The 72,089-nt window shown below is 31.3% G+C and overlaps 3 protein-coding genes across 3 annotated transcripts; all 3 read right to left on the reverse strand.

Annotated features, from left to right (window-relative positions):
* Window positions 1-25,371: 25,371 nt before the first annotated feature.
* LOC100255881 (probable BOI-related E3 ubiquitin-protein ligase 3) lies at window positions 25,372-26,754 on the reverse strand. Its single transcript, XM_010646684.3, has 3 exons — window positions 26,493-26,754; window positions 26,104-26,395; window positions 25,372-26,015 (listed from the first exon to the last, which is right to left on the reverse strand). The coding sequence occupies exons 1-3, from the start codon at window positions 26,549-26,551 to the stop codon at window positions 25,437-25,439; spliced, it is 930 nt and encodes a 309-aa protein (XP_010644986.1). The 5' UTR covers window positions 26,552-26,754; the 3' UTR covers window positions 25,372-25,436.
* An 11,672-nt stretch (window positions 26,755-38,426) lies between these two features.
* LOC100244099 (DNA polymerase zeta processivity subunit) lies at window positions 38,427-44,939 on the reverse strand. Its single transcript, XM_002266162.4, has 4 exons — window positions 44,743-44,939; window positions 44,097-44,209; window positions 39,253-39,442; window positions 38,427-38,718 (listed from the first exon to the last, which is right to left on the reverse strand). The coding sequence occupies exons 1-4, from the start codon at window positions 44,858-44,860 to the stop codon at window positions 38,519-38,521; spliced, it is 621 nt and encodes a 206-aa protein (XP_002266198.2). The 5' UTR covers window positions 44,861-44,939; the 3' UTR covers window positions 38,427-38,518.
* Window positions 44,940-46,780: 1,841 nt separating this feature from the next.
* LOC100261253 (elongation factor 2) lies at window positions 46,781-51,851 on the reverse strand. The gene is made up of 4 exons (XM_002266744.5): window positions 51,714-51,851; window positions 50,222-50,282; window positions 50,035-50,122; window positions 46,781-49,543 (listed from the first exon to the last, which is right to left on the reverse strand). The coding sequence occupies exons 2-4, from the start codon at window positions 50,222-50,224 to the stop codon at window positions 47,103-47,105; spliced, it is 2,532 nt and encodes an 843-aa protein (XP_002266780.1). The 5' UTR covers window positions 50,225-50,282; window positions 51,714-51,851; the 3' UTR covers window positions 46,781-47,102.
* Window positions 51,852-72,089: the final 20,238 nt, after the last annotated feature.

Here is a 72,089-nt window from a genome sequence, read left to right on the forward strand (position 1 = left end):
ATAAGAAAAGTAAAGAGATAGAGTTTAGAGAATTCAAACTCGGGTTTATAGTGGTTTAGCACTTCCTTGCCTACGTCCACTCTCCTCAACCTCTTAACCAAGTGAGGGTTCCACTAACTTGAAGTTTCAACCAAGCTTTCAATCTTCTTACACTTGGATTCCAGCTCCAATGGGCTCTTACACAACCTCTTCAAGATTCAACCCTCTTGAAGGCTTTAACACTCAGATTTTTGCAAGATATAATCCCTCAACCTAGCTTAAGGATGACTTAAATACAAGACAAAGCTAGGATGACACACAAGAGTGCACTAAAGGATATGTAAGTGATGATTTAATGCACTATGAAAGAAATGAGAGCTTTTTGATCAAGAACAGGTAGGTAGGCTATTGAATGCAAGTGTTCTCTTGTCAATAAATGAAGTAGAGTTCTCAATTTATAGGTTTCTAAGCTCAGGAGTCAAAAACAGCAAAAGGTAACCTCATCCGGTAGAGCTAGGGGTCGACCGGTTTACTAGCCGTTAGAGCATTTAATGCATGATAGGTTACCGTTGCCTCAATTGGACCTCAACCGTTAAGAGAAACACCTCAACCGAGAAGAGAAGGCTACTGGGAGAGAGAGAGAAGGTTTTTGACCTCTCTCGACCGGATGACCACAACCGGTCGATCGGTTCCTCAACCGGTTGAGCCGGTTGGCCATAACCTCGACCGGTTGAGCCTTTTTTACCCCAAAAACCTATTTGTTTAATTTCTTTCTTTTCTAACATTTAGGCAAGGTCTTTAGGTAAATTATTAAGCCAATTTTGAAACATTTGGCCTAAGGTACATTAGTTAAAAACTCGGGTTTTAATGAAATCGACGTTTTAAAGAATAAACCGAGTTTTCAAAGATGCATGAAACATGTGAAAATCCTAAGTGCACTCATGCATTCATCTTACATTAGTTTCCTATGATCACAAGTCTTCCAAGCATCTCGATCTTGTATCCATTTGGTTCTTTGATGAATTTTTGAGTTTATACCTGAGATTCTTAAACATTAAACCAATTAGTCACTTAACCATGATTTGTTATCATCAAAACCCGATTAGGAGAACCTTTGGGCTAACAATTTTCATAAATTTAAAAATTCGGGTATTTTGTGAAGATTTCATAAATTTGGTATTTTTGTGAAAAAATTTCATATTTTTTATGTTTTATGAAAAATTTATAAATTTGGCATTTTATGAATACCCTTTTTTGAAATTGAGGTTTGGATATTTATGTGCTTAAAACTCTGTCATTTTTGTATGTATAATTTATTGTTTTCATTATACATGGAATTTGAATTTTTAAAAGATAAATTTAAACAATGTTCATATATATATATATATATATATATATATATATATATATATATATATATATATATATTGCTTATGATTGCATGCAATTTATATGAACAATTTTGTGAATAAAATTAAATGTCGAGTAATCCATATAATTTTAATTAATTAGGGATTAACCGCAACATCTTTAATTATGCAAAATTATATATTAAGTGTTTTAGGATCACATATGGAAAAATGACATTGATTGTAATTAATTACATTTAAATATAATAAACTTTATCCTACATGAATTTTTATTATATTTGTATGATTAATTAGGATAGAATATTAAATTATATTCTTAATTTATCCACAAGAATTAGGAAAATAATATAATTTGACAGTTTTATCATAAAGTTAAATGGATCTAATTTGATTTAAATTCTTCTATTTGTATTAAAAATTAAGTAGGAAATAACATAATATAATTGAAGATAATAATAAAAAAATTAAATTTATCTGTATTTCTAGAAAATAAAATAGTATATAATATAATTAATTACAATTTTACACTTTTTAAAAAAAATTATTTTTAAAACAAATAAAAATAATATTATTGTACATGATAACATAAAATATAAGTAGTGTAAAAATCTTAAATCAAATTTGAGTTAGTATCATAAATAAGTTTGGATAAAAATAATAATAAAGCCCAAATTAAACAAAGATTAAAAATGATTTTCTTAACCCGTTCAAAAAATTAAATTAGTTGGGTGGGTCCAACTCCCTTTAATAGAAGGGTACAAAGTTTTGAAACCATTCATTTAGTAGTGCAACAACCTTGGCCCATATATTTTTTTTTTTCCATATTTTAAAGTCAATAATTTGTTTTTTAAAGGGAAAAAGACTTATATTGGCATCCCTATAATTACCTATCTTCAAATTTTTAACCATTTGATATCTATAAATAAGTTGAATCATAATAATAGCTAAAATAGATTTTCAAGCATATCATACTTCAAAAATAAAAAATAAAAAACTGAAGTTTGATGACTATAGTGAATGTTAAAAAAAATTTCCCCCATTATTTCATACCATAAAAAATTATAAAAATAAAATGAAACATTGTTTAATTTTATTTTATTTTTTCTAATTATAAGAGTTTCATACTTAACCAATTAGGGCAATTCTCATACATAAGTTCTAACTTCTTCCATTATTATTTTGTTTTCATCTAAAAAATAGAATTTTGTCTTTGATCTATTCCATTGAAGCCACTCAATTGTATTTGAGAAATCACCATCCACTTTGACATGACCACCACAACATAATCTACGAGAAAAGGGTATGTCTTGCAACAAGTTAAAAGAATATAGTATTCAACAACCAAAGCAATGTTCACCAGGTTTTCAACCTTTGACACTCATTTCAAAGAAATGCAATTAAAAGAGCATTTTGTGTTTTGAATAAAAGGTTTTCAAGAATAGTTAGTGAAACAAAGCCACACCACCCCGTCACCATACAAGCTAATATCATTTTAGCATATCATATCTTATATAATCATCTTATGAGTATTGATCTAATTGAAAGACGTATAATAGAGGTTGAGAGAGAGCTTTGCAGTGAAGAAGTGGAGTTGGATTCGATGATCTCGAGTTTAAATGAAAAATATAAGAAAGAAAAAAAAATCTTAAAGTAGAAAATAGTCATGAATACGACTACATTAGTTGGATTCAATTAGAGGAATTAATGTATCCCATATAAAAGCGCCTCAAGTTCTTATAGGTGATCTTCAGCTTTCCTTACTTAACCAATTGATCAACACAAGATTTAATTGTCAGTGAAATTTGGACTTACATTTTTTAATGTATAGCTTATGATGGAGATTTATTTTTATTTTTAGTTTTATTTTGGTGGTTATATTCAAAATTTTAGCATAATGTTCAAATTTTATTTGATTTATATATACTAATATTTTCTTTTCAATGGACAACCAAATAAAAAAAAATGCATTTTTGTTGTTGTCTTTTTCTTTCCTTTCACTTTTCTTTTTGTATCTCTTTTCTGTTGGGATGTTCAGTTAAAGTAGTCAAAGTTGTTAGAATTTCATTCTGTTAATAGTTCCTATTTTTTGGGACATGTTGGTAGGATTTGACTATTTCCTTAGCCATTTACCACGTTCTTACGTGGGCTGTTTGTTTCCTTTTTAATCTCTTTTGTAAGGCTTATATAAGCCCATAGCTTGTTTTGAATTGAATAAGACTCATTCTCATATTGTGAGTGAATTGCATTATGTCTACAGTTTACAACAATCTGGTATCAGAGCCCCATCACGGGGCCTGATTGTGAGAGAAAAGAAACCGCGGTTTCTTGTAGAGAGAAAGAGTGAAAAGAGAGTAAGATAAGAGAAAGAGTGATCAAAGTATGGCAGCTGAAAGTAGTAACTTTGTTCAACCTGCAATTCCTAAGTTCGATGGCCATTATGATCATTGGTCTATGCTTATGGAAAATTTTCTTCGTTCAAAGGAGTATTAGAGCTTGGTGGAGAATGGAATCCCTGCCACAGCAAAAGGAATAGAGCCTACTGAAGCTCAACAGAAGGCAATTGCAGATCACAAGCTGAAAGACTTGAAGGTCAAGAATTATCTGTTCCAAGCCATAGATCGAAACATTATGGAGACCATCCTCAATAAAGAGACTGGTAAGCATATCTGGGACTCTATGAAGCAGAAGTACCAAGGTTCCACAAGAGTCAAAAGGGCACAACTTCAAGCACTTCGAAGAGAAATCGAGGTTCTGCAGATGAAAGAGGGTGAAAGTGTTGATGAGTATTTTGCTCAAACACTCACCATAGCAAACAAGATGAAGATTCATGGTGAAAGCATGAAGCAAGTGGTGATCATTGAAAAGATCCTGAGATCAATGACTTCAAGGTTTGACTATGTTGTGTGTTCAGTTGAAGAGTCTAATGATTTAGACACTTTAACCATTGATGAGTTGCAAAGTAGCTTGTTGGTTCATGAGCAGAGGATGAATGGGCATGGAAGAGATGAGCAGGCATTGAAGGTGACCTATAATGATAAATTTGCTGGAAGAGGAGGTCGTGGTCGTGGAGCTTTTCGAGGAAGAGGCAGAGGAAGGGGCAGGCAAGCATTCAACAAAGCTATAGTTGAGTGCTACAAGTGTCATCAATTAGGGCACTTTCAATATGAGTGTCCTAAATGGGATAAGGGAGCACATTATGCAGAACTTGATGAGAAAGAGGAGATGCTATTGATTTCGTATGTGGAGCTTAACCAATCAAGGAAAGAAGATGTTTGGTTTCTTGACTCGGGGTGCAGCAATCATATGTGTGGAAATAAGCTGTGGTTCTCGGATCTTGATGAGGAATTCCGGCAATTTGTAAAGCTCGGGAACAATTCCAAGATGACTGTATTGGGAAAGGGAAACATTAGAATGCAAGTTGCTGGAGTTACTCAGGTAATTACAGATGTTTTCTATATTCCTGAGTTGAGAAACAATTTGCTAAGTGTTGGACAATTGCAAGAGAAAGGAGTGGCTATTCTGATCCAACATGGAGAATGCAGAGTCTATCATCCTGAGAAAGGGCTCATTATGCAAACATCAATGTCTGCAAATAGGATTTTCATACTGCCCGCAAGAGTTATGACAAAAGCTCCCATTTGTTTTCAAATAACTCTTGAAGACAATACACACCTCTGGCATTGTAGATATAGGCACCTAAGCTTTAAGGGTCTCAGAACATTGTAGTATAAGGAGATGGTGAGAGGGCTACCACAGCTGAAAGCATCATCCAAAGTATGCACTGATTGCATGATGGGAAAGCAACACAGGAACGCAATTCCAAAGAGGAGCTTGTGGAGAGCATCACAGAGGCTACAGTTGGTACATGCTGACATTTGTGGACCCATCAAACCTGTCTCCAACAGTAAAAAGAGGTACCTTATTAGCTTTATTGATGATTATAGCCGTAAGGTATGGATATATTTTCTTACGGAGAAGTCTGAAGCTTTTACTACCTTCAAGAATTACAAAAATCTTGTTGAGAAAGAGACAGGAGCTTTTATTTGTTGTTTGCGCACAGATAGGGGTGGAGAGTTCACATCTCTCGAATTCAATGCCTTTTGCAAAACTAATGGTATTAGTAGGCAACTCACTGCAGCCTATACTCCTCAACAAAACGGAGTAGCTGAGCGCAAGAACAGGACAATCATGAACATGGTTAGAAGCATGTTATCGGAGAAGCAAGTCCCAAAGAATTTCTGGCCAGAAGCAGTGAACTGGACAGTTCATGTGCTCAATAGAAGTCCTACATTGGCAGTAAAAGGCGTGACCCTTGAAGAGGCTTGGAGTGGTGTTAAACCCAATGTTGATTATTTTCGAGTTTTTGGATGCATTGGCCATGTTCATGTGCCAGATAACAAGAGAAAGAAGCTAGATGATAAGAGCTTTCAATGTGTGTTGCTAGGGGTGAGTGAAGAGTCTAAAGCATATAGACTTTATGATCCAGTGTCCAAGAAGATAGTTGTAAGCAGAGATGTTGTTTTCGAAGAAGATAAGTGCTGGAATTGGGGGAGGAGTAATGAAGAAGTAAGACTTGATGTGCTTGAATGGGGAGATAGCAATGAAGAAGGGAGTGAAGATGAACAAGGTGAAGATGACGCTGAAGAGGGGGTGGCAGTAGAGGGAAGAGAAAGAGAGGATAGTTTGTCTTCGAGTGAGTCACTTGGTTCTTTGAGTGAGTCACTTGGTGAAAATTCAGGAGTATCTGGAGAAAGCTCACCAAGCTCACAACAAGGGAGAAACAGAAGAGTACCATTCTGGATGGAAGATTATGTGAGTGGGGGAGAATTTTCAGAAGGCGATGTTGAGCCCAACTTGGTCCTATTTACCTCAACTGCAGATCCAACTACTTTTGAAGAAGTTGTTCAAAGTTCCAAGTGGAGAGCTACAATGGACTTGGAAATAGAAGCAATAGAAAAGAATGGGACTTGGGAGCTGACGGACTTGCCTGAAGGAGTGAAGAAGATTGGAGTAAAGTGGGTTTTCAAAACCAAACTCAATGAAAATGGCAAGGTTGACAAGTGTAAAGCTCGGCTGGTGGCAAAAGGGTATGCACAACAACATGGCATAGACTATACTGAGGTGTTTGCTCCTGTGGCCAGGTGGGATACAATTAGAATGGTGATTGCTTTAACAGCTCGAAATGGTTGGAGTGTGTACCAGCTTGATGTCAAAAGTGCTTTCTTACATGGTGAGCTAAATGAAGCAGTGTTTATTGAGCAACCACAGGGCTATGAGAAGAAAGGTGAAGAGCATAAGGTGTACAAACTAAAGAAGGCATTGTATGGGCTTAAACAAGCTCCTCGTGCATGGTATAGTCGAATTGAAGCATACTTTATCAAGGAAGGGTTTGAGAGATGCAGTTGTGATTGCACATTGTTCATCAAAACAAGAGATGGAGGTAAAATTTTGATTGTTAGCTTATATGTTGATGATCTAATTTTTACTGGTAATGATGAGAGTATGTTTGTTAAATTCCAGAATTCTATGAAACTTGAATTTGATATGACTGATTTGGGAAAGATGAAGTATTTTCTGGGTGTGGAGGTTTTACAAAATTCTGAGGGTATTTATATTAGTCAGAGGAAGTATGCAAAAGAAGTGTTGGAGAGGTTTGGGATGGAGAAAAGTAATAGTGTGAAGAATCCCATTGTTCCTGGAGATAGATTAACGAAGAATGAAGGCGGAGTTAAGGTGGATGCTACTAAGTACAAACAATTAGTTGGAAGTCTTATGTATCTGACTGCTACAAGACTAGATTTGATGTATGTGGTGTGTCTTATTAGCAGGTTCATGGCAAGTCCAACTGAGATGCATCTGCAAACTGCGAAAAAGGTGTTAAGGTACTTGAAAGGTACTGTAGATTTGGGAGTTTTTTATCAGAAGGAGGGTAATGGTGAACTAATGGCATATACAGACAGTGACTATGCAGGGGATGTGGATGATAGGAAAAGTACTTCTGGCTATGTGTTTTTGCTCAGTGAAGGAGTTGTGGCATGGTCTTCTAAAAAGCAGCCTATGGTTACTTTGTCTACTACTGAAGCAGAGTTTGTGGCAACTGCTTCTTATGCTTGTCAAGGAGTATGGATGAGGAGAGTATTGGAGAAGCTTGGTCATTCTCAAGGAAAGGGCACTACCGTGTTATGTGACAATAGTTCTACTATAAAGCTGTCCAAAAATCCAGTAATGCATGGACGCAACAAGCACATTGATGTAAGGTTTCATTTCTTGCGTGATTTGACTAGAGAGAGAGTTGTTGAGTTAAAGCACTGTGGCACACAAGAACAAGTTGCAAACATTATGACAAAACCACTCAAGTTGGATGTGTTTTTAAAGTTGTGTGAGTTACTGGGTGTGAGTGTGGTACCAAGAGTCAACTGAATGCATTATTGCAATCAGTTTAGGGGAGGAATTGTTGGGATGTTCAGTTAAAGTAGTCAAAGTTGTTAGAATTTCATTCTGTTAATAGTTCCTATTTTTTGGGACATGTTGGTAGGATTTGACTATTTCCTTAGCCATTTACCACGTTCTTACGTGGGCTGTTTGTTTCCTTTTTAATCTCTTTTGTAAGGCTTATATAAGCCCATAGCTTGTTTTGAATTGAATAAGACTCATTCTCATATTGTGAGTGAATTGCATTATGTCTACAGTTTACAACATTTTCTTGGTATTTTCCAAAAACCAAGTAAAAACTTAGGCTATGTTTGTTTCTTGAAAAGTATTAAGGAATGAAAACAAATATAAGGAAAATAATTTTCTTATATTTGGTTTCAACATGTAAAATACGAAAAAAAAAAAATATAATTAAAATTAATTAAAATTTTGTATATTTTTAAATTATTTAATTTTTATAATAAAGAGAAAAAAATAAGTAAAGTGAGTTTGAAATAATACATAAAATAATTTATTGATTTTAAATTTATTTTTTATTTTTATTCTCTTTTTCTTTCCTTCTACTTTTCTTCTCTACTTTCTTTTTCTCACATTTTTTGAGAACCCAACATAGCCTTAATAAAAGAAAATTCATCCAAATATTACATCTTCACCACTAATGATCTTTTACCATGGTACAAGTATAGTTTAAAAAAAAAAATTATTCAACAAAAGATTATAAATGTAATTTTAAGTGATTAGTTTTCTTATATGAAATAAAATGTGTTTTAATCTTTTTGGGTTGAAATATTTAAAGATGATATATTTAAATATAAGATATTCTCCAAAATAATACACTAAAATTAAATTGGAGAGAAGAAATTGAAGGAAGCTTTTTTTTTTCCCCCCTCTAAAGGAGATCTTATAAGTTACACAATATTTTAAAAAATGGACTCAAATAACAAAATTCTTGATTTTTTTATGATTCACTCATTAACCATGACTTAATAATAAATAAATAAATTTCTCAAAATATCCCTAAATTTAAAAGATAATTCCAAAATTAAACCAATCTCACTACTAATTAATTTATAAATTGCCTTCAAAATTTCCAAAATTCATGTGGTATATTTTATTGATTACTCCTGTCATTAGATATTTACCTTACTATTTTCTATCTTTGAAAATCCCAACTATGTTCATTCAGGCCTTCTAATGATACCCATTATCAATATCATTGTTGGGTGTGGAATTCGAACCACTTAGCAACTCCATCAAGCAAAGTGCTAATGTGCTTGAAGAGACGATCCTCCTACAACAAAGAAGGGTAAGGTGGTAGACTCAGTCTCCCCCTTTGAAGGTCAAGTTGGTTCTAAGAGAAGGATAAAATGTTAGGAGGCATCAAGTGAATAGGATTAGGATGAATGTCAAGAATGGTGATGGCTCCGGAGGATTAATAATTTGGAGTGGTGTACTTAGTCTGGGAATGAAACAATGTATCTTGCAGGCTCCCATGCCACTCCTTTTAAAAGACATTTCTCCTACCAAGGTTACCATTACCATGATTTGGATAGGTGCCAACCATGGTTAAAGGATCAGTCAGGTCATATTATGCCCATGCTACTTGTCTAGTCTTGTACAGCGCAATAGGCAGCAGATGATTAAGGAATGCTGGGAGGGCGATAATGTTGGATGAGCTGTGGTAGGCACCTACAATACTTTCTTGTCATGATATGGGACCTGCTTTGTTAGAGCTCAAATATTTGCTCAGAAGGTACTTAAACAATATGATTTATGTAATACAAAAGGCTCAAATCACCCAACTTAACTGAAATGGTGATAGCAGCTCAACTATAGACCAAACATCTATTTTGAACTTGATTTTAAACAAAAATATGAAAGTATGCGAAGTAAAAAAGAAGTCACTTCAACTAAGATAGAGAAAGAGGATTAATCATTCAAAGAAGGAGATTTAAGACTTGTAAAGATGATGAGAGTCTTAAGTAAGGGTAGAAAGAGAATGGCATGAACATGAGAGATGAGTGATGAAGTTTATGAAAAAAGTTAGAGAGCAAACAATCATGGGGGAGAAGGTTTGAAGTCTCATTTTAAAGTTCACGTGGAAATTGAAACTCAACCAATTTGAAGAAATCAGCCTTGACTTTGAACTAAATGTTAAGCCATTTTCCGTGGCTTTTTAGTTATTATTGATTATGTTTCAAAGCTTGAGAAGTTAGGAATCTAAAGCTTCAAATGAAGTTCAAATGAAAGAGTTATGGCTATTTGAAGAGGAGTTGTGCAGGATGCACTATTCTAATATGAGAATTTTGATCCATTCTAATTTTGAATTGAAGAGGAACTAGAGGAGCAAAATACACCAAATTGAAGAAGTGGAGTTCAAAATCACCTTAGATTTTGAACTCAATTTGAACTAAGCATGATGAAACCAAAGATTCATAAAAGCTAAGCTTGAAATCCATATAAATTTTGAACTAGAATATGGATTTGGAACTACTATAACACTAGCATTATTCTAGTTAGAAAATCTCGAACTTGAGAATTTGGATGAACTCAGTTTTCCAACTTTGAACATGCACTTCTAAGCTTCTAAACTTCAATGTTTGGGCTTTCCAAGCACCAATGAAGGCCGCAAAGAGTCTAAATAGTTCAAGAGTTGAAGATCATTTTAAACTAGATTTTGAACCACTATAGTGTCAACACTATTTCAGTTCAAAATTTTCGATTTTTCGAATTTGAAACTAAACTCAGCTTCCCAACTCTGAACCATGCATTTCTACGTTCCTAAACTTTGATTTTTGGGCTTCCCAACCACCAACCAGGCCCTAGAATAGCCCAAATGATTCAAGATTTAAAGATATGGTGTTCTTTATGAGAATTCCATGTAATTTTTGGATGATTTGACCAATATGGCTATGCCATGTGACTAATTTTAGTTTCAAAAATTAAAACTCAATTGTTTTTAGGTTTAAAGAGTGAGAGATTTCATTTTTGAGAATAGAGAGACTATGCAGGAGATTACTTTGAAATTTTTATGTTTGTTTTTCTTTATGCATTTAACTTTATCATTGTTTCTAGTTACTTTTGATTATTATATTAATGTCTTTCTATTCTTCTATGGATTATGTGAGTGAAAAGACCTCCATGAGAAGCTAAAAGCTATATTAGGGTGTAAAACATGAAGACTTAGGGTAAAATTAAACTTACAAGGAACAATGGATAAATGGATAAATAATGGATTTGACAATTGTTTAAGGCATAAATTATAAGATAAAATTTCTCCCTAATGTTGGTTTGAATGAGGAGATATTACAATAGTCTACTATCAAATCCTAGAGATTCTTGGTAACCCTTAATCCCTAGTAATCATGGTTATCTCTCTCAATACCTACCCTAAGACAAATCTATAAGAGTAGCGTGGACTAAAAAGTCAAGACTTGAACTTGAATTATTTTTCATTCATCATATGGTAATTAGGAATTTGGATTAAAAAGGAATAACTAGGATTTGGATACAACTCTCAATTATAGAACTTAAGTTAATCTCGATTGACTAAAGATCTTAAGATCACACATGAACTAAAAAGCCTTTGTTTGCTTTGATTTCTATTCTCAAAGTTGGATTATGTATCCCTATATTGAATTAATTGAAGTAGAATTTTGTAGTCATTTTGTTAGTCAATTAGATTTGTTGTCATTATTCTTAAGTCACTAAAATCAATCCACTTGATATTTTCACTTTAGATTTAGGTCAAAGTAATAATTTAACCTTGTATTAACAACTTTCATAGGCTAATCCCTAAGGATGATACTAAGTACAACAAAAGTTGTAATAACCTTTTTATGGTTTTCCTTTGTCAAAGTTGCTACATATAAAAAGGTCTAATATTTTGGGTGTAATAGAGAAACATGCATTGGAATATTTTGGATAAATTTAGTCTAAGTCTTGAGGGTGTATGCATCTAATCTTCTTAAGGATCTAGATCTAAGCATAATGGAAGTATTTATAATCAAAATTTTAGAACTAAGGGTTTAAAAACAGTATCTTTGATTGAAAGTCAAACATCCTCCACCTAATGGCTTTCTCTTGAAAGTTGGTACTAGAGAAGGGTAGACTTTTTTCTCTTAAAGAATGGCGGCTAGGTTCTTTCTATCTTTTTCTTTGAAAAATAATAACGAACTAAAACATCTAACCCTAAACCTTTAAAAGATTTATATAGACTTCCTTGTTAGCTTAAATAACTTGAACTCAAGTTTGTGACCTACTAACCATTGCATGAAGGTTCCCCATGAACTTGTAAATGTAATCTAATAAGGTAGAAACTATCAACCTCTCAAGATTACTTGTAAATCCTTGAGCCTCAAATTCTTTTATTACGTAATCAACTTACATATTCTAACTTTTAAGGAGCATATATCAAATTTTATTAAAGGAATCCTTGTAACTATAGATTTCATGATCATAAGTCCTTAAGGATTACCTAAGAAGACACATTGTCTAATACCCATGAGGTACCATGGTATCTATCTTTAAAATACTTCTTGTCATCTACCTTAAGGTCTTAATCCATAAAGACTATATAACAATTTAAGGGTCACTAAAGATCTCAACATTAGCTCAATATTCTTTCAAAGTTGAGAGTTCATGCAACAAGTAATTTGGTAAAATCATGACTATCCAAAAATAATATTATAATTTACCATAAATCCTACCCAATGTGTAACCACACATACTAATATATTCATCATGAGAAACTTATTTTAATGATCATGACAAGTCATTCTTTTAATTAGAAGGTAATACACTATAGTCTTAAACGGATTGTCTAAGTTCATGAACTAGTTGTGAACTAATAAAATTACAAGGAACTCATGCTTTGGATCTTCAATACAACTTCTAATGGATTTAAGTTATATATAATGTAAAAGATGCAGACCTAAATGCTTAAATAAACAATAATCCATAAATAGGATGGTAAAATGAATTTGAAATCATAATATTAATGAAATTATATCTTATTATATCATGTCATGCTTTTAAAGATTTTGTCTTAACAATACAATCACTATTCAGCCAATAATTAAGGCTAATCTAGGGGAAGATTGGCCCTCCCAGAAGGAATTAAATGCTTACTAGTGCTTGGTCTTCACTATACCTCTCGATTAGGTTTTGTAACTAAGAAAGTCGCCTAATAAGTGTTGCTAGCTAGTTTGTTAGCCATGATTATGTTAGGCCAATGCTAGCCAAGTCATCTAGGTTAGGAGGCCCTAAGATCTAGCTATTTTGGTAAGGTGCCTCCAATTAGGTTGCAACTCTTGACAAGTTGGTGGTTTAGAGCAACCAAAGTACAACGTGAATTAAGACATAGGGGTGAAATTGGGGCAATTTGGTCATCAACCACATACTTGCAAGCTTAGAGATTACTTTATTACTCAAATTAGGTTTGAGTTGCATTTTTTCAACTTAAACTCAATTTGAGTTGGGCTCAGGGTTATGTAATCTGAGTCTAACTCAAATCAGATTTAAAATCTTTATAATATTTAAAATATATATTATTTGTAAAATTAAAAAAAATCAATTTTTTATTTTTATATGGAAATGTTTTATCATTTATTATTTAATTTTAATTTTAAAAGGAAGAAGTGTCAAATTATTATATTATTTACCATTTATTTTTCTAAAAATAAATATGGATTTCTTTTTCCATTTTATTTTTATCTGGAAATGTGTTATGATTTATTACTTAATTTTTCGTAAAATTTTATAAAAATACAGTTTGAAAAGGATAGTATTTGTGAGTTCAACCGACTCAATCTTATCTAAATTTAACCATAAACCCAAGCTTAATTTGAGCTTGGAAAAATAGGTTGGATTAGGTTTGGGCTCGCACCTTAGGTTTGTGGTAGGCTTGGATTTGACTTAGGCTTAAGTTGAGGGTTTTTCAATTCAAGCTGGACTTTAGTTAATTGAAAGCTTCACCCATCCTATTATAAAACCCAACCCTACTATCTCTAACCAAGTACTAATCTATTTTCATTTAAGGTACTTCGATTGGTTGAGTTGATTAGATTGCATGGAACAAACTTGGTTAAGATAACATTAGTTTAAAATTTTAAATCCTTCTATTTGTATTAAAATTTAACTAGCAAGGAACATAATATTTAATAGTAATAATAATAAATTTATCTATCTTTCTAAAAATAAAATAATACATAATATAATTATAATTTTTCGTTTTTCTTTTAAATTATTTTAAAAACGAATATTATTATACACAATAATATAAATTATAAATATTCTAAAAAATTTAAATCAAACCCTTAGGGTCAAAGCCCAACTCAAACTAAGTTTGGGTTAAGAAAACTAAATCCAAGCCCAAAACAAATATAAAAAAATAGAAATTAAATCATATTGATTTCAAGTTGGGTCTATCCATTCAAATTACATCCTTTTCAACTTTCGTTGATAGCATCTTGTCACAAGAGGCACATTTACCACATATAAATACATAACGTACCCAAAGAATAATTATGTTAGAGCAGTATATGAGTACTATTTTCGGTGACTTCCTGGCAAGTCCTTTTGATCTTTACTCCACTTTATGTCAATTGGGTGTCTACGGATTCACCCACCACCTCCATTTTAAAAAGGGTAGAAAGTTTTGAAACCATTCATTTAGAGGTGAAAGAACCATGGCCCATGAAACATGCTATTGATGAATTTTTTATTAAAAATTCAATATTATTGTTTTAAAAGTGTATCCCAATAACTATCTATCTTCAAAATAAAATTTAGGGAAAAATATATTTCCATAAACTCATATAAAAATAAATCATAAAATAGGAACTAAATTTTACTTTTGACCATTCAGATACTACCTTTTAATGATACGAGTATTGTCTTTGACCATCTTACATATTATAACATCTTTGATAATTCAGGTATTACCTTTTAATGATGTGGATATTGTCTTTGACCATCTTATATAAATCTTTAATTAGTGAGTATATAAAATAAGACTTAAATTATTTCTAAATAATTCTTATTTATAATAATTTTTTTTTTATGTAAGTGCATATAAACATACTTTTCCCTAAAATTTGGGTTATAAAATGAAACATTACTTAGAATTGTATTTTTTATAATTATAAGAGGTTGATGTATACTTGATTAATTAGGGCCATTCCCATTCCAATTTTTACTTTGGTTTCATCTAATGAATGGGATTTTGTCTTTGAATGATTCCATTGAAGCTTCATTGAAGCCACTCAATTGTATAGGAGAAACCACCGTCCACTTTGAGAGGACCACCCACAACATATTCCACAAGAAAAGGGTGTGTCCCTTCAACAAGGTAATCAGACCTTTTCTTTTGGGGTCTTCACCTCTTTTCTCTCCGATGGGACCAGAGTGAAACTTGACTTTTTCTCAGCATCATCCAAAAATTAATGCCTTTTTTCCCCTTTTTCAAAAGTGGGTTTTTTTCTTTTTTATCTGAATTTATAAAAATAAATAAATAAAATAAAATAAAGGGGAGTGGGGGAAGGGGGGGATCATGGGTATGTTAGTCAACTCAGATTGCAAGTGAAAGGGATTGGGTGGCCATGTTGTTGGGATCAACAAAAGCCTCCAAACTCCAATGTGGACCCTCTTTTTCTTTCTTTTCTTTTATTTATTTATTTATTTAATTTATATTTTGGTACTGTCCTCTATGTATGTGTGATCCTTTTCCGTGAAGATTGGACAGATACCTAGAATAGCATGCTTTGAAGATAATAATGAAGGCATATAACCACCTGTCACCAACTAGCATTTATATGATAGAGGCAAGTGGGTACTTTGTGGTTTGCTTTTATGATTTCATTTCAACTGCCCCCTAATCTAAACAACCTCAACAGTCAACATTACCTTTATTTGATCCAATAAATCTTATTATTTTCTTGACATATATATAGAGGTGATTCATCATTCTTGATTTATACATTGATTGGATTATGAAATGAAAGCATTAGAGACAACTTGGACAACACGTCACATTGTGATAGGTAACCACCAAGTATATAATTGAAAATTTGGCCAATGGTAACCATGGTCATAAATTTTTTTATTTTCTAAACCTTTTTCCAAAAACCACAAAAGTGACAAAAAAAAAAAATATATGTAATATTATTGGCAAGACATTTCAGTATTTTCGATATAATTTTTTGTATAGATATATATTAAGGTAAACGAACAATAAGATCGAATCTGATAATATATCTAATATACGTGTTATAACTACATAACTATAGTAAGATGAGCGATTATTCCTCCAAAATGAAATGATTAAAATATTTTCATTTGTACTTTTCCAATTAGTTCATAATGGTCGGACCGGATTCCAAGGCCATAAAACTTGTTACATGACAAAAAACGTTAAAATTCAAAGGAAATCCATCATAATAGAAATAAAAGAATTTAATAGGTTTTAGACAAATTCGAAGAAAGGTGATTATAAAATCTACCTCACCATAAAGTTAAATCTTATTCCAATGGGTTGGCATAAAAAATTATAGGGCATGTGACAAGGGGGCATGGGCATAAATATAAAAATAATATATAGTATTAAGTATTATTGGGCACATTGTCTCACTCATCATAAGTTTGTTAAAAGTAGCATGGTGACATTGTCCAACACCGACACAAACAAAGGCCAAATGTATATAGACAACATTGTCCCATCTCATTCAACTTGTCTCCTACGTTACCAGCTGTATGGAATTGAAATCATTTATTGTACCCATTTTTCTCTTTTAACTCGTGATTCTTCTTTACAATATTTATAAAAATTTTACAAGATTGATGAATTTTATCTCATTTACTTTGGCTTCATTTGGTTACACTTTAAAATTATTTTTAATTTTTATTTATAAAATTAATTTAAAAAAATCGTATAAATTATTCCTTATCTTTCATATACTACCTTCAAACTTACGACATATTGAAGAATATCTTTTCCAACAAGAAGCCAACAACTTCACAATCTTTTATTAAAGGAGAGTTTGATACATTTTTAGTCAACCAATTTTTCTAAATTTTAAATTATTAAATTTTTTTTTATATAAATATACATAAAAATGGAATGATTCATCAATCTCTAATCTTCGACCATCCTCAACCCCCTAAATTGGGAAACGGGTATTTTACAAATAAAGATAATTACTTCGCACCTAACTATCTTTTGGAATAAAAAATGGTTTGTTTTCTTATTATGCCTTTTAAAAGAAGATAGAATATAAATATTTTCATATTTAATAATAAAAATATTAGTGTATAAAAATTGCATGTTAATTATAAGAAAATTTCTACTCTTTATGGCAAAAAAATTAATTATGTATTCAAAATAGAATTTTATAATTGGAAGAAGAAAATTGATTTATAAAATAACTTTTTATGATAAATTACATGGGAATCTTATTTAAAAATGTTTTTTATTTTCCATATAAAACAAAAAAAAAGATATATATATATATATATATATTCATTCAACAATTTGGTGGTTGATGACTAGGGGAAGAACACATTCATGGGCCCGGCCCACTTTTGGTCCAATTTAATTAACTTCTCTATCATCCTTTCTCAATGGCATCTTGAGTTTGATGTCACATGGAAATCTTTCAAAATTCAAGTGTTGTGGCCCCTGTTTGGATGTAAGGAAAAATAAAAGAGAAAATAGAAGAAAATATCAAATTTTCTTCAAATTATCCCTTTTTTTAACTTAATTTCAATATTTTATTTTCCTTTTTCTTGTTCTTCCCAAAATTCAAATAACTTTAAGATGATGATGATCCATGATAAACGATCTTATTAAATCTTTGTGAGTATTTTACATAACAGTGCTTTATTTTTCTTAACACCATACAATTCCATAACTCAAAAAGAATTTTTTTTAAAATTGAAACGTTTCTTAAGTTTGTTTTGTTAATAAATGTAATGACAAAGCAAGATCAAAACAAATATTTTGAAACTGCAAATACTTTGAAATAAGAACTAACAAATATATCAACTCTAGTTTTTTCTTTAAGCTATGATTAGAGTATCTTGTAATGATTTGAGTATGTTGTAATGATTTGATATGGAAAAAGAAATTGAATTTTAAAAATCATAAAGATCGGGAAAAGAAAATAAGCATTTAGATGATAGATGCAAACAAATGGGCCTATTAATAGGTGAGGCGTCATCATCGCAAATCAATTAAATCAATTTTCAAAATATGAAATAGGCCAAGGAGCATACACAATTCCCAATTAATATGAGCCATCCATTGATCAACTATTTGATCAAGAGATTGCAATTGATGTGATTCATCAATTAGCGTCAATCCTTCCTCGACTATTATGAGGTCCAATTGATTTGACGTAGAATCACATGCTAACAAGATTGATCAATATTATCATGTCAAGTTTATCGACATATTTAAAGAAGCAATGAACGTGGAACGAAAAAGTATGTTCAACACCGACCAAACAATACTTGGTTTAATAAACTTGAGAAACATGTGTAAGACTACATCACAAATTGGTCGACAAAGACTAATGCAATTAAAGGCCATTTCATTTGCATAATTATCGAGCTAGGGTTTGATTTTCAACCACAAAAATACACTGGGTCCCATTAGTGGTGACCTAATATCGGTACATTTGTACAAAGAGTTGTCACTTTCTCCTTGTTGATTATGGCAAATATTTCCTCCATGGATCGTGACCTTCAAGCCTATTTTTCACTGCTAAGGGGGGAGTGCAAAACTTACAAAAAGTGAAAGAAGGTTAGAAACATAGTACATGGTCCACGGCTCTTGGTGTTTATAGGAATTATTGGAATGGAATCACTTTTGGTATTGAATATTTTAACCAATGCTCTCTTTCCAACCCAATCCATGGCCATGAGAATCCACAAAGAAAATCTTTCGCCACTGCATATATATGAGTGGGAATTTTAAGGAGTATCGAAGTGTTGGAATAGTTTATTGATGTCAAACACTAAGCCACCACTCAAAAAAGCTAAACCACTAAAATTGTTGATGTTTGTTTGGTTAAGTGGGGCTACATGGATTAATTTCAAATCCATCTCTGGAGAAGATGGGGGGATTTGGGTTTGCAATCACGATCTTCAAGACCCCATTAATGGAATGAGTTGAAGTCTTGAGCACATGGGTTTTGAGCTAGTGGGAGAGGCTGATGTTTACACTTCAAGGCCAATCTGTCGAAAAACCCTTGAAAAGAATGGTTGGAATAGCTCCTTTCTTTTCTTTTCTTCTCTTGTTTTCTTTTGGTTTCTTTTTCCAATGCCACATCTATCTCTAGGGTAGTGGGGGGGGGGGGGGGGGGGGGGTTATTTTTAAAGATTCAAAAATGCAATAAATATGTCTTCTATCTTTAGCTTCACTACTCATCACACCAAATCCATCCATGTAAAGTAGAGTCATGGCAGAGTCATTGAAATTCCCACAAAAAGGAAATTGATGTCTAGGAGATATGATTTCTAGGTGAATGGTCTATGCTCTCTTTCTCTCTCTTTCTTTTGGGGGTTGTGGATTCTTATCTTGACCCACCACGCTTCTCCTTTCTAAAAGACAATCCAATTACCCTTTCATATAAGAGAGAGCATATACCATTAGTTCTTCCTCAACTTCAATCAATTAGATCTTCATATGTATTATAATTCATCACACCTAACAATATTTGATTATTCTCCTTTACATATATATTTTTGTTGATTCGTCTTAGTATTAATACAACCCTAAGTTATCACGTCAATTCTTGTTGGTCACTTGTGACATGAAAGGAGGTGGGGTCATCTTGCGATGGGGAATGTGTAAGGAGAGAACAAAGGAAGAAACCAAATCAATTCTAACACGATGGAGTAGTACATGGGTGCCCCTTTTCACAAGGGAGAAGAAAGTTAGGGTTCCCATCAAGGCCCCATGCCTATTGATTAATTGGATCCATATTCTATGCTTTGTAGTTTGTACTGTCCATTCCTCTACCCCACATCAACTGCAAAATGGAATATGGATTATATCACCAAAGTGGACAACTTATGTGACACATTTTTATCTACATATGCTAGACCTCTCTTAAGATAAATAAAATAAAAGCACGAGGATAGGCCTAAATAATTGAAGGTTTTCTTTTACTTTTGGTTCACGAGAAAATGCCATTGGGTCTAGTGTCATTGTCCTCATCGTCAGCATTTCCTTGGTCTAGTGCAGGACGATGAGTTCAAGCATGTCTTCCTTTATTAATTTGTCTATCCATATGCACCCGAGGAGAAGAAAAAAAAAATATAAAGGAAGAAGACAAAGAAGATGGAAAAAAGAGGAGGGCCCATATGAAATGGATCTATGATTTTATGGGAAGGAGACCAAAGCAAAGGAGATAGATTTTATTTATTCACACATCTCTTTCTTGTATTCAATCAAGGGAGGGAGACATGGAGAGGTTGGTTACATATCTTTTTTGCTTTAATAAATGTTAGTTTTGGTGGTGATATGGGGAAAGGGTTGGGACTCCAATGTGCAATGCACCATCCAACTAAAACATCCTCATTTCCACAAATTACTACTTAATTGATTCTCTCCTTGGACAATCCCAATTATCTCCATTGATACCATTTCTTAAACTTTATCATTAGAATAAAAAAAAAATAACATCATGTGTTGTAAGGTCACAATCGAATCAATCGATATGGGACCCACAACATAAGTATACTAATTGACCAGTCGATGATGCTCCATCGGTGTAATCCACCATTAACCAATTATTTTGGAAGGTAATCAAATCACGATTTCTAATTTTTTATAATAATATAACAAGATAGAATCCTTCAATGAGATCATGTTAGGTTTTGCTTTGGCTAGAAAACATTTCCCTTTCTTAATCAAATTCAAAGAAAATAATGTATCCTATATGTCCTTAGTTCAAATCCTATAACAGCAATAATACACCTAAAATTACCCATTACCAATATTTTGATTGGTTAACTTTCTTATGCTTAAAGACCAAAATAAATTATGGGTCCAACAACTAACTTGGTGATCAAGGATTTTCAAAAATAGTTTTCAAACCTCTGTGCAACACAAATTAGAGAAGGTCTTAGAAGGCATTGAGAGTTTTTACTTGTCAAGGCAATAAAATTATATTATTGCACAAACATTCACACAATACCAAAAAAATATAAATATATTCATATATTCATATATTTTTAATATAATTTTTAGCATTCATATATTTTTGTAAAAACTCACACCCAAGTGCGTAAATATTGTCTGTTTTAAGCTCAAATGAGTTTTCATAACTTTAAAACGCATCTATATAATTAAGAAAAACTTATACTTATATAGTATCAGAAACTTTGTTTTATATCCGATGTGAGATACCATACCTACAATATATATAATTATATAAGTGATATGAGTTTTTTTTTTCATCTATTAAAAAAAACATTTAATTGATAATGAAAATACATTATTACTATTATAATTTACCCTCAAATAATTATAAATGATATGGTCTTTGAATTTTACTGAAAAACTTAGAAATATAAATCAAAGATGGACATGGAACATTGCATATTGATTTGAATGAAAAATTGAAATTTATTGATCAAATTAATATAATGTCAAATCCAAGGAAGGTCAACTTATAGGGTAGGGATATGAGATGACTTGAGTGAATGCATTATTGTGTATGTGTGATTTGGATGATACTTACCAAAAAGACCATAATTATGAAGCATATTAAGTTGGAAAATGAAATAAACCTAACAACACATAGAAAAGTGGAAAAATAAAGGAAATTATGACAAGTCAAAGTAGAGAAATAAAGGAAATTATGACAGCCAAATAGGAGTTTTGGAGTGGAATCCTTCAAATTTCAAGCTTGGAGTTGGAACAAAAGTTGTTCTAAGGTAGGTAATTGGAACATTCTTAGGAAAATTTGACGGAGAAGAAAGAAAATCAATTCAATATCTAGAAAATGCAACCATTTATTTGAATAGGCTTTAATTGATTATTGACAAAAAAAAAATAGGGAAAAAAATTAATAAAGCAAATACAAATTTTGATCTAGGTTGTTTTTTAAACTATTTTTCATGTTTCTAAACTATATAGAATTGAAAATGAAGAATTTTAAAATTTATAAATTTTCTTTGAAATTTCATTTTAGTGTCCTTCCATATTATTGTTATTACAATTAACTAACAAAAAATGAACTTTATTTTTTAATTTTTCTATTTTTTGTGATTGTATGATATATTTTCTTGAAAAGTTTGTATTTAAACTTATTTATTTACAAATCAGAAATTGATCGCGTCTATCAACTCGCTTTACATTCGAAATGTTATAGGTGCTTCGATAAATGCATTATAAGGTTAAGGTATACGAATATTTTAACTCAATGACTAGAAAAAATTATTAATTTTCTTTTTAATATAAATGTTGTTCCTTATTGTGAAGGCAAATGTTATCAAAATTCACTCATTAAAATTACAAAATCAAGAGAAAAAAATTTCTCATCTCAAAAAATGAAAAAGTGGGAGAAAGGTAGAAAAATATACCATTCAAATAAAAATTTAAAAAGGAAAAAAAAAGGTTGGAATCCAAAAGTGACCCAAATCATCCAAATGGGTGTAGTACCAACATGATCATGTGAGTCTCAAGGACAAATATAGCAAAAACCAAGTCCTCTTGTACTCATTCGAGGACAATGTCATATGTGGTTGCTTCTCAATTACCATCATCATTCCTCCCACACTTACACAATTAATAATATATTGAAAAAGAAAGCCCAAATAGTACAACATCTCCATTATCATTTCTTTTTCCATCTATAATGTTCCCTCACTTTTATAATGAGATTCCTAGGCAAAAACCCCTTTTCCTTTCTTCACTCATTTCACCCCACTCTTTCAAATTTTTTTTTTTTTTTAAAAAAAAATACTTTAAATGAACCATTATGGGTTAGTGAATATCAATGACTCTCTCCAACAATAATTAATAAATTCTTTTATTATAAAATTCAGCACTAAAACAACTATCAATAAAATTTTAAAAAAATAATAGTTACTTGAGTTGAAATTCTCATCTATGATGAAAAAAGGGTGGGTTTTTTTTTTTTTTTTTTTTTTTTTGTGGGGGGGTGGGTTGGGGGGAGAAAAATGGTAAAATAAAAAGGGGGAAAAGAAGAAAGGCAAGAAAGTGGAATCAGATTCACATGTTTGAAGGGCATGCAGGGTGATAAAGGGACAGATGGTCCTAATCTAGAGGGACCCACAAAAGAGACCCAAAGATCCTTACTACAACAACAACTACAAATCTCAATTATTTTTGTGTTGTCCTTTGTTACCTCCTCCTCATTAAATGCTAACTTTGGCTTTAGTGCCCCTCCACTTGCCCCTTCCAACTTTACTATTTTAAACAATAATTCAACATTTTTTATTTTTAAATTCTTTATTACGGGTGTTGAATCTTGAATGGGAATTGAAGTTGACTTCAATATTTCATTTCATTTCATTTTAGAATTATTATTATTATTATTATTAGTATTGGTGGGGGTTGATTTCAAGGCCACTTAAATCAACTCATTCAAAATGGTACCATCTAGTCTTGGACCCAACAATGCTGTGATTTATTTCTTTCAACCCTTTTCAAAAATATATCAACACATCTTCCAATTGAATATTGAAATTGATTTTTAAAATAATATTAAATATTTACTAGTCAATAGTATTATATATATTTTTTTCTTCTGAAGATTCTAGAGAAAAAGCATAAGGTCTATCTCAAATGGGTTTTACTTCTACTTTTCATAGTGGAAGAAGCAAACTTGGTTATCCTTATTAAATTAAATTAATCTATTTTATGTCTTATATCAAAGGAAAAATATGAATTTTCTTATTAAATTAATTTTTTTCAAATATAATTGTAATTTACAAGTTAATAATATTTTTTAGATGTGATATTAAAATAATACTACATATTTATTGGTGTAAAATTAAAATATAAATTAAATTCTTAAAAAACACTAAGAGGAAATTTCTCAAAATGTCTTGGAAGATTATATTGTTAAATTTTGGCTAAATATTTGAAAATTGTATCTAGGAAAATTGATTTTACATTTATTTTATTATTCTAGCTGCCAAAATGAGACTCAATCCATGGATTTGAGCAAGATTCAATGGACAAGAGATTAGTTGCTTTCATGGCTTTGCTACCTCTCTCCCCCTTCTAGATTCTCCCTCTTAATTTCAAGCAAGTTATGAAGACCATCCTAAAAGGTCCACAAACTCTAGAAGAATGTGAAGTTGTACAAAAAACTTTAAAAAAAAATAAAAATAAAATTAAATTAAAAAAAATCCCATGGGATGAATCATATAACACAAACTCCAAAAAATCATGTGAAAATGCCAGACTCCATTTCAGGACAAATGAATTACCCAACTGCATCATCCTTTTGCAGGGTTTTGCTACCAAACAATGAAGTCCTTCAAAAAAATAAATAAAAATAAAATGATTAAAATCCCATCTTTTTTCTACTTTAAATCATATTTTTCATTTTTAATTTACTTTAATTATATTTTCATATTTTAATCAATCACATATGATCACATTTTCCATATCTTTATTATAACACTAAGAGGGTATTGTAATGCTTTCATATTATAATGACATTTTCCACCCCTTTATTATAATACTAAGAGGGAGGGGTGGGTTTACTTGATTCACTGAACAAGAGGTTAATTGATAAGGACAAATGACAGGACCATTAGAGAAAAGCACAAGAACAAGGCATTGAGAGCCAAATTTAGCAGGGAGGGCAGAGTCCATGATAGATGCCATCATCCTCCACTTGTCTTCACGCTCTCTCATTTAAAAAAAAACATGGAAGTCATAACGTAATGCGAATAATAAAAAGAAAGCCAGGTAGTGTGTGTGGAGGAGGTAGGATTGAGAAAGTGACAAGAGGAAGAGGCAGCAGCGTGAGTCACCCTCAACCACTTCTCTCCTGTCTCACGCCTTCCTCCTTTTCATGTGTTTTTGTTTGTTTCCTTTCATTGTTATTGAACTTATCTCTTCTTTTTTTATTTTTTTTGTATTATTCCATATTTTACGTGATGTAATATTAGCGAGATGCATGTGACATCGATAATTTTATACTAGAAGAAGATAAACATTTGAAGTTTGTTTGGGGAGAGAGTAAGATAAGTTAAAAGAAGAGAGAGAGTGAAATACGCAATGATGATGATGATGGCGATGCAGGTACAATAGACTTTATGGTACTTGGATTCCTTTTTGCCCGTTTTGGCGCCACTCTCGACATTATATATATATATATAAATAATAAAAAACCACCCATTCTCACGTCGCTTTCTTCTTCTTTCATCTGCGAACTGCCCATTCACCCCACACGAGGTACCCGCATTCGCACAGCGACATTTACGCGAGTCCTACGTGTCGGCTTTTCCGTTTCACTGGTCAGATTCAACCCATTACTGAGATATTTTGTGAGGGAAATTAGAATGAATGAACGAATGAATTGGATTGGAGACAATGAAATGGAAATTTAAATTTACTTTTTTTTTTTTTTTTTTTTTGGAATTGTATTTTGTGAAATATTGTTTCTAAGAGAGGTTAACATGCACACTGGCATTCTTGTTAGATTTACAGATGGGGCAAGTGTGGAGGGTGGAGCCACAGATTGTACACAGACAGAGGTGCCTACACGGCAGCAGTAACACCGACGCCTCCTCCTTCCGGCAGTTTCTGCACCATCTCATGTTCCTGTCATCCATTTCTCTACTCTCTTTCTCTTCATTTTCTCTGTCGCAATCACCGTCGCCGCCGCTTGTGCTCCCGCAGCACGACTCTGCTTCCTCCGCCCACTCCATTTCTATGTACTCTGGGCAGGGGCTGATCCGGCTCTGCCGCTGCTCCGTCTTCACCTGGCTCAGAACTTGCTCCAGATTGTTCCTCAGAGCATTGGCGTTGGCTTCGTTGGTCTGCGCCAAGTCTCGCCATATCTGGTTCTCCTCGCACAGCGATTTCACCCTCTCCTCCAGTGCCCAATTCAATTTCCCGATGTTCTCGATTTCCTCCTCTTTGGCCTTCAGTCTCTTCATCAGAGCCTCCTCCACCGCCGCTATTATTCGCCTCGAATGTCTTTTTCTCCGCTCTTCTATCTCCAACCTCACCCTCTCCATCTGAAAAATATCGAAATAATGAAATTCGCCACCAATTCACCACGACAAAACCAGAAAATTAGAAAATTAGATGTACTCGTATCCATACATGTTGAGAAATGAATCGGTCAATCTCCAACTGCTGCTGTTGGATCTGCAGAGAAATGTCCTGGCCGAGAAAGGAGAAGTTTCCGGGGAAGGACATCATCACGGACTCATCCCTCGCCCGCTTCCTCGCAACCGGAAGATTATACGTGAGGCCACTGTCTGCCTTGGCCGGAGCCGGATCGACGAAGGCTGAACTGTAAAAAGGAACCATCAAATTCTCGGAAACCAGACCTCTCTGCCCAACCTGGCTTCCGTAAACGACGCCGTTTCCATCCAGAGAGCCCATCACTTGTCTGGAAAATCGAAATTTACATCAAAATCAAGAGAGAAAACCAAATAGAAACGAGCAACGTATGCATATATATTCATCCGTGAATGATAATAACATACCTTTTGTTTGGTATGAATTGAGAAGGAAAGAGATTGATACGGCGAGCTTCAACAGCCATGGCGATTGCGCATAGAATGTGAGTTAGAGGTCTTTAATGGGGAGAAGAAAGAGAAATGAAGAAGAGGAAGAAGAAAAGGCATGCAAGGGAGAGAGACAGCGGGGTGGGAAGAGGGTGTAGGGTGGGGTTTATTTAGGGTTTGGTTGAGAGAGAAAAGAAAATAAATACACATACACATAAATATATAAACATATATAAATAAACAAAAATGCTAAACAAAAGGAGACTGATTTTGTTTGTTTGTTTGTTTTTGGGATTTTGTCTAATTTAGAGAGATTCGGTTACCGGAAACGCCCCTCATGCTTTAAGCGACTGAGACTAGCAATCCGCAACCAACAGAGATCCGGTCAGTCCGTAATTTCAGCCAATTTCCAGGGGCTTATTTCGGACTACGACCGCCATGTTCTCCTCCTTCTCACTCCAAAATAAATAATAATAAATAGATAAAAAGTTCTGCCACATCCCAACTGCCGACTGGGGTTGCCACGTAGGCCGAAAGGCACGTGTGTGGGCGAGCATGTGGGAGAGGTGGGCCCCAGGGAGTACAATGTGTGTGGGAGTGGAGGGGTACGGTGTTTCCGGCTGTTTCTTTGGCAGTTTCTGCCTTCTGGACATGCTGGTCGCATGGGAGACGTTACAACTTACACCTCCCATTTTTTAATTATTATTATTTATTTTATTTTATTTAATGTAGTAAATGAGATTGATGAAACTGTAAGATTACGTATTCATTTTTGGATATTAAATTAAATGTTTTTTTTTGTAATTAAAGGCATGTTTCCAGGAAAATCAATACGTTGACTCGTGTGTTAGATAATTTTCTTTTTTTACCTCAATAAAATACAAAATAATTTTAAAAATTACTTTCTTCTAAAATATTTTACATTCTATTATTTTTTCCTTGGATTTTTTTTTCTTTGTTAGTGTTTTGCTTTACTAATATATATATATATATATATATATATAAAAGATAAAAATTAATGTCATTTGATAACTTATTTCGAAAATAATTTTAAAAAATATTTTTTTTTAAATTATTTTTGAAAATTTTTATTTGATTTTTGTAAAATAAAAATATGTTTGGAAATCTAAAGTATTTTTTATTTATTGTAAATATATTTTAAAAATAATTTTTATATTTACTATTTTATTTTTAATTATTTTACTTATTTATTGTAATTATTTCTTAAAAAAATTCTTTAAAAAATAAGTAAAAAAAATTGAAAATAACTAAAAGAAAAATTTTAAAACACCTTGATTTCTGTTTTTGAAAATGAAAAATACAAAATAATTTTTAGTTATCATACTTGTTTTTCATATTTTTTTTGTTTTGGATAACATAAAATTATTTTAAAAAATAATTTATGAACAAACCCTAAATTTTTTCCAATTTGACGGTTAAATCAATGATCCATATAATAACGAAGTTTGAAATTTGTTTAATTTTGACTAAATTTCTTCTAATTGAATCTCACCTCGATTGAGGCTGAATTTTTGGATCCACATTTGACCCTTCTGCCAAGAAAAAATTTTCTCATTTGCACATGTTTATGACTAAAATTAATTAAAAAATAATCCTAAAGCCTGGCTGCTAAGCTTCAATCAAGCCAAAAAGTTGTTGATTATGTTTTAAAATTCAAAATTTTGGAGGAGATTTCTTAGACCAAGTAAACCGATGTCCATGGAAAACCACTTCCCCGACAAACACGTACAAATGAATTTTTCAAGCATTTTCCCGAGAAAATTTATAGGAAATTTATTTTACCGTTGTTTTAATAAATTAGGTGTGGGCCCATATTTATTAGATGTTTCCTCATTCGATGGTGAGATGAAAATAAATAGATAAATCTTGAGCGTATATTTATGTGATTGTCGTAAAACTTAGAGAAATTATGTTAATTTAAGGAGAGAAATGGGTGGATGGCATGACGAGGCGAGGCCTAAGAGCCTGCCCATAATCAATGAGAAGGTTATATTGGTTAGAGTAGGAGACATTTTAATTAGAATAATAATAATAATTCAGAAAATGATGGAATCACATGGGAAAGGAGAGTATTTATTTATAGCATAATTGTGGAGCATGAATCAGGCAGACAAATGGGTTCATTTGCCCCTCTGGCTTACACTTCATTTCCACATTCTCTCAATAAAGCAATGTTGAATTTTTTTTTTTTTTTCATTTTAAAAAAAAATTTGGTGAAATTTCACTTCAATTCATCTTTATTCAAATTAAAGTAAGTAGTGTTTGTATTTTTTTTTTTACTTAATTTTAAATAAAACTTAAAACTAAATAGTATTTAATAATGTTAAACATTAATTTGTTTATTTTTGTAATATCTTATTTTTATTAAGTATTGAAAAGTAAAAAAAAACATAAGTGGTTTGTTTGAAAACTGTTTTCAAAAAGTTTTTTAGAATAATTTTAAAAAATTATTTTATGATGTTTTATAAAATAGAAATATGTTTGAAAACTTAAAATATTTTAACCTATTTTTAAAAATAATTTTTATATGTAATAATTATTTTTTAAAATAATCCTTAAAAATAAGTCAAAATAACATAAAACAATTAAAAGATATTTTTTAAAAACACTTTATTTTTTATTCTTAAGATCATAAAACATAAACAGTTTTTAATTACCAAATATGTTTTTTTGGTTTTTTATTCTGGAGAGCATAAAATTATTTTGGAAAATAGTTACCAAACGACCCTAACATGTTACTTTTTTTATTTAGAAAAAGTCATATATTTTAGTTTTTATAATAAATCATGAAAAAGTGAAAAAAATAAACAACTTAAAATTTGAAAATAAATTGATAAAAAAAAAACACCCTTTAAAATTTACTAAAAAATATTATAAAAAAGAAAAAAAATTAAAAATCCAAAATTCTAGTTTAATTTACCATAGAGATTTATTTTAAAATTTTAAATAAATTAAAATAACATGTGGAAAAATATTAATTTTAAATTTAATTGTTTTTTTTTCATAAATTTAGTAGTATTTTATATTTAGTAAATAAAAATTTTAGAAGAAATTCATTGAAGTAAAGAAAGAAAGAAAGAAAGAGAAGCATGATGAGGAAGAGGATAAAAGGGAGGGTAGGTGAAAGGTGGGGAGATGGATTCTCTATTCACACACTACTCATCATCTTTCACTTTCATCTCTTTCCTTCTTTATTATTATTATTATTTTTTTTTCATAGCTCTATTATTGCTCCCATCAAACACACTTTGGTTTACCCACCACCCAAATCAAAAGATCCCAGACAAAGTAAAGCACACAAAAAAAAGAGGAGGAAATGGATCACAACCCATCTAACATTATGGATTAATTAATGTGGAAAAGGCACTAAATCCGTGGTTAGAGTCAATAAAAAAAGCATAAAAATAGTATTAAATTGGGTAAAAAAAAGAAAAAAGAAAAAAGAAAAGAAAGAAAGAGGTAGATGGATGGATGGAGATGGGGGGAGGATCATGTGTCTTTGTGCTTCCCCTCTTTTATGAGCAAGTGAAGGCACCTTGACTTGTGGGGGGGCTTTTCTTTATCCTCTTTTCCCTTTCATTCAACTTAAAGTTGATTGCATATTTTTCAATGTACACAAGGTGATTTCTGCCCTCTTTTTCCTCCACTTACAGAAACGGGGAATCTCCCCTTTTTTATGTAGTTACATAAACGGAGAATCCCCCTTTCATCAGTCAGATGCATGAGTCTGACATGTTCAAAAGTATGAGATTCCCAAGAGAGAGATGGTGAGATAATGAATGAGGTTTTACTCTAATTTTTATTTTTTGATCATTTTTATACCACAAACGATGTTATATCGAGAGGTAATTTCTCGGGTTTTTAGTATATTTAACAGTATTTATCATTTAATAGCGATTTAATCATGTTGGGAAGTAACTAGATCACATTTGAAACGAATAAAAGAAATGAAAATAGAGAAGAAAAAAAAAAAACAAAGAATCTTTGAGAAAGAAGAGCGAAGTAGGCATAGTAAAAAGTAGGTTTATAGAAATGTGGGGGGGATGAATGAGATTCCCAAAGGGGGAGTGATGGTGAGAGAATGAATGAGGTTCTCCACACCACACTACAGCAAAAGCCAAAATGAAGCAAACAACACTTGGGTACTTCTGTGTGTCCTTTTTTTATCTTTTTTTTCAAATTATTGGGAAGGGGATATTGAAAGTGGGTGTGACTAGTTAATGTGGAAGTCCCATTCACTATCATTATTTCTTGTATTGGAAACATACCTTACTTGTAGGGAGGACACTTATAAGGGAGGGCAGCTTTTGATTTGTAGGTCTCTCTCTCTGCCCATATTTTGACTGTTAGGTTGAGACTTTGTTCACAAACAGCAATCACATTGACAGGGTGTGTAGGTCCAATCACTCTGTCTTCTACATTCTTCCTTCATCTTTTAGCTTTTCCATCCTTTACCATATCATATCTTTGTATGGATAAATGTATTTTACTAATATATGTGAAGGCAAAGTATTTCCTTTTTTTTAGTAATTGGATTTGGTAACAATTGTTTCAATATCTATACCAAACCATCTCTCTAATATAATAAAGGCTATTCCAAAGTACCCACACCAAATTCTTGACAATATATGTACATAGAGTAATGATATTAATATTTATTATTTAATGACTTAAGTTGAATTTAAGTTAAATTTTACTTAAATTACTGACTTAAAATTTATTATTTAATTCTTATTTTAAGTATTATAAATGTTTGATAAAATTAACTTAAAACTTATTTTAAATCATCAAAGTAATATATTTGTCCTCATAAATTATAATCAGGAGAAATGAGGTCAAGTAACAATAAAGATTATGGAATAATCAATAATATCGTGGAGGTAAATAGGGCAAATGAGGGTAAAAAGATAAAATGAAGATGTAGACTTAATAATAAATTAATTGTTTTTACTTATCATTTAAAGTTGTTTTTAATTTTAAGTCATATCATTAAGTTATTTTACCAAACATATTTAATGACTTAAATTAAGTTATTAAGTTACTTTAAATTATTAAGTTGAGTTATAGTCATGTTTTAGATTCGATTAAGTTTTTGTTTAAAATAAACAATATTTACACGGATAAGAATAAGTCATTATGCTCTAAAAAAAATACTTTTATAACTTATAAAATACAAATTCAACTACCGCTTTAAATGATTTTTAAAGTTTTTTGAAATGATTTTTAAAATCTTATTAAATACATAATTTTTATAAATAAAAATATTTCAATATTGGTTAGCACTTCTAATCCTTTTTAAATGGGTATTAAAGCATTTCTCAAATGTGAACAAATTACTTCTAATTAATAAATGATTACCTTTCTACTTGGTCAAGATATACCTTAAATATGCAATGCAAAATACTCTTTTAATAAATTTAGTGACAAGGAAACAACCTATATTTATATAATTTTTTCTTAATATCCAATTAAATTTATTTTATTTTTACCATATATTTAGAGCCCGTTTGGCAGTGATTTTTAAAAGTGTTTCTACCCTTAAAAACATTTTTAAGTGTTTTTGGGATGAAAATAAAGTGTTTGGTAAATTTTAAAAAACACTTTTGAAAATCTGGAAAAACACTTGAAGTGATTTTTAGAGAATCACTTGACAGGTGTTTTTTTAAAAAAAACACTTCAATTTTTTTGAAATATTCCAAAAATGCCCCCCAGTGATTCCCAATATCTTTCTTCCCTTTCGTTCATATCTCTCTCCTTTATTATTATTTTTAATTAGAAAAATCTTTTTTTTTTTAGAAATTAATAGGTGGTCATATATTGTTTTACTTTTAAAATTATCTTTTATTCAATGTTTTTTTTTTTATTGATTTAGATGTTTTTTGTAAATATTTTTTAAAATTTTAGTATAGTGATAAAAAAATTATTATTTTTAATTAGAAAAGTCTTTTTTTTTTTTTAGAAATTAATAGGTATATATTGTTTTAATTTTAAAATTATCTTTTATTCAATGTTATTTTTTTAGTGATTTAGATGTTTTTTCATTAATAAAAAGTTTTTTTGTTTATCATACCATTTTTTTTAATTAAAATTGTATGTCCTTTTTGGTAATTTATTAATATTAAAAGTGTTTTTATATTTATACAATATATTATCAAAAACACTTTAGAATCATTTTTTCTGATTATCATAAAAGTGTTTTTCACATAAACACTATAGTAGAAAACACTTCAAATAAAAACACTTCCACTAGAATCACTACCAAACAGGCTCTTAGTGTAAAGAAATCAAATAGGAATGATAGGGGTTTTTTTATATACTCATATAAAAAAAATTATAAAATAAGAACCTAAGTTTATAAAAATACAAATTTTAAACAATTATCTAAAAATAATTAACATTTCATGTACTTTTTTATCAAATGTACTACCTTTAACCATTCAGGTACTATCATTAAATGATATAGGTACTACCTTTAATCATCTTAAATATTACCTTTAATCTATGTGTACATGAAACTTGAATTATTTTTAGAATGTTCATATTTTGTAATTATTTTTATATGAATATATGAAAACATATTTTTTTTCTATGTCCATTTAAAGTACGTTTGATAATGATTTTATGAAGTATTTCTAGTTTTTTTAATACTTAAAATTTTTTATCTTTCAAGTATTAAAAAATTAGAAACACTTTCCAAAATTACTGTCAAATATACTCTTAGATTTCTTTTATCTTTGTCATATATTAGGGCATAGAAAACAATTGGTCATGATATAAGCTAATTCATGGTTTAAAAAAAATGTGGACAAGAAAATATGAAATGAAAAATGGGTTTGGGGTTAATGAAAATTTTCTAGGGCTTGAAAGTGAATAACTTTTTAAATAATTTCAAATATAAATTTATTTTATATTTTTTTTTAAGAAAAATAAAAAGAGATATTTTTCTTTTTCATAAAAGGATCGAAAATTGACTATATGTTAAAAATATATGATATAATTATATTATTGGGCTTGATACTTTTTATAATCTAAATTCATTTGATAATAATTTATATTTAGTGAGCTAAAGGCCAAAACTATCAATTCATACAAATTTGTTTTTTGTTCCCCTTTTTCAAATATCAAATGATAAAGATAACCTTATCTTCTCAATGTTTTAGTTAATATTATCATTGCATTTATCCTTAAAAAGGAAATATAATTAATATTCTTAGATAATAGATTCCAAAAATAACCTCTTTTTTCAAATAAAAAATATTTTTTATTTTTTATTTCTTGCTTTTTCCCAACTTACAATTTATATAAGGGAGTGTTTGGAGTATTGAAATTGGATAAGCAAAAAGTAAGTTCATTTTATTTCTCATTTATTATTATATGTAGATTAGTTAATATAACAAGAATATGAATCGAAACTTCATTCCCGTGGAATTCAAAACTTATGCAATGTTTAGTAATTGTTTTTAAAAGTGGTTTTTTAGAACAATTTTTGAAAATTATTTTTTGATTATCTATCAAATAAATGTCTTTGAGAACCATATATTTTTTTTAAGTTTCTATATTTTAAAATATGTTTTAAAAATAATTTATATATATATATTTAATAATTCTCTATATTTGTATAATTATTTTTTAAAATAGCATTTAAAGAACAAATGAAAATAACTAAAAAAATGTTTTCTGAAAACACCATATTTTTTATTCTTAAAAAAAAAAAATTGTTTTCTAATTGTCAAACGTATTTTTTTAAAAATAAAAAATAAAAAACTATTTTTAAAAGCAATTACCAAACAAACCCTTACTCTTTTTAAGATTTTGATTCATTTATTACATGTAGTAATTTGAATAACTTTCCATCTAATTTTCATTTCCATCTCTACTTTCCAAACACACCTGATTTTGATTTAAATAAATTTAATCCATAGAGGGCTAGCCTTCAACCCTATTCTCATGTCACCCACATGATTGATAGACAATCAAATTTGGACCTAAGCCAAAGACAAATCATGGAAAGAAAACACAATTCATGTTTATGAAGTTTGGAGAACGTCATTTTCACAATATGTAATGTGTGAAACCAAACACAACCCCACTTGTATTTCACATGTTTGATGTGTTTTTCAAGTGGGCAACCAAATTATTGCCATCTTGACGGTTTTTCTTCATTTAAATTTTTTTTTTAATGTTTTTCCTTTAAGCCTAAAAAGGATGAAATCAATTCATTTACTTATTATTAACATAATCATAGCTTTATTTGACCTCCACCTCCCCTCAATCTAATACTACAAATCAAGAATGTGATGGATATTTTGAAAGTTTTATGATAATTAATTAGAAGACTTGGGCTCTCAATTATTGAATTATTAAATTATTGAATCATAGTCTAATTTTGACTTATTTGAGATTTGAAACCAAAGTAGGAGCATAGATAAGATGCTAAAGGTAATGGGACACGTAATGCATGTGGAATTTGGTAGGTGTGACATTTATTTAATTTGGGTGCATACATTATGGGCATTTGATGTAACATATGATCAAATGTGTATCAAGGAAAAAAAAATGTAATTATTGTGATGGTAAACAAAGAAGAGAGTGTTTAAGTCTTTTCATAAGTGACAAATGATAAATATTTTATTCATTTAAGCGAATCAAATTTATTATATTTTTATTAGATGCGTCTAAAAATCTTTATGTCACTCATGGTCGGTTTGACTCTTAAAAAGTTTGATGAAAATCATGAGAGAAAAAATAGATTAAAAGATAACAGAAAAATAAAAAATAAATGAGGGTTTAGTAAAACTTAATATTTTCTGCTTAATGATATAAGTTGATTTTAAGTTAAATTGTTATCAAATATGTGTTTGGTAAACTAACTTAATAACTTAAAAGTGACTTAATAAATTAATTTAAGTTATTAAGTAGGTGTGACATTTAATTTGGATGCATACATTATGGGCATTGTGATGTAACATATGATCAAATGTGTATGAAGGAAAAAAAAAAATGTAATTATTGTGATGGTAAACAAAGAAGAGAGTGTTCAAGTCTTTTCATAAGTGACAAATGATTTTTTTTTTTTTATTTAAGCGAATCAAATTTATTATACTTTTATTAGATGCGTCTAAAAATCTTTATGTCACTTATGGTCGGTTTGACTCTTAAAAAGTTTGATGAAAATCATGAGAGAAAAATAGATTAAAAGATAACAGAAAAATAAAAATTAAATGAGGGTTTAGTAAAACTTAATATTTTCTACTTAATGACATAAATTGATTTTAAGTTAAATTGTTATTAAGTATGTGTTTGATAAACTAACTTAATAACTTAAAGCGATATAATAAATTGATTTAAGTTATTAAGTAGGTGTGACATTTATTTAATTTGGGTGCATACATTATGGGCATTGTGATGTAACACATGATCAAATGTGTATGAAGGAAAACAAAATTGCAATTATTGTGATGGTAGACAAAGAAGAGGGTGTTTAAGTCTTTTCCTAAGTGAAAATGATAATTTGTTTATTGAAGTAAATAAAATTTATTATACTTTTATTAAGATATGTCTAAAAAACTTTGTCACTCATAGTCGGTTTGAATCTTAAAAAGTTTGAAGAAAATCATGAGAGAGGAAAATAGATTAAAAGAAAAAAGAAAAAGAAGGAATAAATGAGGATTTGGTAAAATTTAATATTTTCTACTTAATGATAGAAGTTGATTTTAAGTTGTATTGTTATTATGTAGGTGTTTGTTAAACTAACTTAATAATTTAATAACTTAATTTAATTCATTAAATAAGTTAAGTATGTTTGGTAAAATAACTTAATAATATGACTTAAAATAAAAAATAACTTTACATAATAAGTAATATGACTTAAAATAAATAAATAAACAACTTTAAATAATAAGTAAAAACAATTAACTTATTCTTAAGTTCATATTTTCATTTTCTTACCCTAATTACCTTTACAATTTTCTTTGTTACTCCACGACCTCCTCTATTACTTGACCTCTTTTGCTTAATTATAATTTATGAAGATAAATATATGAATTTAATGATTTAGAATAAGTTTTAAGTTAATTTTATAAAAAAAAACCTTAATACTTAAAGTAAAAAATAAGTAATAAGTTTTAAATCCACAACTTAAATATAATTTAATTTAAAATCAACTTGAGTCATTAAGTAATAATTATTAAGTTTTATCGAACACCCTTAATTCACTTAAAACTTATTACTTATTTTTTATTTTAAGTATTAAAGTTGCTTGGTAAAGTTAAATAAAAATTTATTCTTAACCATTCAATTGACATATCCACCCTTATTAATTTAAACTAGTAATTATATTTTTATTAATCTTAAGCAACAAATTTATTTATTAAATATTCATATTTAAAGTATTGTAGATACATAAGATGACTAAAAAAAATATTTACTTTTTATGAACATAATATCATAGTTGTAAAATATACTCTCATTAAACATAAGTAAATAAGGTAAAAAAGATTTTAAATTAAAAATAAGATAATTATTTTAACTTAATACTTAAAGTTATTTTTTTATTTTAAAGTTAAGATATTAAATTATTTTATTAAGTATGCTTAATTTACTTAATGACTTAAATTAAACTATTAAATTATATTAATTCATTAAATTGATTTACCAAACATCCTCTAGATACGAAACTCAAAGTTTAAACCCTTTGGACCGATATTATAATACAAACAAATGAGATGTAAGTGCAACCAAACAAGAGTTATATTCAAATAAATGAAACTTAGAGTGTGTTTGACAGTATTATGAGAAGTATTTCTAGTCTTTCTAATACTTGAAAAATAAAAATTTTCAAGTATTATAAAAGACTAGAAACACTTTTCAGAATCACTACCAAACGCACTTTTAGAGTGCTTTTGACATTAATTTTAGAAAATATTTTTAGTCTTTGTAATACTTAAATAATAAAAAAATTTAAATATTAGAAAGTTAAAACTGCTTCCTAAAATTACTACTGCCAAACGGGCTCCTAATCAAGATACAAACAATTGAAACTATTTTTATTTTTTACTATATGGTAATGGTTAATCTGATTGACCACCACTTTTCCATATCCAACCGAAAAACTACCACTTTTTTGCACCACAGAGATAGAATGACCATTTTTCAAACACCCTCTTGGTTAAAAAAATCCATTCAAGAACCACTCATTTTGATTTTGAATTTTTTTTTCCCCTTTTGGTAAGACTATACATGTTGCACTCGGAAATCTTTTGATTAAAGAATCAATGAAAACTGAAAACATAGTGATGTGATTGAGGATTAGTTCTATGAAACTATCCACTAAAAAAAGATAGCCTAGAACAGAGCCCAATAAAGAAAGCAAGCTTAGAGTCGGCAATGGGATGGATTCATCAATGTGGAGTCTTTTACAATACCTAACTCAAACCCCACCCATCTAATAAATGTATAATTTAATAATAAAAAAAAAACATCCTTGTCTATATTTGAAAATATTACACTAATGAATCTAAAAATCCAAAACATCACTGATTTTCCCTCTCATCATGTCCCATCTGTCAAAAAAAAAATATTGAAATGACAAAACCTCATTTGTAAGAAGGCAAAGAGGTTTTGTTTTGGGCTTCCCTTTTTTTCTTTTTTTTTTTTCTTTTTTTTCAATTTTTTTTTTCTTCTTGTTCCTTGCTCTTCTCAACCAACAAGTCAAAAACATCTTCATGTTTACTTATCATAAATCAATCTGGGGTATTTGTAATCAATTATTTTGATCTTTGATTTCAGGATTATGTTCTTTGAACATTGGCTTTTGTGGGTTCTTGTTCCTCAGTACCCGTTCCAATGAATGAGAGCCCACACCACATGCATTTCTAGATTCAATTTTGGACATGGAGACTAAATTAGCATAGGGGCCATTTTTCAAATTTCTATTTGTATGTAAACAACTTTATTCTACATCAAGAAAACATAGGATCTCCATTTCAAGAGTTGGGTTCAGATGAACTTGGATGTTCCAAATATAACTGCAGACAAAGAGGTTCAGTAGTCATTGATTTGATAGGAGATATTACTGGAGGCGTCTGCCACTGCTTAGTGTCTGTTGGGATCCATACCTCTGCATCTTTGCTCCTACTTGCATCAGGAAGAGAATGGAAGTATGCTGTTATCTCCCATCTGCAATCTGCTAAAAGAAGACCATCTTCAAAACCTGATTTCGATATCTACAAAAATAAAGCCCATTTTGTTTGGCATAACTTTCTGGTTGATTGAAGTTTTTTCCGCATATTAAAAGAGCTTTACAATGTGTTTGATTACAAACTACAAAGTTTTATTCTGTGTAAAATCTCTTTTTGTAGTTAAAGGTGAGTTGCTTTGGTAGAGAGAGGAGTTCTGGAATGGGGTTTCAGATTTTAAAAAATTTCACATATCAAGTAAAAACCTAGCTTCATGTATATCTTTCAGGAAAAACTTTCCCTGGAGGTTGCAGTTGTGCCAGAAGGGCCTTAAGATGGGGCAAAAAGAACACAACTAACACATATTAGATATCTGGTTAACACCAGAGAATTTGGTAGAACCATGCATATCTAGCAAATAAGCCGCTCAATTAATCAACCGAGCATTCAACAAAATATGGCAAGGATCAATTAGACATATTTTAAGTTTTGGAATATTAAAGACTGAATTATGGACCTAATTGCTTATAGTTTTCACTTACCCCTGGGGAGAGCCTTAGTGAGGGTTTCTGATACAGGAAGCTTGATCAAGAACGACCTGAGAGAGAACTCCAGGGCAGCTTCTTCTACTTTTGAGTCATACGATTGGTTCACTGCAAGCTTGAATATGAATCTCTCTATGGGAATGTTGTCAACATTGAAGAAAATAACTGCTACTCTCTCCACCAATCCCTAGTTTGTAAAACAAGACGTTTAGGATTCAGTGGAACTGCATGGCACATAACACAAAATTATAATGAAAAGATCATTTGCCTGCATATGACATTGGCAGAGATAGTTGGAAGTGTCAAACATTAGTATTGTTCTTAATCGTTCTTTATCAGAAAAAGAAATCGGCCATCTACGGATCAAGCAAATATCTTCATGGAGACTAGCAACAGGATATCACTGTATCTGTGCAATACTATATAAAGTTTCCAGCATAAATGCATTAGGATCTGAACAATAGCTTCTGCCTGGATATCTAACCAAGGTCAATCTCATCATTTCTTGAAAATATTTCTAGAAGCAACAACAACAATCAGTTCGACAATCCCTCAAATTATAACAAATTCTAGGTTTCACTTGTTTAGTGATTTTGATAGTATGCTGGTGGAATTACTGGTCTGCCAACACATTTCAGTCCCAAGATATCCTATTGGTTATACAATTTAAAATCTGCAACCAAATGGTAAATTCATCCTTAATGAAAAGGATAGCAAGCTCATTTAATTAGCTATAGGGATCTCCATTATTTAAAAAGGAAACTTTTAAAACTTATTCTCAAAAAAAAAAAAAAAACAAAAAAAAAAAAAATCATTTCAAGCTAATTCTAGGAGTCTGTATTGCTGAAAAGAAAAAATAAAATAAGTATATATCCATAGTTGAAAAAGCCTTTCTTTTAGGTGCTTCCTAGTATAGAAAAATGCACTATTCTTCAAGAAAGGATTTGTTCTAAAAATATTTCAAACACATAAAAGGTTCAAAATTGGTCATTTTAATAGTTAAACTATTTTTATGATTAGGATTTCTTCATAAACAATAATAATTTTTTCATTGATGAGCTTTTCATACACCACTGCAGCTTATTTGGTTCAGAATGATTTGCCAAATGTAAATTAGTAGTACGAATGGTTCATACAATCCACCAAAAGTCATTTGTTCAGGTATGACCTATATGCCTTTACAATTAAACTCTATTTTACCTGATAAGCTTTTCCATACTCCACAGATTTATACGTATCTGAGAATTTTACCAAAGTCAATACAAACACCACATATAATCAATCAAAACCCATTTGTTGGGTGAGACTCATTTCTAAAAAATAATTTTCTTCTAAGACATTCTACCCATATCTATGGACTATGGGTTTTATTTTTCTAACTTATTCCCCCAGTTACCTATGTGATGCAGTTCTCTTCATTGGATAATAGAAGAGTGAAGCATCTGAAATTACTTATCAGCCTACTCTAGACTCATGTAGCATAGCACAAACAGCTCATTCACAACACTCCAAGCTGCCACACTGACTTAAAGAAATGATCAGTATTGACATAAGTTCAATCAGGTCTCTATTGCAGTCACAATATCAAAAGATTGCTTCTAAGATTAAGCATGCATTTGAAAGCCCACATCCAACAGGAACCAAATAGGTTTCATTCAGCGTACTATACCATTTAAACCAAAAATTAAGGTTTTTGGAGATCAGATAAAGAAATATAGGGGCCTTGTGCATACAAGAAGCCACCATAAAAACCCATCTTATTTGATGCCACTAAGGGCCTAACACAAGCGACCTCTCTTAAACCCTAGTAAAACCCAATTGCCCCAATCTTCCAGCACTCATTCCCTTATATTTCTTTCGTATCAGCATTAAATACCATTGTTAGATACTTCCTTAGTCACATATCACCAGATTCCCTTTTTTTTATGAGACAACAAAAGCATATATGAAGAAGCACCAAAAAGAGGGGGTGCACCCTTATATATACAGGCTGTACACAAAAGACATCACAATACAAGCACCAAACATATACAAGGCTAACCTACAAAAACAAGCCAAGCTATCCACAAGGAAGAGCATCTAAGAAATCCAAATTAGAAGGTTTCTCCATTTTCAATGAAGCATGGGACCACTCTAATAATGATTTAATGAAGAACTTCTTCAGTCTTTGATCTAAGAGCTCTTCATTATTGAAAATCCTTTGGTTATGCTCTTTCCAAATACACCAAAATAAGCAAATTGGAGCCACATGCCAAACAATTCTTCTCTTTTTATCTAGCTCCTTAAATTTCCATTCAAGGAAGAGGTTTTTCACTGAAACCAGAAACACCCATTTCAAGCTAAAGACTACTAACAAAAAGGTCCATAGCACTCTTGTCTTATCACAATGAATCAAGATATGATCAATTGATTCCTCATTGTCTTTACAAAGGATGCATCTATTGACCATGGATTATCAACTATTCATTAACATATTTGCAGTTAAGATCTTCCCCCAAACAACTTCCCATGCAAAAAAAAAAAAAAAAAAAAACGTTGTAAGGAGAGCTTGGGATCCCCAAATCTCTTTGGTTGGGAATACTAAATTGCTCTTAGCACTTAAGGATCTGTTGGACAACTTGACACTGAAATTTCCCCTCCTATCGTCATTCTAAAGTAAAGTGTCCTCTCCTTCTTGCACTTTCAAAGGTTAAATACGCTCCAAATATTGGGTTAACATTTCTATTTCCCAATTTTGGAAGGGTCTTCTAAATTGAACCTCTCAATGGCCACCTCTACCTCCTCCTCTATCCCATAAATCTGCAATTGTATCATTTTTGGAGGAGGCTATTCTAAAAAGCGTAGGGAATGTGTCCTTTAACTTAAACACCCCCCACCCATCTATCCCACTAAAATTTAGTACATCTAACACTTATGATTCAGATAGTTAATCTGAGACTGAAATCTTCTCAACCTTTTCTCATGTCTTCTATAGGCTCATCCCAAAAGGATCCCTCACCCCTCGGGCAATCCATCCCTCCTCCATCTCTCTAAATTTTCCATGTATAATCTTCCTCCACAAGATCCCGCTCAAAAGAAAACCTCCACAACCATTTGCTTAACAAGGCTTGATTAAGGCCCTCTACTTTTCTTAGACCCAGCCCTTTGTACTTCTTATCCTTATAAACGTCTAACAAATTTACCAAGTGGATTTTCATTTTCCCCCCGTATCACCCCACAAAAAGTCTCTTTGACTATGTATCTTTCTTTTTTCCGTCGTATCACCTCACAGTATAAGAGAGATTTCATACTCTTTAATTTTCTGTAATCTAATAGATTGGGAGGTTTGATAGAGATAAATCACTGTAATTTTGGCAAATACACAGTCATTAATTAAAAAAAAATATTGCAAATAGAACATATGCAAAATAATCTCAAAACCACAGCAACCATTGCTACATTGGATCATGTCTCAAGGAGATTATTTCACTTTAGAGACGAAATTGGCTTCCCAAACTTTAACCCATAACAGTAGATCACCTCAAAATCATCTCTATTATGCATTGGTATGCAAAGCAGGCTCCATTGCCTTTTCAGAAAATTACAAATCAGCCTATTTGTTCATCAAAATCTGGGAAGTTCCCATTGTTGAAGTGAAAAGCAAAGATAGAGGATTAGGGGAAGGGCAGAGGATGGTAATCTAAGATCACCAAGAAAAACGATTACAATAATAGCGTCACCACAACCACTATCACCATCCACATCATCAATAACAAGAAACATCAACCAATACGTCAAAGGAGAATTCAAAGGTTTTGTAGGTTTAAAAGCCCAACTACATTCTTGTTTGAGTACATCATGGCCTAGCCACTGATAGCCACAGCTTAGCTGAAAGACTAGGTAGGAAGTTCCAACTTTCAAGTTCCTCCCCATCACTAGATACCCATACCTGGAGTTTTATTTCTGCTCAAAACCGTCTCTTTAGACACCATTTTAGCCTTCTGATTTGCAAACAAAATCATACATTCAAAATGATTTTAATGGAACTCATGTTTTCTAGACATGACTTTCCATTAACATTGTAACTTGAAAACACACTTCAACTTAACCTCCACTGACCATACCTCTCACTCAGTACATCCATGTGCTGTCAGCAGCCTGCATGGCAGAAACTGCCACCATTCAGAATTATTTTGGGGACTTCCATTTTTTGCAGTTCATTTCAAATTGCCACATTTGTTTTTAAAACAGAAAAATATCCTATATCATTTGTGTACTTCGAGTTGAGCACAGGTACATGTGTGCACATCTAAACTCTTGAACTTATTTGGTCTTCTTCTGTATCATGATGCGGAATAAAGTGTACATGTAACAAACAACCCCCCACATTGAAGCTTTGCCCATTACTAAACATTTTAGTGGACATTGCAATAGATTTAGAAAGTGTACAAGGACCTTCACAGAACATCATTTCCTTATCTTCCTTTTATGCCCTAGACTCCTATTATTGGCAAAAATTCGAAAGTGACATCATGTGGGCATTCCAAAAACAACAAGAAAAACAAAATTCTCATCTTTAATAATGTAACATATCACATATGGGAATTCCAAGAACAACGTGGAGACAAAATTATAATCTTCAACAATGTAAAATATATCATTTGGACGCTCTGAAAATAACAACAAAAATAAAATTTCATCATAAATAATATATAATATATTTTTGGGCGTTCAGAAAACAAGAAAACAAAATTTTCATCTTCAATAATATAGCATATATCATATGGGCATTCCAGAAACTAAGAAGGAAAAAAAATAGACTAAATAAACAGAAGGGGAAAAAAAAAAAAAAAAGCGCTGACCTTTTGGATAAAAGGAAGAAGTCCAGAGACAGCAGAGTGGATGTAGTCTCTGAGCTGAGGATGGCGAGCCCTCTGAACCACCGCATTCATATATCTCCTTCTCTCAAATGCGCCTGCACACCCACCACAATTTTTGCGAAAGTTCAGTCAGGCTTGTTTGGTTGGAGAGAAAAGTCAGGTAAATAAAGGAAATTACACCGAAAAATGCAAGGAGAACTTAATCCCACTTGGCCAAAACAGTGGGTATTAAGCAGAATTGAATAATGAAAATGTAAGACTCAAAATTTTGATTCATTTGATTTTCTCAAGTTCTCTTGGAAACCATACAGAGAAGTGTAAGGCCCGAGGATAAAATCCTTTAAGAAATGCAACAGGAATTCCAATTACCCTTGTTTGATTGCCCAGAAAACAGAGGAAAATAAAAGAAAATTTACATAAATTCATATTTGAACTTCTCTTAATGGAAAATGAGAAGAGAAAAAGAAAAGAAAGACAACACCCGAACCCACTTTGGGAAAAATAGTGGGTATTGCCCAGAGATGAAAAGCAGAAAATCTAAGACTCAAAAAGTTAGATTATATTTGATTTTTCTCAAGTTTACTTGGAAACCAAACAAAGAAGCCATGAAATGGGTTTATTTATTTACCAGAAGGATAAATTCCTTTGAGAAAAACGATTGAAGTAATGGCGACCTCTAAAAATTCCACAAGAATGCGAGCAGTCTCATTTTGCGGAGATTGATTCTCCCTTCTCTCCATCACCATGAATCAATCAACCAAGCTCTCCAGAGAAAAAGTCATTTGAAAATGAAACGGGAGTGGCTTGCAAAGGAAAATAAGCAAATGAAATTAAAAAAGCACCTTTGTAATTCAACTTCTCCATTTTTTTTTTCCCTTGGGCTCCTTTAACCAACTAGCCCAAGTCCAAGACAGATAGGCCCGGCCCGGTACATTTCTTTCCCTGTGTTGGAAGTTGTGTTGTAAAATAAAAATTATATCTCAATATTTTCATTTAAAAAGTATGAAATATCTTTTATACTTAGTATTATTTTAAAGTTGTTCTATAATTTAAAATTTAATAAGTAATTTTTTATTTATTTATTAATAATATTCATAATTAAAATATTTAAGATTTATAAATAAAGAATGTTATATTATGTTATTTAATATATAAAAACAATTTGCATATATTATGTTGGGGTTGGGTGGGTGCCTAAGTTGGGTTGACCCAACCCGATCGAATCAAATAAGAGATGAGGGGAGTAGTTTTTGAAAGTTGGAACTACGAGAAATTACCCAAAAACCACCCTCATAAAAATAAAATAAAATCTCTCTTTTTTACTTTTTTTTTTAGGAAATAAAATATCGAGAGAAGAGCAATGAATAGGCCGGTGAAACAACTATATATATATTTCCTATATTTATTTTTTATATTCTCCACTTCTCATTGTTGGAGCATTTCAAAATAGTAATCCAAAGTTTTCTAATATATTAAATATTATATCTATTAGTAATGTTATACATGTTTTTAATTATTTTCTTTTAATTACAAATTTAGTTTTTAATCAAAACTTATATTTCATAAAGTAAGTAACGTAAAAAAAAAGAAAAAAATTAATGAAAATAATAAATTTATGAACCATTAGCTATACATATATGATATTTTAATTAAATAAAAATAAAAATGAAAATAAATTTGGATGAAATTTTATAACTTTTTCTCCAAGACCATTCAAATATATATATATATATATATATATATATATATCTTTTGTTTTTTCTATTTTTCATGGTTAACCAAGGAAAAAAGAAAGGATATATTGAGAAATTATTCTTAAAAATGAAATACAAAATAATCATCCCACTATAAAATCACGCTCGACAAATTTTAGGCTATAATTGTCTTGAAAACCAAGTAATTTCGAATAATTTGAAGTATTTTTATTGCTTTTACAAAAACGTCGTAAAAGAGGATTAAAAGCCCAGAGAGTAAATTGAAAATTTGCATTTTATGTTATATATTATTATGAGTTTCTAAACAAAATTTTATTTCTCAAAACAACTAAAAATCATTTCACAATGTATTTCCAACTTTCCCTAAATCCATGCCCTGAAAAATGAATCAATAGATTCAATACTTTCTACTCAAAAGGGTATGGTTGATTCCACTGGGTGAACACACTCCAAAAACCAACTCCTACCATCCCAAATGTTCATCACAAGCCACAGGCCACCAACCAAATAGTCGACTAAGGTTCCCCTCCCCCTTTTTGAAGGAGACCCCATCATTCCTTTATTCCTCTGACCATGCACTTTGACAGAGAGCGTATTAGTTCATATTCTTGTATTCAACCACAAGTTCTTCATATTCCAAGCACCAAGTATCTCATCATCTTTATCCTCCACCCAGCCACCACATCAGAATCCGATCTTTCTAATTGCAGTATATCTATAATCTACTAGTGTTTTGTAAATCAATAAGAAAAAAGTGGCTTCACCACCTCTTTCACCTGCTCTGTTGACCCAAACCAAGCAACCACAATAATAGGAAGCAAAACTGATGAGAACTGGTGATCAACCACTAATGATGAGCACCATCAGTCATGTTGTCCTTAGTACCTGAGTTCATTTTCAATCTTCCACCAAGCAAAAATATCACAACACAATAGGTAGAATCCAATCAAATAGAAAAACATTCAACCATGGTTTAAGAAAAAAAATAGTATCATCTCTCCAAACCAATGTTGGTTGAAATAGTTCCACGACAAAACCATATAGACGAGATAACATTAACTTTGCTGTTCTTGTCAACCATGACTAAATTGAAAACATAATTTGAAAAAACGGGAAACATCCCCCGTTACAACTTCAACACCACTAAAGTACTACTACTCCACGGTAAAAATATTAATGAAAACAAAACAAAATTATGCTCACCTTGAGTATCATCGTCACATTCCACCAATATGGTCCTCTTTTGCTTTATTTGACAATGATCACGGACCACTTATAGCTTGTCCTCGAACTCAGATAGCGGGGTCATCTGCTCCTTCAAGCCCTTCCTTTTTCTGATATCTGCTACAAGTTGAGCAGCAGTTGAACCAGCTTCAAGCGGGTCAGCTGACATTACGTCCCAGTGATCAAACACACACTGTGGGAACGCCTGTCCTGAGGTTGCAGCTCTCAAAGTGCCTGAAAATCCAAAGGATTCGACGACAGGGAGGTATGCCTTGATGTTGTAGAGTGGGGTACCCGGCCTCTGCATTTCCTCGAATACATGCCCACGCTTTTGGTTCAGAACACTATAGATTCCACCAAGTGCCTGCTCTGGGGCTTGGATCTCCACCAAGTAGACTGGCTCAAGGAGTCGGGGTTTAGCTGTCAGCTGGGAAGCATAGATGACCCTCCTAGCAGTGGGAATGACTTGACCACCACCTCTGTGAATTGCATCAGCATGGAGGACCACATCACAGACTTCAAAGCAAATACCCCTCATGTTTTCTTCAGCCAATGCACCTTCCTTTGATGCCCACTGGAACCCAGCAACAACAGAATCCTTAATTTCATTAAGATACTGAACTCCCTTACACATATCAACCACCATGTTAGGGCCAGTGGTCTCAGGTCCAAAACACCAGATTTTCTTTGCAAGATCCTTGTCCCAACCAAACTCCTCAGACAAGATCTTGGAACGAGCTTTGGGATCATCCCTTGGACCAACACGACCATCGTCAATGGCCTCTGCAAGACCTTCCTCCAAAGGTCGGGCCTCCATGTAGAGACGGTTGTGCTTGTTAGGGGACTTGCTCATCACAGTTCTGCAAGACTTCTCAAGAACAGTCTCACGGAAGGACACAACAGGGTCAGACTTAACAATCTCAGCACCACCCATGAAATCATCCTGCAGATCCTTCAAACAGATCTCCAGGTGGAGTTCACCAGCACCAGCAATGATGTGCTCCCCAGATTCCTCAATACTACAGACCACCATAGGATCTGACTTAGCCAAACGCTTCAAACCTTCAACAAGTTTAGGAAGGTCAGATGCAACTTTGCACTGCACTGCAACACGAACAACAGGTGAGACAGAGAACTTCATTGCTCTGATTGGATGGGCATCAGACTCCTTCTCATTGGTCAATGTAGCATTCTTAGTGATGAACTGATCCAAACCAACCATAGCTACAGTGTTTCCACAGGGCACATCCTCAACAGTTTCCTGCCTCTTTCCCATCCAAATAACAGTTCTCTGCACACTCTTGACATACAGATCCTTCTTCTCACCAGGGACATAGTTTGGACCCATGATTCTTACCTTCAAACCAGTTGAAACCTTGCCAGAGAAAACACGTCCAAAAGCAAAGAATCTGCCTTTGTCAGAAGCAGGAATCATCTTTGAGACATAGAGCATGAGAGGGCCTTCAGGATCACAGTTTCTAATAGCAGTGGCATAGATATCATCCAAGGGTCCCTCATACAAGTTCTCTACACGGTATTTTTGAGCTGTGGAAGGTGAGGGAAGGTGGAAAATCATCATTTCTAGGAGGGCAGTACTTGCTGGGAGCCATGTCTGCATCACACGCTTCATCAGTGCCTTTCCCATCAAATCCTTCTCATCAGACTTCATGGTCACACCAAGCTTCTGCAACATAGGCCACAGTTTATCCTTCTGATCGTTCATACAAGTGTTGATGATCTGCTTGATGGGTTCATAACAGAACTGAACAAAACCACGCTTGCAGTTGGGAGCACCAGTGTTCTTGGTGGTCCATTTTCTGGTACTAGGGTCAAAGAAATTCTCACCCCAAAGCCTTTCCATCATCTTAGACTCATCAACTCCAAATTTGGAAGCATACATTTTGGCAAAGTTGGTTAGAGTAAAAGCCCAACCATGCAAACCAGCAGAGAACGCAACTGTTCCCTTTTCAGGGTAAACTTGAACATCACCAAGAAGTGGATCTTCATAAGTAGCCATGATAACATTTGCATTCTCAATAACCCTTGAGAATGTCTGGTAAGCCTCCTCTCCATCAACCTGAAGCTCAAGGAAGCACCTGTCCATCTTATTGACAGTTAAGACAGGACGGATCCTTTCACCCAGGGCCTGCCGCAGAACAGTTTCGGTCTGGACACAAACACCCTCAACACAATCCACAACCACAAGTGCACCATCAGTAATACGAAGAGCAGCAGTAACCTCAGATGAGAAGTCCACGTGCCCAGGGGAATCAATAAGATTGATAAGGTATTCGTTCCCTTGTCTCTCTCCCCTGTAGTTCTTGAGAGACTCATCACTCATCTCATAGTAGAGAGAGATACCAGTAGACTTAATTGTGATACCACGCTCAGCTTCATCCTGGCGGGTATCTGTCATCCGAACATCACCAGCAACTTCTTGAGCAATAATACCAGCAGCAGCCACTAAAGAATCTGTGAGGGTTGACTTTCCTGTTTAACAAAACAATAGCATTAAACTTGTAATAAATAGAAGAATTAAACACAACATTAGACACAAATTTCTATGTAAATTTGTACAAGAACACAACATTAAACAAATAATTCTATATAAATTTATACAAAAGAAGAGATTTCATGAAACAATAAAAAAGATAATGTGGAAAAACAAAAATCACATCATCACCCATAACATAACATACCCTTACCACCCGGTTGGATCTGAAACCTTGAATATTTTATAATTAAGATAAACCTTAATCCCATCTACAAAAAATCTAGAAATCTCATAACTTCTTCTCAACACCCTATAGCTTGAAGAATACGAAAAATGACATTTTCTAACCTCCACAAACATATGCTATATACACTACAAAAAGGGAATTGGACTGCAAGAATAACATGAGAACTATCACAAGAACTTCCCATAATCCTACATGCCAATAATAAGAAGAAAGCGAAGAGAGGATAAGATGATTTAATACCATGATCAACATGAGCAATAACAGACATATTACGAATGTTATGCTTGTAGTCCATAATCCTACGAAGCTCCTCAACTGTAAACTTGACCTGCAGAAACGTGGTAAATATTCTCAATAAAGATCAAGAATAGAGGATATATCAGGTCAACATGCCAGGAATATCAAATTAAGAATGCAATCCACTTACCATCTTGACTGCTCTCTAAATATCACAAACACAAAGTTTCAGTACGGAGGTGTTACACCACCTGCAAGCCATTATAATCAACCAAAATGATTAAGTTGAGTTTATACAGGATAAAACAAAATCTAAAACTACTAGAGAAGCATACAGAAATACTTATCATCCACAAAGTATCAGCTGAGATCATACGCATGTTCACAGAAATAAACACACACACACACACACACACCCTTTAACCAATAAAGGGAAATGCATTTGAATTCATGCCACCACGAAAAACATCAAAATGAGCAACACACTACAAGCACATGGATATCAATATGACACAGATTAGAATTCACTTCCCACCAACACTTGCAGTTAATCAGTTACAAAACCAACAGACCCAAATAATAAAGTTTTTATAAAATTTCATATAAAAACACTAATCCCCTTGAAACAAGGGAAACACCAAATAACATCATGATTAATTATGACTAACAGACCATATACATAATGATTCAGTATGTTAAAACAAATCAATGATAATATTAATCAGCCATTTAACTAACCTAGGGTTTATAGTAAGACCAACACAAACAGCAAAAGCTATGTGAATACCACTTAACACTCCTCTATGTTTGATCAACATAAATACAATAAAGCCAATAATACTGACAAACTTTGTCTAACCAGTACTGTTTGGCAGCTGAAAAAATGAATCGAAAGAAAAGAAGGAAAAACAGTTAGAAAAAAATTCAATTATACCTCCTTTTTTATTATTTTTTAGACACCAAACCAGCTTAACACAAATAAAACCTTTTACTACAACTTGCCGCTGTCAGAAATTGAACACTTGATAACAGAAAATCATACAAAAATCCACATATTCAGATATCAACAATAATCCAAATACGAAATTGTTAGAGACAAACAATAAATATTAGATCTACATCGATTGTAGCAACAGAATCATTAAGGAACACAGATCCAGCACAGATCTAATAAGGCGCCGGTAATCAGAAATCAAAAACAACAAAAACAATATCAGAACTATGTAACACAACAAAAAATTAAAAACATACAACCGATTTATTCGCAGAACAGATCAGGAAGACCAAGATTCGGTATACACGGACACAGTAAACAACAAAAATGGACATGGAGATAGTTTTTCATATAAGATTCACAGTTCTTAAAAGAATAATATAAACACTTTACACATTCAGAACCCAAAGAGGCAAACAGATTCGATTAAAATCCATCTTCAATCAGAAAACCCAGATGCAAAAACAACAAAAATCAAAAGAAACAAGGTGTTCCAGTTCAGAAACATAATTTTTGTGGACAAAAATCTGCAGATTTACGATTGGATTAGAAAATAATTTTTTTTTATTTTATTTTTAAAAAAAGGAAACCATTGAAAGTGTTTACCAGAGGATGGAAATAAGGAGAAAAAGGGGGTTATAGAGGAAGAGAGATTGAGAAAAAGGGAGAAGAAGAAGGAGGGATTTACCGAGAGAACAGGAGGGCGGCTGCAGGAGGTGCGGCTCTTATCACTTCTCAGTCTCCAGCCAAAGGGTTACTGAGAAGAAATGAGGATAGGAGGCTCGGAAACCCTAGAGATATCTTATATATATACAGGAATATTCTGACCTTTTATTCTTGCTTTCCAAGTTTTGACCTAGGGCAAATGTTGGGCTTGGGCTTGGGCTTGGGTTATGGTTTGGGCTCGGTCTTAGCGCACTTGGGGCCTGGGCTTCTTTTTTGGACAAAAAAATTTAAAATTATTAGGATATAAAAATGATCATAATTAGATGCTATTGCTAGGATAGAAGAGGTTCCTAATGAAATTATTTAATCTTTATATAAAAAATTAAAAATAAATGAAATAAGTTCAAAATAGTTTATAGAAATAATTTATTGATTTAAAAAAAATTGTTTTTTCTCTTATAAGAGTATGACAATTTTAAAAAATAATTCTTAAATTACCGGAAAAATAATTCCAAATCTACCAAAGTTTTGTCTAGATAGGAAAGAGAAAATAAATTGTAAGTGACAAATCGTTTCTTCAAAAGACGATTTATGAACTTTTAAAAAAAATAAGACAGGATTTCTAAAATTCCATTTTTTATATGAGAAATTGTCTCTTAAAGAGATATTTCCAAATATTTAAAAAGTAAGAAATCGTCTCTTCAAGAGACTATTTCCCAAAAAAAAACCTTCAAAAGTCCATTTTTTCCATTCTTTATTCTACTTATACAATAATACAATTATTATAAATATATTTTATAAAATTAATTAACTTTATTTACTAAATTTAATATATAAATAACATACTAGATTTAATATAAGATAAATAATATTTATCTTTTATTTTTTTTTTCTCTTACTTTGGAATTAAAAAAAACTATTATCAATTTATGTGAAAAAATAGTTTTTAAAAAATTGTTATTAATTTATTAAATAATTATTTATAAAATGCATAATTTTGTATTGTTTTAATTTTTAAATTAATTTTATTATATAAATTTTAAGATTAAAAATATTAATCTTGAAGTTAAAATTTGATTGCAAAATGAATAATTTCACATCTTTTTAGAAAATTAAGTAGACGTAGTTCTTCGAAATCTCTTAGGTCTAATGATAGTTCTGCATCCTCATCTAATAATTATGCACACATATCATGTGATGTCCCACATCGGATAGAAGGGAAAGTTCCTGGCGCTATATATGTAGAGACTCCTCTTAACCAAATAGACGCGTTTTAAAGCCGTGAAGGCCTCCTTGGCCCAAAGCGGACAATATCTACATGGTTGGGTGCGGGTCGTTACAAATGGTATCAAAGTCGATCCCCGACCTTGGTGTGGGGGTTTGTTTGGCCTCGTAAGGGGGTGTTTGTCTGTTTGGCCCTGTAATCCCATAGGACACAACGAGGACGTTGTGTTTACATAGAGGGGTGTTTGTGATGTCCCACATCGGATAGGGGGGAAAGTTCCTGGTGCTATATATGTAGAGACTTCTCTTAACCAAGTAAACGCGTTTTAAAGCCGTGAGGGCCCCCATGGCCCAAAGCAGACAATATCTACATGGTTGGGTGCGGGTCGTTACATATCACTTACTCAAAATATTGTTAATAGCCAAGAAATAAATATAGCACAAATAGAAAATCAATTACATAATTGATCAATTCCACACATGAAAATTAATGCAATATATCAAGAAGGAAATTTTGAATTTAATCAAAATTATTTAATTAAAACTGAAGAAAAACTTATTTCTCTTAATCAAAATTTAGAAAGCCTTAAATTATTAAGTCAAAAACACTATTAATCATCATAGAAAGAAATTCAATTATATTCATATAGAATTAGCTCAAGTTGCAACAAAACCCTTATTTCGTTTAGGTTAGATATTCCTGTGTTTGTTTGCCTAAGAGATGTGAGGTCAACAAAATTTACTGATTCTATTCTTAGCATGATTGATTCAAACCTTGCAAATGGTCCCGTTTATTTTAATTGTTTTCCAAACTTTTCCATAAATATAAATGATCCAAGTATTCTTTCAAGTTTAAATTTAAACATTAAAACCAAAAATATGAATTTTGTAGAAGAAGCCCAAACTATAGCAATAATTTATAGGATGTATTATAAAGTCATGACTACTTAACTAAATCCTAAAGTTGTGCGTCAATCTGTCAAATATGAAACATTATTATTACAATTAATGATAAAAATATCAGAAATTACGGATATATCGGTAGTTCGATTTTACGGATATATCGGAGATATATCGGCGGATATTTTGGAAAAAAATATCGATAGACGTAAAATTGATCAAAATTTATAAAAAAAAAAAAGAAAAAAAAAACTTCATAAAAATGTAATTAGAAGTATAATAGATATTTTAAAGTTGTTTTATTAAAGAATTTGATATATGTATAATAGAATTTATCATATTTGATAATAATATCGTATACATCGATAAAAATATGAATTTTATAAGTGTACATTTATTATTAAATTACATCAAATATTATTTCATAATAATATTATGATATATGATTATAATATGTCTAATTTTTAAATATATATTAATATTAAAATTATGATTCATTTAATTCAATTGTATTAAATGATATAAAATAAATTATGATATATGTACAATTTTTTAATATTTAATTAATTTATTAATGTTATTAAAAACATTATGAAGAAAATTATTATGATAATTTTTATATTTTTGGTAATAAATTAGAAGAAATTTTTGTATTTAATTATAAAATAATTATAATTAATTTGCTTTCTAAAATATTCTTTTAAATTTTCTTTATACGATGACTTTGAATATATATTTTCAGTGCATTACATTTAACAAGGGTGAACTTGCCCTGGTGGTAAGATGAGTTGAACCCCAAACCTTTTGTTTGGGGTTTGAGTCCTCAATATATCGCAAAAAATAGGCTCGATTTTTTACGATTTCTCTCGAAATTTCGCCAGAACGATATTTCTCCATAAAATATCGCATTCATACCCTCGGATACACGATATATCACCGACATATCATGATATTTTCTTCCATGATTACAATACAATCCTAATAATACTCAAACTTTTGTTCCTAAAAAACTAAAATGGAATGAAATTACTCAATGAGGTAAATGAGAATTAAAGGATCTAACCAATCCAAAACCAATTAAACCTTTAACAACTCTTTCGCAAATTATACAACATACAGATGTTACTGTTCAAATAAAATTTAGTCCAACTTCAAGATATTCATTTAATCAAGATTTTATCTCTACAAGATCTTCTACTTCAAATACAAATTTAAATAGTGTCGATTTTACTGCAAAAATTCCTATTCATGTATATCAACAACAAGAATCTCTTCTTGTGCCACCTACTCATTCTGACATGTATCCTAATCAAGTTAGTATTATTCATAAGAAAAATTATAAAAAGATTTCTTTTACTCCTAATGTAGAATGGATCAAATCAGATCATTTTCCCATTTTCAATAGTACTAAAAGAGCTTATTTTTAAAAATTTCCTCCTTAAGCTAGAATTACATTAAGAAAACAATATGAAAAATTCATGAATCAAAAGAAAATGACTACGCCTTTTTCTATTGGTTTTTCAAACTTAGAAAACAAAGAAAACAACTCATAACCTTAAGAAATGAAGAAAGACATCAATTAGCAATAAAACACTCAAAAAATATTCAAAAAAGAATTTCAACGATAACCTTAGAATTAGGTTCTCAACCACCCTTAAATAATCATCAATTCAATTTTGATAATAATTCCATTTCTACCTCACCCTTCAAAATTCCAAGAACCAAATATGAACAAAGTCACATGATTTACAAAGATATTAGACAAGTTCAACAACAATTAAATTATACAAATCATTCTCTTCAACATTTAACTCAACAAACAACAAAAATTTCTCAATTTTTGTTTTCCTCTACCTTGGGAGGGAAGATGGGAGAAACATCCAAAACAAAATTTTCTTCAACTTTATCATCATCATCATCATATTCTGCTAAGTCTTTAGAACAACCTTTTATTATTCCTATAAATGCTACAAAATCAAATATACAACTAGATACACCAACATAAACAATGCTAAAAGAAATACAACTTAGCTTAGATAAACTTAGTATTAATGGTATTAATCAAAATAAGAATAAAATTCAAACCATAACAAAAAGAAAATCAGAAGTCAATAAAATAGAAGAACAATTCAAAATGTCTCTAGATTCAATAGTTCAACCCCCCTCAACAATTAATGCAATTTCTAATAATTTTGTAAGTAGAAAAAATTATTATTCAAAACCTTTTTTCCTGACGTTCAATTAGAATAAAGAAATTATCAATTAGCTGCTAGTTATGATAGTAGTAGTTTTTATGAATGAAATATAGATGGAATTAGTAAACATCAAATAATTAATTTACTTCATGAAATGATGATGACTGTTAATGCTTATAGAATCAAAACTAGTAATTCTAATTTTCATGCTGCTGATGCCTTATTAATAGGATTTATCGGTTTGCAAAAAGGTTGGTGGGATCATTATTTGAGTAAAAAAAATGATAGAGAATACATATTAAATGCAAAAAAGACAATAATCAAATAAGAAGGAACATCAGTCCAAACTTATGAAGAAGACGCTGTCAATATGTTAATATTTGCAATAACAAAACATTTGATAGGAGATCCAGTCTATTTTCAAGAAAGAACTTCTAAAATCCTTAATAATCTTAGATATCCAAAACTTCAAGATTTTAAATGGTATAGGGATATGTTTTTAGTTAAAGTTATGCCAAGGCCTGATTGTGGAAGTTATTATTGGAAAGAAAAATTTATATCTGGTTTACCAACTTTATTTGCTGAATAGGTTAAACAAAGAATAAGAAATATCCATAATGGAAGAATTCCTTATGAGTTATTAACATATGGAGAATTAATTAATAATGAAGGTTTAGCTATTTGCACAAATCTCAAATTAAAGAGTCAAATGAAAAAAGAAAAACAAGACAGAAAGAATTAGGAAAATTTTGTTCATATTATAGGTATGATACAATAATAGCCCCTTCAAAAAAAAAAAAAAAACAAAATAATGAAAAAGGTAAAAAAAAAAAAAAAAAACCTTCAACAGAGTCAAAATTCCATAAGAAATTTGTAAAATTTAATCCCAATAAATCAAAATTCTCAAATAAATCAACTCTAAAAAAGAAAACACCAACATGTTATAAATGTGGAAAAGTAGGTCATTACTCAAAAGATTGTCAATTAGAAAATAAGATCAATTCATTAGAAATAAGTGATAAACTCAAAAATTTAATGATAGGACTAATGATTGATAAAGAAAATGAAGATTCAAGTGAAAATTATGAATAAGAAAAAGATAATTAGATATTAATAACACAAGAAATATCAAGTGAAAAGTCAAGTCACGATGAAGAAGAATCAAATGATAAAAAAGATTGTGATTATATTTGTGCATGTTCTTATAAATCAATAAATTTGATTTCAAAAAATTCAAAAACTCCTTTAAACATTTTTATTCACAATTATGTGTCCCTCATAAATTCAATATATTTTCAATTTTGGTATATTAAAGATAAACTCATTAGATATCTTATTCATGCTTCAAAAGATGTACTAAAATTTGAATTTTCTTTACAATGGAGCAAGAACATATTAAGTTTGAGAAATTCACTCTTTCAATGTTTCCTAAAAGTAATATGTCATTTTGGATTCATAAAGATATACAAGGTTTAGACAGATCACAAAAATGCATTTTAGACAACTTCTGGAATGCAAAAAGTGATATCCACTAGTTAGAAACTTAAAATGCTTTGTCTTTCCATTTTCAAAGGAATCTAAAGCTACATTTTCAAAATCTTTTCAAAATAAATTTCAAAATGAATCTCCAACACTTCCTGTTGAATCTTTCTCAAAACCTTAGACAAATAATAAGTCAAAAGGCTCAAGCTACAGGAGAAGCTAAGCAAGTACACATAATGCAATTTCTTGCTGACTGTAGCACTTTTGGAGTTACTATTCAAGGGATGAGTTTCATTTGGCATACTCATTATGGCAATACCAATTATGAATGTCCAAAGGTTGATCCCTCGTGTAAGGAAATTCCATTAAAAAGGCATGACTGTAAGTATGCTTTTACTTATAGCATTTGCAAAGCCAACATTGACTTAGACAGATATAGGCCTGTAGTCATCAAATTCAACAATGAGTCAATAGAACTAACTCCTATTCTCCTAATGGATTATAGACTACTCTATCAACTAATTTTCTGTCATCTTAATCAAACCGATGGATTTGAAAGAAAATTAGCAGTCTGTGTATTAAATGCCTTCATCTGGGATTTCAAATCAGTTGAACTCATTATTGAAAGCAAGCCTCCTAAATGGTCCAATGATGGAGGAGTCTATCCTACTCAATATTTAATCCTTCTCAAAACCAATCATAGAAAACATAAATTGTTTGGTACAAAGGACCCTTGGCCCTATACTAAAGTCAACCTCAAAAAACAAATGAGAAATTGGAGGTCAAAAATGATTGCAAGAAACCTTGATTATGAGATTTATAGTTCTTCTAACTATAATCTCATCGTCGAAGACGATATTCAAAAGATCATCTCTGCAAATGTTTTTCCAGAAGTCCCTCTTCTGTTCCAAATACAATTTTCTTATCTTGTTGATAAGTACAAAAAAAATTACGTTATTGAAAAGAAAGCTCAACAAGTTTTTGAGAAATGGAAATGCTCAGTTAAGAGATATTAAGAATCTTTTGTACATTTGTCTCCTTGTGTTTATCTAATAATATATATATATATATATATATATATATATATATATGAAAAGAAGAATGCGAATAAAACATAAGAGAAAAAAAAATCAAATAGTGGTAAATAGTTTCAAATAGTATCCAAATAGTATCAAAATAGTATTGATACTATTTCAACAGTAGATTTTGTCTACCAATGTGATTTTCAAAGAGCAACGTGGAGAAAAGAGAATTTATTCTCTTTTGGTGTCATTCAAAAGACTTCTGATAAGAAAAGAAAACTTACCTCATTTGTCAGGCTTTATACAACCAGCAATCCAAGAGTTGATTGCGGATTTCAAAAACTTTCAAGCATGCGAATTTCATCAAAACTTAAGTCTGATCTTTTCATCTATAAATAGAGATGCAAACTTCATCACAAGGCAGAGCACAAGAGCAAGCAACGAGTGTTCTAAAAAATCCTCTTCTTAGCTTTTGTATTCTCTCATTTAAAAAATCTAGTCCTTTGTATTCATCTATGTTGTCATCAACCTTATACTCAAGTTCAACTCCTCTATAATCAAGGTATATTTTCAATATAAAATTAATTATGTCTATGAACTCCAAGCATAAAAACAGAAATAATTATTGTCTAATTCTGTCTAATTTATTGCAAAAAATTGAGCATAAAAACACAAAGATTTGAATATGAAAATAACTTTTGTTAGAAAAAGTAGGCTAATCCAACATATGGTAATCACCCTAGAAGGGGGAGTAAATATGGTGATGGTCTCTTTTTGCAAATTTAAACTATGTGAATGTAAGAGACAATTATATGCAAGTATATAATAAACAATATAAAGACAATTGTATATAAAGTAAAAGAGTAGGGAAGAGAGAATGCAAACACAAGATTTTATAGTGGTTTGACACAACCCAGCCTACATCCACTCTCCTCTAGCTTCAATCCCAAGCTTGAAGTTCCACTAATTCAAGGCTTCCAAACCAAGCCTTTAAGCAATATGATTGGATTATAGTTCTAGTCCACCTTTTTGGACTTTTGGCTCCAACCACCCTTTACACTTCTCAAGAGATACCTCACTCCTGAACAACCCTTCAAGTGATACCACACACTTGAGAAACTTCCTCTCAAAGATTTACAAATAAGTGATCTCACAAAATCCTAGTGCAAAAACTTTAGGCTCAAATGATACAAGAAAACTAGGATTGAATTGTGCACTAAAGATATGCGAGTTTTAGAATAATGGTGCACTAAAAAATACTCTTCCAAGGCTCAAATATATTCAGGAAAGGTTTGGGAAGGTTAAGCTCATGAAATAATGAAGATTGAAGCATTTTTATAGAAGAAAACGACCAAACTAGCCGTTGGGGGTTCGATTGATCGAGCTGGGAGTCGACTGATTAACTAGCCGTTAACATTTAATGCTTGGCAACTGACCGTTGGACCTCAACCGCCCCTTGACTGGACCTTGACCGGATCTCGACTAGCCTAAAAACTGTATTAGATAAGTTTACTAGTAAACCTAAGTCTGTAGGAATACAGGACCTTCAAAATGAGATTAGTCAAATAAAGATTAGTCAAAATGAAGATTTAGAAATAAGACTAAAAGCTTTAGAAAAAAAGAAAAATAAAATGATTGAAGAAACTGAAAATATACAATTGGAAAAAGGAGAATATTCTCAATTGTTTGTAAATACTATAACAAAAATGATAACACAAAAATGGCACATCAAAATAAAACTTTTTATTAAACCTGATTTTTCAAAAGAATTTATCGCATTAATTGATTATGGTGCTGATATCAACTATATCCAAGATGGATTAATTCCTACTAGATACTTTGAACAAACTCTTCAAATTGTTGTAGGAGCAAACAAACAGCCCTTACAGATAAAATACAAAATTTCAAATGTTCATGTTTGTAACAAAAATGTTTGTTATAAAATCTCTCTTTTACTTGTAAAAGACATGAACAAAGAAATAATTTTAGGAACACCCTTCCTTAGTCTTCTCTATCCTTTTAGAGTAGATGCAGAAGGTATCAAAACTATTTTTGAAGAATAAGAAATTTGCTTCAACTTTCTTGATTCTCCAAAAGTAAAAGAATTAAACTTTGTTGATAATCAAGTAAATTTAATTCAAAAGAAAAAACAACAAATCAAATTTCTTGGAAAAGAGATACATTATAAAAAAAATAGAAGAAAATCTCTCACAAAAAGAAATTCAAACAAGAATTGGAAAAATAAAAAATCAAATTGATACAGATTTATGTTCTTCTATGCCCAATACTTTTTGGAATAGAAAGAAACATAAAGTTTCCTTGCCTTATGTTGATAGATTTGATGAAAGTCAAATTTCTACTAAAGCAAGACCTATTCAAATGAATGCTCAACTTTTTTAGTATTGCAAAGAAGAAATGAAAGACTTAATATATAAAAATCTAATTAGAAAGAGCCAATCTCCTTGGAGTTGTGCTGCTTTCTATGTTAAAAAACCATCAGAAATTGAAAGAGGAGCTCCTAGACTTGTAATTAACTGCAAGCCTTTGAATAAGGTTCTCAAATGGATAAGGTATCCTATACCCAACAAGAGAGATCTTTTTGGCAGACTCTATAATGCTTCAATTTTCTCAAAATTTGATATAAAGTCTGGATTTTGGCAAATACAACTTCATGAAAAAGATAGATACAAAACAACATTCACTGTTCCATTTGGGCATTATGAATGGAATGTGATGCCTTTTGGTTTGAAGAATGCTCCTTCAGAATTTCAAAATATAATGCCCAAAATATAATGCCTTTTGGTTTAACTTCTCCTTAGTATATATTGATGATATTCTTATATTTTCAAATTCTTTGGAACAACACTTCAAACATTTAGAAACTTTTTGAAAAATTGTTAGGGACAATGGTCTTGTTATCTCCACCCCTAAGATTAAACTGTTTCAAACTAAAATTAGATTTCTAGGATTTGAAATCTATCAAGGTACTATTAAACCCATTCAAAGGTCAATAGAGTTTGGAAGTAAGTTCCCTGATGAAATCAAGGATAAAACCTAACTCCAAAGGTTCTTAGGAAGTCTAAACTATGTGTCAGACTTTTACCCCAACCTTAGAACCACAATCAAATCTTTGTTTGCTAGGCTTAAGAAAACTCCAAAGCCTTGGACACAGGAACATACAAACATAGTCAAATTTGTCAAAGAACAAGTCAAGAGTCTTCCTTGTTTAGGAATTCTTAACCCTGATGCCTTTCCTATTATAGAAACTGATGTTTCTAATATAGGATATGGTGGCATACTCAAACAAGACTTTCAAAATAAAATCTCCATTATCCGTTTTCATTCTGAAATATAGAGTGGACCCCAGGAAAATTATTCAACAATCAAAAAAGAGATTTTGGCAATTGTCTTATGCATTCAAAAATTCCAAGAAGATGTTTTTAACAAAAAATTTCTTCTTCGTGTTGATTGCAAAAGTGCAAAAGAAATTCTTCAAAAAAATGTTCAAAATATTGTTTCAAAACAAATATTTACAAGGTGACAGGCTATCTTGTCAGTTTTTTATTTTGAAATTGAATTTATCAAAGGAGATTCAAACTATCTTCCTGATTTTCTCTTACGTGAGTTTTTACGGGGAAAATGAGCTCTCAAAAGTACAAATCTTCAAAAACTACAAAAGCCTCTTATGCTATGCCTTTGGTTCAAAATTTGGCCCAACAGCAAGAAAAACCCAAATCTCAAAGCCAAAACAGATTCCAAGTTCTCTTCCTTCAAACCAATCCAAACAAACCTTTGCTCAAAAAATTGCTTCAAACAGTCAAAGCCAGCAGTATGTGGATAAGGCCCATACTATGAAGGTACAGGTTCTTGAACCTTTTCAAATTTCAAACTCTGGGAAACTAGATCTTTCAAAAATCTTTTCCAAAGGAAATTTTTTCCTTCAAAACAATTTGGAAAAAACTCGTAGATTTTATGAGTTTATTCTGGTTGACATAGAATCTATAGAAATTTCCCGTATTCAAAATGAGTCTTCTACAGAAATTTGTTATTCAAAATGCAAAATCTTCAAAGTGCTTACTCATAAAACGTGGGGTTAGTCTCATGATACTCACAAAAATTTTTCAGAAAATTTTAGGCCAAAGTCTTAAGATTATCATGATTATATAGACGTTTGGTTCTATACTTTTTTCTATCGCCCTTTTGATCATTCATGGTTTTTTCATTGGGGTGATGAGATCAAAAATCAAAATGATTTTCCAAACTGGTTTCAGGAATGGTGGCTATTTTTTTTGCACTGTTAAGGACATTCTAAATCTAGATAAAAATTGTCCAATTTTCAAACCGATGGAAGTAGGTAACCATAATCTTAAGTTTTCAAATGATGCAAATGACTTAATGAAAACTTTAACAAATAAAATTGCACAATTAGATCTTTCAAATAAAGCATCAAGTTCAAATAGAATGTCTGTAAATATGATAGAAGAAATCACTCTTGAAAATGTAGAACAAATTCAGGCCATGTTTGAGGAAAATAACCCTCAAATAAATAGGATTGCTCATAAGTTCAAACAATAAACTAGGACTAGGAATTATTATCCTAGACCCACACTTCCTGATCTTCGGTATGAAGAAAGAAGTCAAATAGTCCAATCAAAGTATGATGAAGATGACATCTATGAATGGAACATAAATGGCGTTAGTGATCATCAAGTCTTGAATATTCTTCAAGAAATGATCATGGCCTCCACAACTTACAAATCCAGAGGAAACTCAGATCAAGCAATCTGTACACACCTCATTGTAGGGTTTGCAGGCCAACTCAAAGAATGGTGGGATAATACTCTCACTAAAGAAGAAAAAAGATTCATTCAAAATAGCCTAGATGAATTAGGGAACCAGAATTCGGTTCATACCTTAATCTATGCTATAACCAAGCACTTCATTAGAGATCCAGTCTCTTTTCAATCTCGAAGTTCAAAGATACTCCAAAATCTCCATTGTAAGGAATTGAGTGACTATAGATGGTATAAGGAGATATACTTTGCTAAAGTTCACTCAAAAACATATTGTAACCAACCCTATTGGAAAGAACGTTTCCTAAATGGGTTACCCAAAGTCTTCAGTCAAAGAGTACAAGAATCAAAGAGATGTACAATGGTATTATCCATTATGATTCTTTGACATATGGATAGCTAGCAAACTTTGCTAGCCAAGAAGCATTAAACCCTTGTTCTTTGATCAAGGTAAATGCTACCATCAAGAAGGAATTCAAATCTGCCAAGAAAAAATTAGGATCATTTTGTGCCCAATATGGGTATGACATTCTCCTTCCTTCTTCAGTAAGACAAGAAAAACTCTACAAATCCAAAAAGAGAAAAAAAATAAAAAAATATTCAAAATTCAAAGAGGAACCTTTTTATAGGAAACCTAAATATAAGAAACATAAAAAATATCAAAACTTTTATTCTAAGAAGAATGATGAAAAAGACATTAAATGTTTCAAATGTGGCAAAATGGGGCATATAGCTCCCAATTGCTAGATCAAAGAAATCATTGTTGATCTAGACATAGGTAAACGTCTCAAAAGACAAATGATAAACCTTATCAAAACTGAGTCTGATTCTTCTAGTCAATCCCCAATGGAAACATCTAGCGACAACCAACTTCTTTTGATTGAAGAAAGCTCTTCTGATGAGTCAACCAGCTCTTTCTCTCAGTCATCCTATGATTGTGTAGAAAATTGTCTTTAAAGATATCTCCCAGTTAAATCTGGAGGAGTCACAGTAGTCTCACTTAAAACCCAGATAACTTTGATAGAGCTTCTATAAAGTACTCAGACTTTCAAATAGAAAATGAAAGAGAAGATGAATATGATGCACAATAAAAACTAATGCACAATTGAATTTGAAATTTCATTCAATGTAAGAACATATACAAGAACTTTGAAAATATAAAACTTACAATCTTTGAAGCAAGCTTTAAATAGAAATTTGAGAGCTTTGAGTTTTCTCAATACAAGGCTTTCAGAGGAGAATTTATACTACGACTAGAGCTACTTCTACGAAGATTTCCAAACAAATTTGACATTTTGAATTATGTTTTCTTTGTTTAAGAAGGCAACTTAACGGGACCACCAGCGGGAACACCTAACGCCACCATGGCTACAACGGCTTACCAATGCTAAGCAGTTGCAATTTTGTTTCATTATTTTTTGATAAACATTATAATTATATTTTTCATTAAAAATGAATAATAACATTAAAATCATAATATTTTAAAAAATCACACAAATTTTTATCCTCAATATTAAATTATAAGGAATAAATCTAAAATAAATGAATGATAATTGTTTAATGAATAATGTAATGATAAATTTGGTATATAATAAAAATGCAAATTAGGTCTATTTTGTTAAAATATGATAATATTTTACTAGAAAGGAAACAAATACTAATAAAAAAAAATATTTTGATGAATGATAAATAGTAATAGTATTTTATTTAAAATAATTAAAAAACAAATAAAATTTAGTTTTAGAATATGCAAATAACCAACTTTCTTCATTGTTTATATAAATTAAATTCTTAATTACTATCACAATATTCTAAACATGTTTTGGTCTAAATTTTTATAGTAATTGGTATGAAACCAAGGTTTGGTTAATTTCAGTTTTGATGATAACAAAACAAGGTTTAAAACTAATGATTATATTTCAAGTTTGTTTAGGCAAGACGATTTCCAAAGTGGCAATCATAAAAACAAATCAAGCCAAAGAGAAATTATTAAGAAGAAGAAGACCACAAAGAGAAGTGTTTTTCAAGACCTAAGCTTCATAAGATCTCTGTGTAAGGTTGTTGGTGCACTAGGATTTTCATGTATTACATTCTTTACTTATGCATCAAAATCATCTAAGAGTTATTTTGTTTTAAATATTTTAAAATTTGATGATTCATGTTTTCAACTAAAACTTTGTGTCAAATATTTTCCAAACTTTTTAAAAAGGTCTTAAGTTGAAAAAGTTGGTTGTTGAGACAAAAAAACGGCTCAATCGGTTGAACCGGATAAGGAACTGGTCGACCCTTCACTCAACCAGTTGACCTCCAACTCAACTAGCCAATGGGTGCAAAAAAACCTAATCTCTCTTCCAGAACGGTTGTTCAACCGTGCAAGGTTGAACCTCAATCGATCGACCCCCACCTCAACTGGTCGAGGTTTGCTCAAGGAGCGGTCAAGGTCCAACGGTTACTTGCCAAACATTAAATGTTAACGGCTAGTCAACTGGTCGACCCCCAACTCAACCGGTCAAACCCCCAACGGCTAGTTTGGATTTTTCCTCTATAAAAATGCTCTAATCTTCACTGTTTCAAGAGTTTAACCTTCCCAAACCTTTCTCGAATATATTTGAGCCTTGGAAGAGTGTTTTTTAGTGCATCATTGTTCTAAAACTTGCATATCTTTAATACACCATTCAATCCTAGTTTTCTTGTATCATTTAAGCCTAAAGTTTTGTACTAGGAGTTTGTGAAATTATTTATACATCTTTGAGAGGAAGAATCTAAGTGTGAGGTATCACTTAGGGATTCTCAAGTGTAGAGTGTCACTTGAGGGGTTGTTCAAGAGTAGGGTATCTTTTGAGAAGTGTAAAGGATGCTTGGAGCCAAAAGTCTAAGAGTGTGGATTGGAACCGTAATCTAATTGTATTACTTTGAAGGCTTGGTTTCGAAGCCTTGAATTAAGGAACCTCAAACTTGGGATTAAAGTTAGAGAAGAGTGGATGTAGGCCGGGTTGCGCCGAACCACTATAAAAATCTTGTGTTTGCATTCTCTCTTCCTTACTCCTTTACTTTATATGCAATTACCTTTACATTATTTTGTTATATACTTGCATATATTTGTCTCTTACATTCACATAGTTTAAATTTGAAAAAAGAGACCATCACCCTATTCACCCCCTCCCCCCTCCCTCTAAGGTGATTACCATAGGTTTGGATTAGCCTAATTTTACTAACAATTGGTATTAGAGTTAGGCCTCTTGTTTAAGACTTAACTGTTTAAGAGGTAATGGCTAATCCATCAAGCTCATCTCACATTGAAAGTTTTTCAACCACCCGACCTCCATTTGTTAAGGGAACCGATTATTAGTATTGGAAAGGAAAAATGTCTTAGTTTTTAAAATCTATTAATCTTGATCTATGGGATGTCATTGAAGATGGTCCCCACATTCCTTCAAAATTAGAAATGGAGTGATGGTTCCAAAACCTAAGCAAGAATGGGATGGGCTTGATAAAAAGAAAGTTCAATTAAATGCCAAAGTCGTTTATATCTTACATTGTGCTATTGATAGAAATGAATTTAATCGTGTTTGGCAATGTAAGTCAGCTAAATAAATTTGGAGACCATTAGAAATCACTCATGAGGGAACCAATCAAGTTAAAGAGTCTAGAATCAACATCCTTGTGCATGATTATGAATTATTTTCTATGAAGGATTTTGAATATATTGTAGAGATGTTTTCTAGGTTCATGATGATTGTGAATGAACTTGAAGCCTTGGGAAAGACCTATACCGAAGTAAAGAAAGTCATGAAGACCTTAAAGTCTCTACCAAAGAAATAGGAAACAAAAATGACGGCTATTAAAAAAGCAAAGGATCTCACCAAACTCCCACTTGAAAAACTTATTGGGTCACTTGTGACTCATGAGATAAATTTGAACAATCATCAAAGAGTTGAAGAAAATAATTGAAAGTGAAAGTGATGAAGACTCCATGGAAAGTGACTCAACAAAAGATGATGAAGAGGAAGAGAGTAAAAGGGAAAGTGATGAAGACTCCATGGAAAAAGAATGCACAAATGAGGATGCCAAAATGTGCTTCATGGCTTTGGAGGAACATGAAGATGAGGTAAATTCCAACTCTAACTATAATGAGTTTCAAGATGTACTTCAAGAACTATATTTTGATCTTGAAAAACTTGGGTTCAAAAACATCTCTCTCAAGAAAAAGATTTATTGTCTTCAAAATGAGCTCAAGGAAAAATTTAAAAATATTGAGAAGACAAAAATCTCTTTTGAAAAGGAAAATGGAGAGTTGAAAAAAAAAAATGAATGGTTAACATCCTCTCAACAAAAATTCTCAAATGGTCAAAAGACTTTTTATATGATTTTGGCAAGTCAAAAGTGCATTTTTAATACAAATGGGCTAGGCTACAAGTCTTTCAAAAATAAAAAATATTTTAAGAATTATTTTGTAAAAGAAGCTTATAGTTTTTCACCTTCAACTATTTGCAATTTTTGTGGAAGAGGAGGTCACATTAGTGATATTTGTCCCTTAAGAAAATCTCCTCATGTTCTTCAAAACTCTAAATTATTTTGGATTCCAAATGGAGGAAAGGCTAACCCTCTAGGACCCAAAAAAATATGGGTACCAAAGGTTACTTAATTTGTTTTGTAGAGATCCATGTAAGAAAGAGGATGTGCTTAATTTGGAAAGAATGCATTGATAATATTGGTAATGGTATCTCTTCTAAAGCTTAATTTGCAATATCATTTTATCATTTTGCTAACACTTGGTATAATTTTTGTTAATAATATAACATTTGATATCACATTAATAAAATTGGTATAATTGTTAAACTAAGGTTTGGATTAAAAATAAGATTTTTTTTAAAAAATATACCTAGGTAAAATTGAATGATCATATGCTTGTATGTTCTAATAGTGTTATTCAATGCATGTTATATATCTTTTTAAATGCATACGTTCTCCCATATATCTTTTCCAAATCATGTTTTAAATTGGGAATGCTCTAAGGTTGAGCAATATTTTATTTGGAAAATATTCTCAAATGAAAAATGGGGAGATTCATTTTCATGAGAAATTATATTATGCTTATTGTTTATTTTTAGCTTTTGATATCATGTGATTCCCCTTATATACTTTATTTAAACTTTTTGTTGATGAAAAAAAGGGGAAGAAGTAATGGTAGGTTGCTAACTTGGGAAGAAATATTAATATTTGATTTTAGCAATCCTATCCATAGTAATGCAATGTGTCTAATTTGTCATATTTGTATGCATCATGTTTAATAATAATATATTATCAATTGCTAAATTGTTCTTTATGCTATTTATGTTTGATTATATCATTTTGAGCACCCTTAATATACTCCTTGAAGTTTCTAAACTTGAATATTTTCTAAATTGAAAGGAGCATATATTGAGGGGGAGCTTTTTAGTTACCCTGGTTTTGTCATCATCAAAAAGGGGAAGATTGTAAAACCAAGGTTTGGTTAATCTCGGTTTTGATGATAACAAAATAAGGTTTAGAACTAATGATTATATTTCAAGTGTGTTTAGGCAAGACGATTTCCAAAGTGGCAATCATAAACACAAATCAAGCCAAAGAGAAATAATTAAGAAGAAGAAGACCTCAAAGATAAGTGTTTTTTAAGACCTAAGCTTCATAAGATCTCTTCGTAAGGTTGTTATTGCACTAGGATTTTCATGCATTACATTATTTACTTATGTACCAAAATCATCCAAGAGTTATTTTGTTTTAAATATTTTAACATTGGATGATTTCATGTTTTCAACTAAAATCTCATTTCAAATGTTTTTCAAAATTTTTAAAAAGGTTTTAAGTTGAAAAAGTTGGTTGTTGAGCCAAAAATAGCTCAACCGGTTGAATCAGATGAGGAACCAGTCGACCCTCCAACTCAACCGGTTGACTCCTAACTCAACTAGTCGATGAGTGCAAAAAAACCTTATCTCTCTTCCAAAACGGTTGTTCAACGGGTCAAGGTTGAACCTCAACTGGTCAACCCCTACCTCAACTAATCGAGGTTCAATCAAGGGGCAGTCGAGGTCCAACGGTCACCTGCGAAGCATTAAATGCTAACGGCTAGTCAATCGATCGATCCCCAACTTGACCGGTCGAACCCTCAATGACTTGTTTGACTTTTTTACTCTATAAAAAGGCTCTAATCTTCATTGTTTCAAGAGCTTAACCTTCCCAAACCTTTCTTGAATATATTTGAGCCTTGGAAGAGTGTTTTTTAGTGCACTATTGTTCTAAAACTTGCATATCTTTAGTGCACCATTCAATCCTAGTTTTCTTGTATCATTTGAGCCTAAAGTTTTGTACTAGGGGTTTGTAAAATTATTTGTATATCTTTGAGAGGAAGAATCTAAGTGTGAGGTATCACTTAGGGATTCTCAAGTGTGGAGTATCACTTGAGGGGTTGTTCAAGAGTGTGGTATCTTTTGAGAAGTGTAAAGGGTGCTTGGAGCCAAAAGTCCAAGAGAGTGGATTGGAACCATAATGTAATTGTATTACTTGAAGGATTGGTTTGGAAGCCTTGAATTAGTGGAACCTCAAGCTTGGGATTGAAGCTAGAGGAGAGTGGATGTAGGTCGGGTTGTGCCGAACCACTATAAAAATCTTGTGTTTGCATTCTCTCTTCCCTACTCCTTTACTTTATATACAATTACCTTTACATTGTTTTGTTATATACTTACATATATTTGTCTCTTACATTCACATAGTTTAAATTTGCAAAAAGAGATCATCACCCTATTCACCCCCCCTCTAAGGCGATTACCATAGGTTTGGATTAACCTAATTTTACTAACAATTGGTAATTTTGAATTCCAAATTATTTTTAAAAATTAATGAAATTATTAATGAATGAAAAGCATTAAATCTTACATGATTTAAAATTCATTTGTCTCATTCAAAAATTAGAAGAAATATTGTTGTGTACAAAGGACAATCATTTTTTACTATTTTTGGTCTAAGAAATTATGATCTTAATTAGTTTAATTTTTTAATTCAAAATTATTTTTAAAAGTTATTAAACTCATTCACGAATCCCATGCATTAAGTCACATTTGATTTAAAAACATTTTGCCTAATGATAAAATTCATGAAATTTAGCAAACTCATTGAGTAAGTTACAAGTTTTTGCTCACTAATTGGAGGAGTATGTATGGGAGATATGAAAATATTGTTAGAGATATAGAGATATTTTTTACTTTCCCTAAATTGAGATATTATTGGAGATATGAAGATATTCGACTTTCCAATAGAGATATTATTGGAGAGATGGAGATATTTAACTTTCTATGCTTCAGATGGAAATATTCTTATAAGAATATTTATTAACTTTGATTGTATATAGGATTATTTCTTTTTCGTTTTATTATTTTTGTATATAATACCATTGTATCTTTTAAAGAATATTTAAGAAAAAATATTTTCTCAAGTCTTGTTGGTATATGTTTGGACTAGGGATGTTACATGCTTAAACAAAGACTAATATATGAGAGAGTTATAGGTTCTTCACTTAATAATTGAAGTTGTATATGTCTCAATATGGGTGTTAGAAAATTAGCTAACTCAACCTAAGGTAATCACCTTAGAGGAGGAATGAATAGGGTGATAGTCTTTGTTTACAAAAATAAACTAGGTAAATGCAAGATATAATTATATACAAATTATATAATAAAAAATAACACAAAAAGAGCTGCATATGAAATAAAAGAGTTGAGATAAGAGAATGCAAACATATGATTTATAGTGGTTCGGCCCAATCCTGATCTACATAGACTATTTTCTAGTTTTAATTACAAGCATGAGGTTCCCACTAATTCAGGACTTCTAGGCCAAGCCTTTAAGCTTTACAATTGGATTAATCACTTTCAATGGGCACTTACTAATTATTTAAAAGATACCTCACTCCTGAACTCCCCAAGTGATACCCTACACTTGACAAACATTAAGTGATACCTCACACTTAATTTTTTTCCTCAAGTGATACACCACAATTGAGCTCACTTCACAAAGGTTACAAATAATAGAAAATTCAACTCACAAAATCCTAGCATAAGTTTATGATCAAGTGGATATATACAAGATAAAAATTAGGATTGAGTGGTGTAATAATGATATGCAAGTTTAATGATAAAATGCACTAAAAAACACTCCTTTGAAGCTAAAATATATTCAAGAAAAGTTTAGGAAGATTAAACTCTTAAAAAAAATATGAAGGTTCTAGCCTTTAAATAAGGAAGAGAAGCCAAAACTAGTCGTTAGTCATATTAAAGGTCATTCCTAGTTGAGTTCCAATTGACCATTGAACTAGTCATTGGGTATTTAATGCTCTTATAGGTGACCGTTAAGTTCAGTCGAACCTTAACTAAGAAAAGGGTGCCCTCAACCTAGAAAGGGTTTCCTTTAATGGAGAAAACAATCCTTTTGGAAGTGAGAAAATTTTGAACTCCTTGACCAGCCCTCGACTAAAAAAGGGCTACCAGTTGATTGATTTCCTAACTAGTTGAGCCTGGTCAATCCACTCTTAACCAATTGGACCTTTTTTAGCTCAACAATCATTTTTTTTTACCTCAAAACCTTTTAAACAAGTTTTAGAAAGTATTTAGTACAAAGTTTTAGTTAAGAATAAGAAATCATCCTATTATAAAAAAAAAATTAAACAAAATAACTCTTAGATGATTTTTGGTGCAAAAAATAAAAATAAATTGCATGAAAAACTTAGTGTACTAACAACCATATAAAGAGA

The sequence above is a fragment of the Vitis vinifera genome, chromosome 19 (genome assembly GCF_030704535.1).
Source record: "Vitis vinifera cultivar Pinot Noir 40024 chromosome 19, ASM3070453v1".
Classification (NCBI taxonomy): Eukaryota; Viridiplantae; Streptophyta; class Magnoliopsida; order Vitales; family Vitaceae; genus Vitis; species Vitis vinifera.

Bases quoted from the DNA above. Each gene is read 5' to 3' on its own strand.
- LOC100244099 (XM_002266162.4), bottom strand. From the start codon at position 44,860: ATGGTGATGGAGAGAAGGGAGAATCAATCTCCGCAAAATGAGACTGCT. The intron at 44,210-44,742 runs GTAAATAAATAA...GTGGGTGTGCAG, and splicing joins CAAAGGAATTTATCCTTCTG to GCGCATTTGAGAGAAGGAGA. The intron at 39,443-44,096 runs GTCAGCGCTTTT...TTTACAAACTAG, and splicing joins TTCTTCCTTTTATCCAAAAG to GGATTGGTGGAGAGAGTAGC.
- LOC100261253 (XM_002266744.5), bottom strand. The intron at 49,544-50,034 runs GTATTAAATCAT...TTTGTTAAACAG, and splicing joins TATTGCTCATGTTGATCATG to GAAAGTCAACCCTCACAGAT.
- LOC100255881 (XM_010646684.3), bottom strand. From the start codon at position 26,551: ATGGCTGTTGAAGCTCGCCGTATCAATCTCTTTCCTTCTCAATTCATA. The intron at 26,396-26,492 runs GTATGTTATTAT...TCGATTTTCCAG, and splicing joins CAATTCATACCAAACAAAAG to ACAAGTGATGGGCTCTCTGG. The intron at 26,016-26,103 runs GTATGGATACGA...GATATTTTTCAG, and splicing joins ACCGATTCATTTCTCAACAT to ATGGAGAGGGTGAGGTTGGA.